The sequence below is a fragment of the Oncorhynchus kisutch genome, linkage group LG9 (assembly GCF_002021735.2).
Source record: "Oncorhynchus kisutch isolate 150728-3 linkage group LG9, Okis_V2, whole genome shotgun sequence".
NCBI classification, from domain to species: domain Eukaryota; kingdom Metazoa; phylum Chordata; class Actinopteri; order Salmoniformes; family Salmonidae; genus Oncorhynchus; species Oncorhynchus kisutch.
Genome location: NC_034182.2, coordinates 21,152,655 through 21,220,725, shown reverse-complemented (window position 1 = coordinate 21,220,725; position 68,071 = coordinate 21,152,655). Strand labels below are relative to the sequence as shown.

Sequence of the window (68,071 nt, the reverse complement as noted above, 5' to 3'; positions counted from 1 at the left end):
AAGTAGTAGTATCTAATATGGGATTGTACATGTCCTACATTTGCTCATTGCTCAGGGAAAATGCCCTGCAGTGTTCTCTGCCACTACTCTTCTGTAGCCACATCTGGAACTCAGTGTGAGAGCTGGCCAAAATAAGAAACAAAATATTATATTGTACATGTGACGTTACACTATATAGTCTGATGAAATGCTTTCAGATAAGTCCTTTGTTTTTAAAAGCTAGATACCCTTAGTGATCCCCTTTAGAGTAACTTTAGCTTGCAAACAATGATGCACTATCTGATAGAACATAAATAACCATGCAAGCTAGTAATCCAGCTAATTGCTAGTTATCCACCTTCCAAATGTGAAACTACAAGAAAAAAAGGCTGTACCTAAAGGTGTTCCACAATGGTGTCTTGTTGTGAAGCTAGCTAGCTAGCTAGCTATGCTAGCCAGTACCAGTTCACTAGCATAGCTAACGTTAGCCAGTAATGTTAGCCAGTAGTGCCTCTTCTTAGCCAGCTAGCCAGATAGCTACTGGCTAGCTATCTAACCTACCGGTAGCTAGATACATGTAATAGTCAATTAGCCATATTAGCTAGCTACTATTAGATCCCCATGTCCTTCCCGCAAAATTCTCACACACTGGCAGTTCTTCTTCTGTGAGGTTTCACACTGGCTGTTGATGCCAGGACAGCCTAAAAACAGCTAGTGTTTGTGCTAGCTAGCCAGCTAGTGTGAGGATTCTGTGTTATGCACTATAGCCCGTTACCATATATGTGATTGAATATTATCTGCTGTTGGCTTGTGTGGATGTATGTGATATGCAACATAGCTGACTTGAGACATTGTTAACAGTTTCAGGGCCATGGGCCTTTCTCATGATGGAAAAACAGAATAACATGAAGACAGGAACTGTGCATGAGTTGTGGGGGCACATTCAGAACATAAGAGTTGCGAGAACAAACGGTCTTTGTTAGATAACAGGAGCCAGGTGCCTGATAACTGTATATTCTACACAACTACGACTGACCGCTGAAGCGCCTAGGAGGCTGGGACCAACCTGTGCGCCAACAATCAAGGATTAGGCTGGGTGAGTTTAAACCACGCCCAGTCTCTACTCTGACAGGGCGGCTCGGAAGCAGGAACTACACTTCTGTCATCAGAGTATATTATAATATCTTTGTCAGGAACAAGTCAGTTCTCTGTTTGCCCTGCGAGGTGTGACAGAGAGCCCGTATATACGAAAATTGCATTTACCACTTAGCTAATAAAAAATACATAGCATACAATGCGGTGACTCATTGTCATATTTATCCTGATACGCGATTCGATTGACGCAACCCTAACACTAGTCGTAGTGCTAGCTAGCCAGCTAGTAGTAGTGCTAGCTAGACAGCTAGTAGTAGTGCTAGCTAGACAGCTAGTGCAAGAACTTTATTCAGTTGTTATTGAGTTTGTTCTATTGGCATGCTAACTTCAATAATAAGTTCTGCATCTTAGCTATTTGTATCTTCCTGTCACACACAGACTAATCCTTTCTTTGTGCTGCCAACCTAGCATGTAAACACACTCCTGTGAATATTATATGAGGAGTTGTGTACTTCCGGGTATGAACAAAACAAAAACATATTTTTTTAAATACTTTTTGTTTTTATTTGTTTTCCATTATTCCATGTCCAATTTTTTACAGAATAAATGAGAAAAAAAAGTTGTTTTCCAAATTCAGAAACAAAAATAAAAATTGCCGTTTTCCTTTTTGACTCAGAAATCTAAACTTACACGGACCAGTAATGATTTGTAATTTAAGCATTTCCATTTGATTTTTAAATGTCAGCATTGTACTGGATAGTACCATGGAAATGAAATATCAAACACACTGTTATTTATTTTTCAAATTGGCAGACATAATGCATACTCAATTATGAAAATGATATTTTTTTTGCATTTCAATTAGAATTGTGCCACAAAATGCATACCAAATTTAGGAAAAGGATTTGCAAACTTGCTATTGATTTTTGATTTGGCCACTTGCATTTCCAATTGAGTTTCGGCAGCAAAATGCTTCCATACACACCAACCTAGTCCAGAGAAACGAATCCAGATGTGATGGGCAGAGCCGAGGTTTAGGAGCTTTACAGCTCTCTCTGCCACTGCTTGAAGGAGACAGAAAAGTGTGTGACCTGGGGGGTTAGAAGGGTGTACACCCCCACGAAACAACTTACCTAGCAACTGCCCTAGCAACTAATTTAGGCAAGTTCACACAAGTCAGAGAGAGATTGAGAGGATGGTTTATGGAACACCTGGCCTAAAATCTCAGGCTCTTTTTCTGGGGGATGGGGAGTGGAGTGTGCAACTTGAAAGGGTTGTGAGGTAAAGGGAATTCATAATACTCACTCTCCCTCTGTTTCTCTCTCTCTCCCTTTCCTTACTTTCACTCTCTCTCCTCTCTCTCTTTCCGTCTTACCTGTCATACAGAGTCATATCATATTACATGTATATTATATTGAATAATTCATATATTTACAGAGGATAATTTATCAGGAGAAAATACCAAGTAAATGTCAAAGGAGGTTGTGGTGTATTGGTTTGGCCACAAGAGTGGAGTGTAAGCACACAGAATTGAGTATGACTTCAGGAATTGCCCATATCTTTAGGCATATAAATGGGCTGAACTGTGTGTGTTCCTCTCGTGTCATGTGTGGGTTCACACACACAAAACATTGTAAATCATCTCCATTACCATAGACATGGATTGTAGAGGTGCTGCACCCTCTGAATAATATATTTTTTAAAGTTTTGTAAAATTCTTTCACAATGGTAGTGCACTGTGCCTTTACTAGTCCTGTATTAGTGACCAATATAGCAGTCTATAACACAGGCAATTCATAATTTTTAGTGCTTTTTTTTTCAACAAAAAAGTAGTGCACTGGGGCTTTACTAGACTTAATTAGCGGACCGATATACAAATTGATTTGATGAAACATTGCATTTGGCCTTACTGCTATAAGCCCATAGAAACACTTTGAATAACAGATTCATATGTGGAAAACGAGAAGGTTAAAAAATGTGTCAAAAGGAAGTATGTTTTGAAGTGTCTGTCCTATATCTGAGAGATACAAGAAAACTCCCCGTATACCTTTGACGTAGAAATTCCCTATTCACTTCCATTCATTTTTGGGGGGGGGGGGGGGAACACAGAACACCATCGTGTTTGTGAGAGTCTAATCTTTCCATATATGGGTCATATTAGTGTGTACGCCAAACCGTTCAGACGTTTTTGTGAGAAGTCCGATTTTCGGGATGACTGGTCTGACCAACACCGCTGTAGCTCTGCCACCTTCCACCGCAGATGAGGAAGGCCAACAGACAGATGCAGTGGATTGAGATGCAGCCCATGCAAAAACACAGATATCTCTAGCTTATGTCGTGTTCATGTGCTAGTTGGAACTAGGAAATACTTGCTAACTGTTTGTAATTATACACGTGCTATGTACCAGTTAGCATGTCAGAAATTTCAGAATGTATTTTTTATACTTTTACCCAATTGGTAGTTACAGTCTTGTCCCATCGCTGCAACTCCCCTAAGGACTCGGGAGAGGCGAAGGTCGAGAGCCGTTTGTCCTCCGAAACACAACCCTGCCAAGCCACACTGCTTCTTAACACACTGCTTGCTTAATACAATGCCAGAGAAAACACCATCCAACTGGAGACCGGGGTCAAATTGCAGGTGCCCAGCCTGCCACAAGGAGTCACTAGAGTGCAATGGGACAAGGAAATCCCAGCCAGCCAAACCCTTCCCTAACCCACCTCATGGGTCTCTCAGTCACAGTCGGCTGTGACAAAGCCTGGAATTGAACCCAGGGCTGTAGTGATGCCTCAAGCACTGCCATGCAGTGCCTTAGACTGCTGCGCCACTCAGGAAGCCCTGAAAATTCCACATTTTTACGAGCAACGTGGCATATAACAGACAGATGTTTATTTTTTTATTATATATATTTTTTAATGGTAATTCAATTTTGACCCAATTTTTTTCTGAAATTCATCCAACCCGGCAAGAAACTGGTTGAAACAACGTTGTTTCCACATAATTTCAACCAAATAAATCTAAGCGACGATGTGAATTAACTGATTGGATTTGGAAAAAGTAATCAATGTAAGGGCATTTAAAAAAATGCTCACTCAGCTTTTAACCTAAATTAAATGGTGACATTTGTTGTTGATTTCATGTAGAATTCACGTTAGTTGACAACTCAACCGAATATAAATCAAAACTAGATGTTGAATGGACATTTTTGCCCAGTGGGATACTTATTAATAAAATGTTAATCAAATACAACCATGGACTGATTCCTTGTTGAGATTCTCAAAATTCTAAATTATCAAAATATGGTTTTTCAGCAAACAAAGAAAGGTACGCAACAACAGGGGACAAACATAGGTACAGTGGCTTGCGAAAGTATACACCTCCCCTGGCATTTTTCCTATTTTGTTGCCTGACAACCTGGAATTAGAATGGATTTTTGGGGGGTTTGTATCATTTGACTTACACAAAAATGACTACCACTGCAGCGTGGTTAATTCGATACATGTTTAATGAAGACAAAACACGATCAATACAAAAAAAAACGGCCCGTGAAAACCTATACAGCCTATCTGGTGAAATACAAAACACTGAGACAGGAACAATCACCCACAAACACACAGTGAAACCCAGGCTACCTAAATATGGTTCCCAATCAGAGACAACGAGAATCACCTGACTCTGATTGAGAACTGCCTCAGGCAGCCATAGACTATGCTAGACACCCCTACTCAGCCACAATCCCAATACCTACTAAAACCCCAATACCACAACACAACACAAAATAACCCCATGTCACACCCTGGGGCCTGTTGCACAAAACTAGGATAAGGGATTAAGCCAGGATATCTTGGTGATCCTGGCTCAATTGATCCGTAATCCGGTTGCACTAAAGATGGATAGGGGGCAGGAGGATACGTTATGGTATAAATTACCATGGAGATTTATTCTGTGGAGCTAGCCTGCTCCAGACCAGGCTAAATTCCAGGATCTATTTAATCTCATCCCTAATGTCAGTCAGCAGTCACCACAAATGGAAACCAATAGTTATTTCACTGCTCACTATACATTGTTATCACATATAACTAGACCCACTGTTATTATTTAAACGTTTGTGATCATTAATTTCAATGATTTTGGATAAAAAATGATTTTTAGATGATGTTGCTATCATTAGATAATTTACAGTTTCCTATAGACTATAAGGCTATATATAAAATGATAGAATATTAGGGCCACAGAGGGGAAAAAAAACACAAGTTATAATATTGTAACCAGTTGTTTTAAAGGAGGACAGTTGTTAAAATGACAGATGTGGGGCATTTCGTGAAATTGTACTTCAGTATGGTTTCATAAACAAAGACATGCTGATGTGCCAGAATATTAAGTATCACATTGTCATAAGTATCAAAACTGTAAAAACAATATGTAGCTTTTCTGCAGAAAGAACCAGCCTCATAAATGTATGACTTTTTTCTTCAGTGTGGCCCTAGTACTCTGTCATATAAACAAATACACATTCCATATGAATATAAAAACACAATGTGTAACATTATGTTCCTTTATTGAATAAGGACAAAACAAAGCAGGTAAACCATCAGCTCCTTTCGAAACTGAAGTCACATTGACTCTACAAGATGGAAAGCACAGAATCCAAGCATATTATACAAAATGATACATACACATTCAAAGGTCTGTATATAACACACCCTGCATGTCTGCACACTAAAATAAATGCAGGACAAATCCATACACATCAACTGAACAGACAAATGAATGGATGCAGTAGCCTCCCTGCAGCCTTGTATTACACACAGTATACCGCACAAACATCATAAGAGGCCAAATTCGTCAAAAAACGAACCCAAAAAAAACCAAATTCCTCTGCCACCGCAGGACATATTTAACCAAAATTGAAAGCACACATACTAACTAAAATAATTCAACACATATTGGTCCCTCAGCAGCCGACCACTGTCGTCATCAGGGAAGATTGCCGGATTGTCCCAGTCCATGGCTGGTGGCACTCTGGGGGCCCTCTCCTTCCTCAGGCAGGCCACATTGTGGAGGACAGCACAAGCCACAGTAATATCACATGCCCTAACAGGGCTGACCCTTAATTTGTGAAGGCAGTGAAAGCGTGCCTTCAGGAGGCCAAAGGTCATTTCAACTCTGGCCCTGGTCCTGGCATGGGCATGGTTGTAGGCCTGCTGTGCTTCCTGGGGGTCTGTGAAAGGTGTCAGGAGAAAAGGCTGGCAGCCATACCCCCTGTCTCCCAGCAACACACCAGAGAATTCACCTGTCAACACAATCTCATCATTACTACCTCATAAACACAGTGATATTCTTGACACAGCCATGATGGTTATAAATAGGGGTTGTGTGGCTTACCTTGTGATAGATTTCAGCGCCCCGGCACTGATAGATTTCAGAGGCCCGAAAGATTCTGGAGTCATGGACTGAGCCAGGCCATTTTGCCACAACATTGCTGATCACACAGTCAGCATTGCAGACCATCGGAAATCATAAGATGAGGAATATTACACCAATCAATGCACATCACTGGCAATGCAGAGTGTTCGTCAATGGACAATATCAAAAAGTTATGTTCACCTGAACATTAATGCTGTGAAAGGATTTCCTATTCACAAAATCGGCCTCATGGGCACCTGAGGGGGCTTTTATCCTTATGTGTGTGCAGTCCACTGCACCAATGACATTGGGGAAACCTGTCACACAAAGTAATGAGTATCCTACTATGTGTTAACAGTTGTCCTGTAATTTGTAGATCCTCTTACCTGCAATCCTATAGAACTCCTCTTTGATGTCACAGAGTCTTCTGTGGCCAGGGAAGGAGATGAAGACATCTGCTAATGCTTTGATAGCCAGACACACACTCCTTATTGTGCGGCAAATTGTGGCCTTGTTCAGCTGTTCTGCATCCCCCACTGAGTACAGGAAGGCTCCACTAGCAAAAAAGCGCAAGGCCACACAAACCATTTGCTCCACACTCAGTGCATGGCTCCGTGCAGTGCGGTGCTTAATCCTGGGACCCAGTAGTCTGCATAGATACCTGATGCCATCTGCAGAAAACCTGTATCTTTCATATAGATGGTCATCAGGGAAGGCCAGTGGGTCCAACCGGTCCCTGAAGACCCTTTCTCGCCTGAAGGCTCTCCTCAGCACAAGTGCTTCTTCATCCACCACATCTCGCACGAATGGGCATGCCATTGTCAGAGCAGAAAGGAACACACAATTTTGGGCCTTCATATAGGCTAGTGGCCACACCTGGTGCTGGGGGGGTGGGCAAAAGAGGGCGATGCCTTATAACGATGACTTGGTTGTACTGATTGCTGGGAAAATTCAAAAAAAACTTAGAAAGATGCCACCGTCCTGTGTGCTCACAATAAGAGCTCATATGTCATGGCTCACTTGACTTTACGAGAATATACCTAATTTTTATTTTGAGCTGTGTCATCTTCTTGGAGCTGGGGGAGGAAAGAAAAATAATGATTAATACATTTGTGTTACAGTTAGCATACAGTGTACATTGAAGGCATATCTCACCTCCCTCTCAAGTTTTTTTATTTCAAGGTCCAGTTTCCTAATTGTCCTCTTTTTTATTTCGAACTCCAGTGCAAGATTTTCCATCTTTTTCTTCTTGTACTGAATGTCTATGTCTGCCAGTTCTATTTGGCGCCGGAGGTGGTTGCCATACAACTTTCTGATAGCTTGTGAGCTCTGTGAACACAATACAATTAGCGCAGCTGGAATTTGGCAGGATGTGGTGTCCTTTTATTAATACGCACTATGTTGCCAGGCTGGTTTTCCCACTGTATAGCATCTGGGTCCTGTAAAAGAAATTAGATTTTTTGATTTTGATGAGGACTCCTCACCATTGTAGAGTAAATAGTACTTTCACAGTCTTAACATGATACCTCATGCCTTCTGGAATCCAGAGAGATGGTCTCCTCCTCATCATCGTCTCCATCATGTGCTGTTGCTGCTGCACTGGGGCCTTCACCCCATCACATTTAATCGGATTCATATTGAAGCTAGTAGACAAGACATGCCAGGCCTAGAGTATGCCTTTGATGGAGTACTCACTGGATCAGCATCGTCTGGTGCTTGTGCTGGTGGCTCTAACAGGAACACAGTGCTGCCAGACACTGCAAGGCAATAGGTAAACCAAACTCAGACAAAATTGATTCAATATGAATGTGGTTGTATCCCATGTAGAGATGGAAGGACATACCTTGAATGAAGCGGGTGGCATCTTGGGAGGAACCTATGCTCGTCTCTTTCCCCCCAGGGATCCCCTCTAAGACGGGCCTGCCTTTATTTAGCTCCAAGGCCATGTCCTCTGCTGGGGTAAGGTCAGCCTTTGGTGACCCACCACCCGTGCCTTGTCTGTGGGTATTCTTTTTCACTGCTAAAACAGTACAGACAATGTGTGAGCAGGCACCTTCTGGGTACAATATATGCTTGTGCTTTGTTAAATATTAGTCAGGGACCATACCATTCTGCAGAATGTTCTTGTATTTGATTTTGACCTGCTGCCATGTCCGTTTTGGCCCGTTCATGTTTAATCTACACACACACACACACACACATTTAATGGAGTCACACTGCAAAAAATTACTTGGTATTTTTGTCTTGTTTTCAGTAAAAATATCTAAAAATGTATCATAGCTTTATACAGTGTGATGGAGTTACTTTACACAATTTCACTCATATCTGCAGTGCATTTCAATAAAAAATTTAACCGTTTCATAATTACAGTACAACTGCATTTTTGGAGATGTGAATTAAATATTTGAATTGTAATTGTGATGTTTCAGCGGAGCGGTGAGTGTGTAATTGTGCACTACTTACGCATTCAGGCGGTCTGCAATACTTTGCCACGCTTTTTCTCTTTGCTTTATCACTGTGGCGGTGTTGCCTTTCTTCTTAATTATATATTTTACCTCCTCGTATGCCTCCATGAGGATTTGTGCTTCCGACGGGGAAAAGTACGCGGCTCTAGTTGCCATGGTAAATCAGTTAATCTGTGATCTGTGGCGGGGTCTATTTGAGTGAGCCGTGAGCGCGCACCTATCCAGGATTGGTTTCACCTGGCTTAATGAATCCGTGTCTGCTCATCCTGGCTTGGTCTTTGTGCAACCAATTAAGCCTGGACGCTCAGCTCAGCTGAGTCATTTATCCCGGATGTCTTAATTCTACTTTTGTGCAACAGGCCCCAGGGTGTGACAAGATGCAAAATATTTTTATTGTGAAACAAACAAGAAATAAGACAGAAAAACAGAAAACTTGAGCATGCATAACTATTCACCCCCCCAAAGTCAATACTTTGAAGAGCCACCTTTTGCAGCAATTACAGCTACAAGTCTCTTGGGGTATTTCGATATAAGCTTGGCACATCTAGCCACTGGGATTTTTGCCCATTCTTCAAGGCAAAACTGCTCCAGCTCCTTCAAGTTGGATGAGTTCCGCTGGTGTACAGCAATCTTTAAGTCATACCACAGATTCTCAATTGGATTGAGGTCTGGGCTTTGACTAGGCCATTCCAATACATTTAAATGTTTCCCCTTAAACCACCCGAGTGTTGTTTTAGCAGTATGCTTAGGGTCATTGTCCTGATGGAAGGTGAACCTCCGGCCCAGTCTCAAATCTCTGGAAGACTGAAACAGGTTTCCCTCAATGATTTCCCTGTATTTAGTGCCGTCCATCATTCATTCAACCCTGACCAGTTTCCCAGTTCCTGCCGATGTAAAACATCCCCACAGCATGATGCTGCCACCACCATGCTTCACTGTGGAGATGGTATTCTCGGGGTGATGAGAGTTGTTGGATTTGCGCCAGACATAGCGCTTTCCTTGATGGCCAAAAAGCTCAATTTTAGTCTAATCTGACCAGAGTACCTTCTTCCATATGTTTGGGGAGTCTCCCACATGCCTTTAACTAAGCTTGATGCCCTCAATCTCACACAAATTATCAATGAACCTACCAGGTACAACCCCAAATCAGTAAACACGGGCACCCTCATAGATGTCATCCTAACTAATTCGCCCTCCAAATATACCTCTGCTGTTTTCAATCAAGATCTCAGCGATCACTGCCTCATTGCCTGCAACCGTAATTGGTCTGCGACCAAACGACCACCCCTCATCACTGTCAAACGCTCCCTGAAACACTTCTGCGAGCAGGCCTTTCTAATCGACCTGGCCGGGGTATCCTGGAATGACATTGACCTCATCCTGTCAGTAGATGATGCCTGGCTATTCTTTAAAAGTGCCTTCCTCACCATCTTAAATAAGCATGCCCCTCTCAAAAAATGTAGAACTAGGAATAGATATAGTCTTTTGTTCACTCCAGACCTGTCTGCTCTTGACCAGCACAAAAACATCCTGTGGCGTTCTGCATTAGCATCGAATAGCCCCCGTGATATGCAACTTTTCAGGGAAGTCAGGAACAAATATACACAGGTAGTTAGAAAAGCTAAGGCAAGCTTTTTCAAACAGAAATTTGCATCCTGTAGTACTAACTCAAAAAAGTTCTGGGACACTGTAAAGTCCATGGAGAATAAGAGCACCTCCTCCCAGGTGCCCACTGCTCTGAGGCTAAGAAACACTGTCACCACCGATAAATCCACTATAACTGAGAATTTCAATAAGCATTTCTCTACGGCTGGCCATGCTTTCCACATGGCTACCCCTACCCCGGTCAACTGCCCGGCACCCTCCACAGCAACCCGCAGAAGCCCCCACCATTTCTCCTTTACCCAAATCCAGATAGCTGATGTTCTGAAAGAGCTGCAAAATCTGGACCCCTACAAATCAGCCGGGCTAGACAATCTGGACCCTCTCTCTAAAATTATCTGCTGAAATTGTTGCAACCCCTATTACTAGCCTGTTCAAACTCTCTTTCGTATCGTCTGAGATTCCCAAAGATTGGAAAGCTGCCGCGGTCATCCCCCTCTTCAAATGGGGTGACACTCTAGACCCAAACTGCTACAGACCTATATCTATCCTACCCTGTCTTTCTAAGGTCTTCGAAAGCCAAGTTAACAAACAGATTACTGACCATTTCGAATCCCACCATACCTTCTCCGCTATGCAATCTGGTTTCAGAGCTGGTCATGGGTGCACCTCAGCCACGCTGAAGGTTCTAAACGACATCATAACCGCCATCGATAAGAGACATTACTGTGTAGCCGTATTCATAGGCCTGGCCAAGGCTTTTGACTCTGTCAATCACAACATTCTTATTGGCAGAATCGACAGCCTTGGTTTCTCAAATGATTGCCTCGCCTGGTTTACCAACTACCTCTCTGATAGAATTCAGTGTGTCAAATCGTAGGGCCTGTTGTCCGGACCTCTGACAGTCTCTATGGGTGTGCCACCGGGTTCAATTCTCGGGCCGACTCTCTTTTCTGTATACATCAATGATGTTGCTCTTGCTGCTGGTGATTCTCTGATCCACCTCTATGCAGACGACACCATTCTGTATACCTCTGGCCCTTCTTTGGACACTGTGTTAACTAACCTCCAGACGAGCTTCAATGCCATGCAACTCTCCTTCCGTGGCCTCCAACTGCCCTTAAACGCAAGTAAAACTAAATGTATGCTATTCAATCGATCACTGCCCGCACCTGCTCGTCCGTCCAGCATCACTACTCTGGACGGCTCCGACTTAGAATACGTGGACAACTACAAATACCTGGGTGTCTGGTTAGACTGTAAACTCTCCTTCCAGACTCACATTAAGCATCTCCAATCCAAAATTAAATCTAGAATCGGCTTCCTATATCGCAACAAAGCATCCTTCACTCATGCTGCCAAACATACCCTCGTAAAACTGACCATCCTACCGATCCTCGACTTCGGTGATGTCATCTATAAAATAGCCTCCAACACTCTACTCAACAAACTGGATGCAGTCTATCACAGTGCCATCCGTTTTGTCACCAAAGCCCCATACACTACCCACCATTGCGACCTGTACGCTCTCGTTTGTTGGCCCTCGCTTCATACTCGTCGCCAAACCCACTTGCTACAGGTTATCTACAAGTCTCTGCTAGGTAAAGCCCCGCCTTATCTCAGCTCACTGTTCACCATAGCAGCACCCACTCATAGCACGCACTCCAGCAGGTATATCTTACTGGTCACCCCCAAAGCCAATTCCTCCTTTGGTCGTCTTTCCTTCCAGTTCTCTGCTGCTCATGACTGGAACGAATTGCAAAAATCTCTGAAGCTGGAGACTCACATCTCCCTCACTAGCTTTAAGCACAAGCTGTCAGAGCAGCTTACAGATCACTGCACCTGTAAACAGCCCATCTATCTACCTACCTCATCCCCATACTGGTATTTATTTATTTATTTTTCTCCTTTGCACCCCAGTATCTCTACCTGCACATTCACCTTCTGCCGATCTACCATTCCAGTGTTTAATTGCTATATTGTAATTACTTCGCCACCATGGCCTATTTATTTCCTTAACTTACCTCATTTGCACTCACTGTATATAGACGTTTTGTTTTCTTTTGTTCTACTGTATTATTGACGGTATGTTTTCTTTATTCCATGTGTAACTCTGTGTTGTTGTATGTGTCGAACTGCTTTGCTTTATCTTGGCCAGGTCGCAGTTGCAAATGAGAACTTGTTCTCAACTAGCCTACCTGGTTAAATACAGGTGAAATAAAAAAAAAAATAAAAAAAAAATAAAAAAAATATATATATATATATATATTTTCTTTAAGCAATGGCTTTTTTCTGGCCATTCTTCCGTAAAGCCCAGCTCTGTCTCAGCCTCCAGTATTTATGCTGCAGTAGTTTGTGTCAGGGGGGCTAGGGTCAGTTTGTTATATCTGGAGTACTTCTCCTGTCCTATCCGGTGTCCTGTGTGAATTTAAGTGTGCTTTCTCTAATTCTCTCTTTCTTTCTCTCTCTCCTTGCTGTCCCCAGTCCACCTGGCCGTGCTGCTGCTCCAGTTTCAACTGTTCTGCCTTATTATTATTCGACCATGCTGGTCATTTATGAACATTTGAACATCTTGGCCATGTTCTGTTATAATCTCCACCCGGCACAGCCAGAAGAGGACTGGCCACTCCACATAGCCTGGTTCCTCTCTAGGTTTCTTCCTATGTTTTGGCCTTTCTAGGTAGTTTTTCCTAGCCATCGTGCTTCTACACCTGCATTGCTTGCTGTTTGGGGTTTTAGGCTGGGTTTCTGTACAGCACTTTGAGATATCAACTGATGTACGAAGGGCTATATAAATAAATTTGATTTGATTTGTGGAGTGTACGGCTTAAAGTGGTCCTATGGACAGATACTCCTATCTCCACTGTGGAGCTTTGCAGCTCCTTCAGGGTTATCTTTGGTCTCTTTGTTGCCTCTCTGATGTAGGGGCTTCATAGCAAAGGGGGTGAATACATATGTACGCACCACTTTTCATTTTTTAAATATTTTTTTATATATTTGGAAACAAGTAATTTTTTTCATTTCACTTCACCAATTTGGACTATTTTGTGTATGTCCATTACATGAAATCCAAATAATACTTTTGCAAGACACTGCACATGGTAAGGGCTTAAGAATTTACATTTTTATAGTATCGACGCATAGCGACTCGAAGGAGAACTCATAGCAAGTCGGAGGTTAATTTCAAAAACTAGTTGGAGGCAAACTTTCACAATGCATATGTAATTGTTAATAGTAGGCCTACAGTAAATAGCCTACCTAAAATGTCAAACTATTTTGGGGCTACAGTAGGCCTAGGCCATAGCTGTAGCTTTCAATAATTTTTTATGAGTGTGTTGTTGAGTACCTCGGTCATATATTGAGTGGTGCAGCAGTATAAGGCACTGCATCTCAGTGCAAGAGATATCACTACAGTACCTGGTTCAAATCCAGGCTGTATTACATCTGGCTGTGATTGGGAGTCCCATAGGGTGTCACACAATTGGCCCAGTGTGGTTTGGCTGGAGTAGGCTGTCATTATAAATAAGAATTTGTTCTTAACTGACTTGCCTAGTTAAATAAATACATATCAATTTGTTGGACTTTCTGGCGTGACTTCTTGATTAGTATTCTGCCACCAGCACAAATTATGACATGTTTGTATGGTAATGACGAAACCTTCAAAATAAAAACATTGCAAAATAAATATTGTTTTAATAAGTGGTTACTTTTAATGTGTCAACAAGAAAAGGCAATAAGTAATTTATGAAAACAAATGTAAAATATGGTTCAGATTTTTTTGGGAAGACCAATAATGACAAAAAACTATGTTGACACTGGTATGTTGAGAATATTGGGCTGTAGAGAGAACTTTTTTACCTATCTCTGCTGAGTGGGATGGAAAATACTCAGTATGGTCTCTACTAACCAAATATGGTTTGTTTTTGAGAGGGACTGTGTCGCACAGCCTGCTGCTGGCTTTTCACAGGGCCCCTTCGTTCCCCACACCCTCCATAGCCACCCAATGCAATACCCTGTAATAGACTGTCCATCACAGGTGGCTGCTGAGGGGAGAACGGCCCATAATAATGGCCGGAATGGAGCAAATGGAATGGCATCAAACACCTGGAAACCATGTGTTTGATATATTTGTTACCATCCCGCCTACTCATTCCAGTCATTACCACCAGCCAGTTCTCCCCAATTAAGGTGCCACCAACCTCCTGCGCTGTACATGGGATACATATTGGCTTGTAGAGAGAAAACGTTTCTACCTGTCTCAGCTAACGTGGGGTGGCAAATACTCAGTAGGGTCTCTACTAACCATATTGGTTAGTAGAGAGCACCCCCCCCCCCCTATCCACATCGATGGGACAGTAGTGGAGAGGGTAGTAAGTTTTAAGTTCCTCGGCGTACACATCACGGACAAACTGAATTGGTCCACCCACACAGACAGTGTCGTGAAGAAGGCGCAGCAGCGCCTCTTCAACCTCAGGAGGCTGAAAAAATTCAGCTTGTCACCAAAAGCACTCACAAACTTCTACAGATGCACAATCGAGAGCATCCTGTCGGGCTGTATCACCGCCTGGTACTGCAACTGCTCCACCCACAACTGTAAGGCTCTCCAGAGGGTAGTGAGGTCAGCACAACGCATCACCGGGGGCAAACTACCTGCCCTCCAGGACACCGACACCACCCGATGTCACAGGAAGGCCATAAAGATCATCAAGGACAACAACCACCCGAGCCACTGCCTGTTCACCCCGCTATCATCCAGAAGGCGAGGTCAGTACAGGTGCATCAAAGCAGGGACCGAGAGACTGAAAAACAGCTTCTATCTCAAGGCCATCAGACTGTTAAACAGCCACCACTAACATTGAGTGGCTGCTGCCAACACACTGACTCAGCTCCAGCCACTTTAATAATGGAAATTGATGTAAAATATATCACTAGCCGCTTTAAACAATGCTACTTAATATAATGTTTAATACCCTACATTACTCATCTCATATGTATATGTATATACTGTACTCTATATCATCTACTGCATCTTTATGTAATACATGTATCACTAGCCACTTTAAACTATGCCACTTTGTTTACATACCCTACATTACTCATCTCATATGTATATGTATATACTGTACTCGATACCATCTACTGCATCTTGCCTATGCCGTTCTGTACCATCACTCATTCATATATCTTTATGTACATATTCTTTATCCCTTTACACTTGTGTATAAGGTAGTAGTTTTGGAATTGTTAGGTTAGATTACTCGTTGGTTATTACTGCATTGTCGGAACTAGAAGCACAAGCATTTCGCTACACTCGCATTAACATCTGCTAACCATGTGTATGTGACAAATAAATTTGATTTGATTTTGATTTGGTTTTGGAGGGGGACTGTGTCAAACAGCCTGCTTCTGGCTATATACAGTGGGGCAAAAAAGTATTTAGTCAGCCACCAATTGTGCAAGTTCTCCCACTTAAAAAGATGAGAGAGGCCTGTAATTTTCATCATAGGTACACTTCAACTAGGACAGACAAAATGAGAAAAAAAATCCAGAAAATTACATTGAAGGATTTTTTATTAATTTATTTGCAAATTATGGTGAAAAATAAGTATGCTCGCAAGGTGAGGTATTGAAAACAAGAGAGTGTCAAAAATGACAAAATGATCTCTTTATCTGAGCAATTGTATTAGCATAAAATAATATAATTGTCCCATTTCTTTTGTATACAATATAGCTCCGGATTTGGATTATTTATTTTATTCTTTTTTTGCTAATCTTTATCAAGCGTGACAATACTTTTTGACCTGACTCAACATGTTCCATATCGGTGCCCATCACTCATTTTATGGATTTATTCAATGAGTGATTCAAATGACTGAATGTATCATAGAGTGTCAGAGCAGGCATTTTTAATTGACACATTTCATGGAATGGGTGATTGAAATCAATGAATGTATCATAGAGTATGTCAAACCATGAATTTCTAAGCTGATACATTTCATGAAAAGTGGGGACTGAAATTAATGAATGTATCATAGTGTTAGACCTTGAATTAACTGACATTTTATGAAATTGGTGAATGTAGTAAATTAATGTGGTTCAACCTGCACTGTTTATTTTAAGTAGTTGAAATACTTAGGGTTAATCTTTACTATTTTCAGACAAATACTTAATCTACAGCCCAAAATGTCTTTGGTGATTCAAATACAGTATATTGCATTGTGGCCAATGGAATGGGCGAAGTAGACAGGGTATTTAGATCACAGCCCCCATGAAATAACACCATACATAGATTCTACGGACCCTAATGAGTAATCCAAATCCCACTTTTACCCAGCACATTGAATAGTTCTCTCTCCACAAGCCAATGTGTCTTTTATAGGCCTACAGTGTATTGCATTGGGACAAATGGACTAGGTAGAGTGGAGTGCTGCTGGGTATTTAGACCGCAGTCCAAGAAATAACCCCATATAGATTCTACAGACCTCACTGAGTATTCCCAGCCCCACTTTTACATCTGCACATATAATCATTTTTGCTCTACAACCCAATATTGTGAACATACCAGTCTGAACATAGACTTTTTGATAGTGATCAATGTTTTTAGAAGCACATTTGTAATTGTTTCCATATGCAAATGCAATACATAATTTATAAGCACAATACAAATAGACATGGATTCTAATGTAATATCTTTTGAATGAGTTATCCACATTGCAAGGTTTAGAAATGCAGGCTTTTATTTTGAAGGATTACTGATTACCATACAGAGTGACGTTATTATTTTGTGCTGCTGGCAGAATACTAGTCCCAAATACTACTAACACAAGGGGGAACATAACTTTATTTAGGCTTACTAACATCGTGAATTGTATTCTTAGTAATCATCTCCCTATTAATCAGAATTAAAACTTACAGAATCAAATCCTACTTTCTTCTACCATTTGAATTTCAGTAGTCTGTTAGAAAACTGAAATACGACACCTGGCAATTTTCGTTACTTATTCAGCCCGTCTCTCTCCACCCCTCCTCTCTGTGTCCCTACTGAAAAGCCGTGAAATTCCTGAAGGTTTACGCTTTTGTTTCGATTGTTTTGGCGCAAGAATTCGTGGATTTCTTGGATATGCTCGGCTACTAACCAGCTATAACATTAGGCTACTAAAGTACATTTGCCACTGGTTGTAACTTCAAAGCCGCGTAAACAAGCTTCCCATAATCTTGCAGTTCAACACCCTTCTCCCGTTACAGTGAGCGAGAAGTTGAGATAAAGGAAAGGGGAATGAAAAAAAGTGTGGAAACTCAGGAAGAAGGAAGGAGAATAAAGGGAAACTAGGAAGAGTTTTCGCTCAAGGAAGGGAGAAAGTTATGTGGACACAAGAATCCTCTCCTCCGGTTTGACAGCGCAAGAAGCTGTGATTTCTACTCCCCTGGGAAATTGGTAAGCGATTCCAAATAGATATTGGGTTACACGATCAACCACTGACTAACTAAACATTATGCATATAGGCTACAACTATTGATACGTGTCACGTGTTTGTTTTACTTCGCTTCTTCTCTAGGCTACCTCTTGGGCCTATTATCACTATATAGGCTACTGTTACTATGGCGTACATCAATCAGTCTTAAACACTTTTCCCTAACAGCGTTTACGTAACTGTCTTTATTTTCTATTTCAATTATATTCTGCAGTCTGTCTTGATCTATACACATTTCAGAGTGCAGTTTGGATAGCCACATAGATAGACGCACTGGTAACTGAGGCTGTAAGTTACTTACACTGGTACATTATAAAGTTGAAACGCTCTATATTCTGTTTCCAGGCATTCCATGTGTTACCTTACAGCTTAACAAAAACAAACTTTCTGAAACTCTCTCCTCTGTTGAACTCTAACTTCAAGTCGTCCCAAAATATAATCATTTGAATAATGTGGATAGCTTCTTTAAAGTAAAATGTTCTCCGTGCATATAATTGAAGTCGAAGGCCAACCGGTGCTTAATTTTAGCCGGATCCTGCCGGAACAGGATCACCTCCGTTTTGGACTGTTTTATTCCGGATCGTATTTGGCCGGATCCGGTACCTCTTGTGTCATGAAAAATAAGTAACTTTTTGCGATGTAAAAAATATAATAAAAGCGTTCAAAGTTCATTCGAGTTCCCTCTTCGTTAATCATAGCGCAAAGGGTTCTGGAGGAGCTGAGGCACTGTCATGTGTCAGTTGTGCAGAGGTAAGGACGGAGTCAGGCGCAGGACACAGAACTGAGTAAAATAACGTACTTTACTCGGGCAAATAAATCCATGCATGGATAACAAGCCCTAACACAAAAGACTAACACAAGACCAGGAACAATCACGCACAAAACATAATGAGAACCAGAGGGTTAAATAGGGAAATAATAATAACGTAATGGGAACCAGGTGTGTACAATCAAGACATAACAAATGGAAAAAAGAAACATGGATCTGTGGCAGCGAGAAAGCCGGTGAGGACGACCACCGAACGCCGCCCGAACAAGAAGAGGCACCAACTTCGGCGGAAGTCGTGACAGGCACCCATGATCAGTGGTGTAAAAAGTACTTTGGAAAAAATATTTTTAAGTACTATTTAAACTTCTTACAGCTAAAATCCCGTTAACAGGATCGATATGACAGCAGCCAGTGAAAGTGTAGGGCGCCAAATTCAAACAACAGAAATCTCATAATTAAAATTCCTCAAACATACATGTATTATACACCATTTTAAAGATAAAGGTGTTGTTAGTCCCAAAAAGGCTTTATGACGAAAGCAAACCATATGATTATGTTAGGTCAGCACCTAGTCACAGAAAAACAGCAATTTTTCCAGCCAAAGAGAGGAGTCACAAAAAGCAGAAATAGAGATAAAATGAATCACTAACCTTTGATGATGTTCATCAGATAACACTCATAGGACTTCATGTTACACAATACATGTATGTTTTGCTCGATAAAGTTCATATTTATATCCAAAAATCTCAGATTACATTGGAGCGTTATGTTCAGTAATGTTTTGCTTCCAAAACATCCTGTGATTTTGCAGAGAGCCACATTAATTTACAGAAATACTCATAATAAACATTGATAAAATATACAAGTGTTATGCGTGGAATTATAGATATACTTCTTGTTAATGCAATCACTGTGTCAGATTTCAAAAAAACTTTATGGAAAAAGCCAACACCATGCAATAATCTGAGTATAGCGCTCAGACACAAAAACAAGCCATACAGATACCCACCATGTTGTGGAGTCAACATTAGTCAGAAATAGCATTATAAATATTAATTTACCTTTGATGATCTTCATCAGAATGCACTTGCAGGAATCCCAGTTCCACCATAAATGTTTGTTTTGTAAAGTCCATAATTTATGTCCAAATACCTCCTTTATGTTCATGCGTTTAGTTCACAAATTCATGACGCACGAGCACTAGGTCCAGACGAAAAGTCAAAAAGTTCCATTACAGTTCGTAGAAACATGTCAAACGATGTATAGAATTAATCTTTAGGATGTTTTTAACATAAATCTTCAATAATGTTCCAACCAGACAATTCCTTTGTCTTTAGAAATGCAATGGAACGCAGGTCGCTCTCACGGGAGCACGCGAGACTGAGCTCATGGCATTCTGCCAGACCTCTGGTCTCACAGTAGAAGCCCCAAACAAAGTCATAAAGACTGTTGACATCTAGTGGAAGCCTTAGGAAGTGCAATCGGACCAAATTTACACTGTATCTTGGATAGGCAAAGAGTTGAAAAACTACAAACCTCAGATTTTCCACTTCCTGGTTTTTCTCAGGTTTTTGCCTGCCATATGAGTTCTGTTATACTCACAGACATCATTCAAACCGTTTTAGAAACTTCAGATTGTTTTCTATCCAACTAATAATATGCATATCTTAGCTTCTGGGCCTGAGTAGCAGGCAGTTTACTCTGGGCACCTTATTCATCCAAGCTACTCAATACTGTCCCCCAGTCATAAGAAATTAAGTAGTTTTTGGAGTATCAGTACTTTACTTTACTATGTATATGTTTGACAACTTCTACTTTTACTTCACTGCAATCCTAAAGAAAATAATGTACACATTTTTGCAATTACATTTACTTTTGATACTTAAGTATATTTAAAACCAAATACTTTTAGACTTTCACTCAAGTAGTATTTTACTGGGTGACTTTCACTTTTACTTGAGTCATTTTCTATTAAGGTATCTTTACTTTTACTCAAGTATGACAATTGTGGGCTTTTTCCACCACTGCCCCTGATAAATTGAAATACATTTGCCAAAGTTATAGAATAACTGCTGTCTGTTCAATGAAAATAATGAAATAATTCAGAATAGCCTACTACACCATGAAAATGCCCGTCATTTAGCCACAGAGGTCAATAGCGTCTTAAAAAAAATAGTCTAGCTGTGGATTGTGTGTAGCCCAATAACAATACATAGCCTAGAGTCAGGAACATGCAGCAAATCTGTCAGTGAACAGCATGCAGACAAAACAGGCCTTTCGCAATATTTCAAATACATTTGCGGGAAAACACAGGTTGGAAACCAAATGGCTCCTGCTGAAAAGAGAAGTCTCTAATCTGTCTGCTCTAGCCTAACAAAATATTTGATAAACTTCCAAATATTGTTTTACAAAGTAAAACGAGTGAGATATACAGTGTATTCGGAAAGTATTCAGACCCCTTGACTTAAAAAATAAATAAATTACGTTACATACTTATTCTAACATTTATTAAATTGTTTTTTCCCTCATCAATCTAACACACAATACCACATAATATTGGGGTGGCAGGTAGCCTAGTGGTTAGAGTGTTGGGCCAGTAACCGGAAGGTTGCTAGATTGAATCCCAGGCTGACAACTCTGTCGTTCTGCCCCTGAACAAGGCAGTTTGCCAACTGTTCCTAGGCTGTCATTGTAAATAAGAATTTGTTCTTAACTGACTTGCCTAGGTAAATTTAAAAAAAAATTATGACAAGGCAAAAACAGGTTTTTGGAATATTTTGCAAATTAATTACAAATATAAAATATAAATATCACATTTACATATGTATTCAAACCCTTTACTCAGTACTTTGTTGAAGCACCTTTGGCAGCAATAACAGCCTAGAGGCTTCTTGGGTATGACGCTACAAGCTTGGCACACCTGTATTTGGGGAGTTTCTCCCATTCTTCTCTGCAGATCCTTTCAAGCTCTGTCAGGTTGGTTGGGGAGCATCAGGTCTCTACCAGTGGCAACCCATCATTCAGGGCAGGTGGGGCTCCACATTTTTTGTGGGGCTTGCCTATTTTGCATGTTATTTTGGCATTAGTACGTGTCACATATCAGTTTGCAAACAATGTAAAAAAATATATATATATCATTGAGTTAATAAAGCCGCATACAAACATTTTTTGTTTTCTTGAGTAAGCTGCTCCAAAATTCAGGTGTTTCAGCCTAGCTCAGTGCTTTCTGTGGTGGTGGGGCAAGCCAGCAGAAAATAGGAGCATTGCGCCATGATTGGCTCAGTGTTCTGTCACTCATGGGGACACTACTTCACAGGCCAAATCTAAGTCCTTAGTAAGGGTAGACATCGAACATTTAAGCCCTTTGGGTCCTGCTATAGAGTTACATTAGAAGAGCCCTTCCAAGAAGGCTCAAGGTCATTGGCCACAGCTAGAATGACGTCAAATCACATTATATGTACAGTAGTTTGATTGGACTGATCATGTCAACATCTTACTTTCAAAATCTTAGCTAGCAGTTATCAACATGAATCAAGTCGACAATCTACTGACAAATCCTTTTTAATCCTTGTCATATGAAGATAAATAATGAAGAGAAATTATAGATAAAATGTATCGGTGCTCATCGGCCATTGGACATATACATTACACAACAAGTTGGAAATTGCAAATTAAACAATAAGTGGTTTGGAAAGAATCAGTGGCTAACTGCAAGCATTACAAAGCAACCGTCGCTCGCTCATTAATGTCTTAATCGAAATTACGGATTGCCTCTTATCCGCTTGACGTTCCCTTATGTCATAGTTTGTACATTTCAATTGTCAGTAGAAACCACATTTGTTTAAGCACGTCAGCCATATCAGCTATGTTTTATAAATGCAGTAAATGAGGCTGAATTAACTGTTTCACTGCCAGACAAGGCTCCGCTGATAGCCAGGTGTAGCAGTAGTAAGGTGTTGGGACTGCTGCTGGGACTCTGCTGTTGGGACAGCTTTATGTAGGCCCTAACAGTTTGTGGGAACCGTTTGTCACCGTTATAGTGTAATTAATGTATTGTTTAGTGTTGTGTTGTGTAGTGGCTTTGCTGGCATGCATTCCACATGTTTTTTTTGTTTTGTCCCACCTAAATGTACAAGCTAAAATCGCCACTGGTCTCTACAGAGATGTTTGATCAGGTTCAAGTCCAGGTTCTGGCTGGGACACTCAAGGACATTCAGAGACTTGTCTTGACATTCAGAGACTTGTCTCGTTGTCTAGCTGTGTTCTTAGGGTCGTTGTCCTGGTGGAAGGTGAACCTTCGCCCCAGTCTGAGGTTCTGAGCACTCTGGGGCAGGTTTTCATCAAGGATCTCTATGTACTTTGTTTCATCTTTCACCCTCAATCCTGACTAGTCTTCCAGTCCCTGCTGCTGAAAAACATCCCCACAGTATGATGATGCCACCACCATGCTTCACCGTAGGGATGGTGCCAGGTTTCCTCCAGATGGTCGTCCTTCTGGAAGTTTCTCACATCTCCACAGAGGAACTCTGGCACTCTGTCAGAGTGACCATCAGGTTCTTGGTCACCTCCCTGACCAAGGTCCTACTCCCCCAATTGTTCAGTTTAGCCAGGAAGCCAGCTCTAGAAAGAGTCTTGGTGGTTCCATCCTTCTTCCATTTAAGAATGATGGAGGCCACTGTGTTCTTGGGGACCTTCAATGCTGTGACACAATCCCGTCTCGGAGCTCTACAGACAATTTCTTCGACATCATGGCTTGGTTTTTGCTCTGACCTGCACTGTCAACTGTGGGACCTGATATAGACAGGTGTGTGCATTTCCAAATCATGTCAAATCAATGGAATTAACCACAAGTGGACTCCAATCAAGTTGTTGAAACATTTTAATGATGATCAATGGAAACAGGATGTACCTGACCTCAATTTCCAATCTCATAGCTAAGGCTCTGAATACTTATGTAAATAAGGCATTTCAGTTCTTTATTTTTAATACATTTGCTAAAATCTCTAGAAACCTGTATTTGATTGGTGTTGTGTGTAGATTGATGAGGGAAAAAAAAGTTTTATTCAAATTTAGAAAAAAACTGTAACGTAACAAAATGTGGAAAAAGTCAAGGGGTCTGAATACATTCCGAATGCACTGTAGGCTTTTGGCACGAACGCATCGGGCATCACCGGTGAGTGAACTGCGCATCATTGGGTGAGTGAGTGAAACTGAATAGCATTTTTAGGACTATAATTTCATCCTCATATTGTAGCCTACAATATGTGTCTCCACATACGTAGGCCTATGCTGTTGATCAAATCACATTTTATTAGTCAGATGTGCCGAAGTAGACCTTACAGTGAAATGCGTACTTACGAGCCCCTAACCTACAGTGCAGTTTAAAACAATATGGACAAGAATAAGAGATAAAAGTAAGAAGTAATTAAAGAGGAGCAGTAAAAATAACAATATATACAGGGGGGTTCCAGTTAGTTGAGGTAGTATGTACATGTAGGTAGAGTTAATTAAAGTGACTATGCATAGATGACAACAGAGAGTGGCAGTGAAGTGAACTTGAAGCTCTCAATCTGCTCCACTGCAGCCCCGTCGATGAGAATGGTGGCGTGCTCGGTCCTCCTTACCTGTAATCCACAATCATCTCCTTTGTCTTGATCACGTTGAGGGAGAAGTTGTTGTCCTGGCACCACACGGCCAGGTTTCTGACCTCCCTATAGGTTGTCTTGTTGTTGTCGCTGATCATCGGCAAATGTAATGACGGTGTTGGAGTCGTGCCTGGCCGTGCAGTCATGAGTGAACGGTAGTACAGGAGGGGGCTGAACACAGTGTTGTTACCTACCCTTACCACCTGGGGGCGGCCCATCAGGAAGTCCAGGATCCAGTTGCAGAAGGAGGTGTTTAGTCCCAGGGTCCTTAACTTATTGATGAGCTTTGAGGGCACTATGGTGTTGAACGCTGAGCTGTAGTCAATGAATAGCATTCTCACATAGGTGTTAATTTTGTCCAGGTGGGAAAGGGCCGTTTGGAGTGCAATAGAGACTGCATCATCTGTGGATCTGTTGGAGCGGTATGCAAATTGGAGTGGGTCTAGTGTTCTGGGATAATAATGTTGATGTGAGCCATGACCAGCCTTTCAAAGCACTTCATGGCTACAGATCTGAGTTACCTTAGGTTACAGGTTACCTTAGTGTTCTTGGGCACAGGCACTATGGTGGTCTGCTTAAAACATGCTGGTATTACAGACTCGGACAGGGAGAGGTCATGCTTGCAGTACACGTCCTGGTAATCCGTCTGGCCCTGCGGCCTTGTGAATGTTGACCTGTCTGTCTTACTCATATCGGCTGCGGAGAGCATGATCACACAGTCTTCCAGTACAGCTGGTGCTCTCATGCATGTTTCAGTGTTATTTGCCTTGAAGCGAGCATATAAGTAATTTAGCCCGTCCGGTAGGCTCATGTCACTGGGCAGCTCTCAGCTGTGCTTCTCTTTGTAGTCTGTAATGGTTTGCAGACCCTGCCACATCCGACGAGCGTCAGAGCCGGTGTGGTACGACTCGATCTTAGTCCTGCCTGTTTGATGGTTCGTCTGAGGGCATAGCGGGATTTCGTATAAGCTTCTGGGTTAGAGTCCCGCTCCTTGAAGCGGCAGCTCTAGCCTTTAGCTCAGTGCGGATGCTGCCTGTAATCCATGGTTTCTGGTTGGGTTATGTACGTACGGTCACTATGGGGACGACGTCATCGATGCACTTATTTATGAAGCCAATGACAGATGCTCCTCATTGCCATTGGAGGAATCCCAGAACATATTCCAGTCTGTGCTAGCAAAACAGTCCTGTAGCTTAGCATCTGCTTCATCTGACCATTCATCTGATGGATTTAAGGTCATTTTTATTGATCTCAGATTCTCAGTTTGTCAGTGTCAAAGTAGACTGTCATTTCGATCATTTCTATGGTCTTTAAAAAATTCTGCAAATGTCTCCAGTCATGTAAAATGATTTAGAATTGCATGAATGCTTTTATAAAATACCACATTTTTCCCAGACCCCATTTTTCCCCATGTGTGCAACTTCTGTAAGTGCCTCTACTCTACTGCTTTGTGTCACTACGCAAATGTGATGATATGCATGAAATGCTTTTTTTTTTTTCAGTACCTCAGAGCTCCCCAGGTCACCCCCGTCTCGCACTCGTTTTTGGTTCCAGCACCTCCTGATTTACAAATTAAGCACTGCCTACCACCAAGTAGTATAATATAGGTGTTATAACAGCTTAGTAACCAGTAGGTTGCTATGGTTCTTTATAACATGTTTATTATGTATTAATAGACAACTATATCATCTTTATCTTAGACAACCCTCCAACCCAGAGCGCAGTGAAGTCTACCCACGCTGGCACTCTCTCCTACTGACACAAGAGATGGAGGGAGAGAAGGAGAGAGAGAGGGAGCGGGGAGAGGAGAAAGAGAGCGACGAGACGGAGGAAGAGGAGAAACAGAGCGACGAGGCTGAAGAGGAAGATGATGAAGAGGATGATGATGAAGATGCGGAGGGAGCTGCGTTGGTGTGGCAGGAGGGGTCATACGGAGAGGATGACCTGGGCCTACCCATAATGCATTGGGAGGCGCTGAGCCTGCGCATCGCAGAGCTGGAGAAACAGGAAGAGGAGAAGAGAGAGAAGAAAACAAAGGTCAGAGGTCACAGTTGAGTGCTGGGGACAGGTGTTTTTGGACAGGTAGTGGAGAGTAGAAGGGGAGAGGAGTGAGAAGAAAGAACAAAGGTAAAGGGTCATAGTTGAATGCTGTCTGTTACTTATGGATGTGGGCAGGTGACACAGTTGTCTATTTATGGGAGAGAAGTGTGCATCTGTCAGGGACTCAGTGTTGTACAAAAAACATGGTGCCTGAATGCAATGTCAGGCACCTGCTCTATTCAGTGGCTAGTTTTGTGTTGAAAGAGACTACACAGCACTGCAAAACAATATGAACTTTACAAAAAATCCATTATAATTTTAGCCTTTATTTATCCAGGAAGTCCCATTGATGTCAGAATACCTCTTTTACAAGGGAGACCTGGCCAATAAGGCAGCTCATTAAAAAAACAATTAACTTACACACAGGAGAGGCTCTCCATAACTTGCTCTGTATAACTTGTGCTACCTACAGTCATGTGAAAAAGCAAGTACACCCCCTGGAAAGTTTGACTTTTTAGGAAGTATTTGGACAGATGGATATGTAATATTCACTTCAACACTATTGACAGATAAAGGTAACCTAATTTAACAAATGAAACTGAAAGATTATACTTTGCCATCATTTATTCATCGAAAGTCAACAGAAATGTAATTCCATAGTGTGGGAAAAAATAAGTACACCCCTAGCTTCAGTAGCTGGTGCTGCTCCCTTCGGCTGAAATAACTTAATGTAGCCATTACTTGTAACTGTCTATCAGTCTCTCATATTGACTGGAAGGATTTTTTCCAACTCTTCTTTACAGTACTGCTTCAACTGTGTTATATTCAAGGGATTTCTGGCATGCACGACCCGCTTCAAGTCCCCCCACAACATTTCGACAGGATTGAGAGCTTGGCTTTGACTCGGCGATTCCATAACCCTCCATTTCTTATTTTTGAGACATTCTGTTGTAGATTAGTTTGTGTGTTTTGGATCATTGTCCTGTTGCAAGATCCATGTTCGATTCAGCTTCAGCTTTTTGACAGATGGCCTCACATTCTCCTCAAGGATTCTCTGGTACAATATGTAATACATGGTTGACTAAATGATGGCAACTTGGCCAGGCCCTCAGGCAGAAAAGCAGCCCCAAACCATAATGCCACCGCCTCCATGCTTTACGGTTGGTATGAGGTTCTTCTGTTCAAAGGCAGTGTTTTGTTTTTTGCCAAAGATGGCGTCTGGCATTGCGGCCAAACAACTCCACCTTTGACTCATCTGTCCAGAGCACATTGTTCCAGTAGTTTTGGTCTTTACCCAGGTGTTGTCTGGAAAACGTCAGTCTTGTCTTGATATTCTTTTTTGAAAGCAGAGGCTTCTTCCTTCCTGACCTCCCATGTAGGCCAAGATGGTGCAGTCTCTTTCTGACAGCTGACTCATGCACTTCAATATTGATTGTAGCAAGAGAGGCCTGTAGATCCCTTGATGTAAACCTTGGGGTTTTTAGAGACTTCTATGAGCATCTTTCAGTAAGCTCTTGGGGTGAATTTGGTGGGACAACCTGTCCTAGGTGGATTGCCAGTGGTCTGGAATTTTCTCCAATTGTAGATGATCCGTCGGACAGTGGAACAATGTACTTCAAATTGCTTGGAAATGTATTTGTAACCCCTCCCAGACTCACAGGCATCAATCATCTTTCTTCTGGGGGCCTCGGATAGGTATTTGGATCTTTGCATGATGTGTTACAACACCCATATGGTTAAGACCAAACCAGACCAAGTTTATAATCTTTATGGAAGTCTGGACTCTCCCAAGGTACTCTTTAATGATTTCCTAATAATTTGCACCTGTTTTGGTGCCTGATCCTAATTTTAGCCATTTTAGGTGAAGGTAAAGGGAGGGGTGTTCACATTTGTTTCTGCATAACGAAACTGCATTTTGGTTTATTTTAATTGCATAACATTTTCAAAGTAAATTTTTTGTTAAATTGAGTTCCCTTTATCAATGAATGTGGTTGGAAAATAGCTCAAATATCCATGTGTCCAAATATGTTTAAAAAATGATTCAAAATAGACCACTTTCCAAAGGGTGTACTTACTTTTTCACGACTGTATATCTGATTCATCTCCAGTCTTCCAGTGTCCTTGAACGAGGTAAGAAATTGTCAGCAAGCCGGCCGGAGGAGAGAGAGAGAGGGAAGACGCTGTCCATGAACCGGCCAGGAGACAGGGAGCAAGGGAAGAGTAAGGAGAGCTGGGAGGACAGAGGCGAGGAGGACTGCAATAGCCGCGTGACAGCCCTAACCTCGCGGTACGAAGCACGGTGTCGTCTACGTAACATTGTGTTGTGATAGTGTTGTTAATGATGTACTAATAGTATAGTACCCAGGCTGATAGAATCATGAACAAATCCCACTTCTGACACCAGTGTAATGAAACCAAGGGAGAAGCATAAGGTTTGAGGCAAGAAGCGAACTCAAATCGAAAGAATTCAAGAAAGCTAGCTCCCTGGAGGAGTGGTATCAAATAAAAATTGATTGGTCACATACACATGGTTAGCACATGTTATAGCTAGTGTAGCGAAGTGCTTGTGCTTCTAGTTCAGCAATATCTAACAAGTAATCTAATCTAACAATTCCACAACAGCTACCTAATACACACAAATCTAAGTAAGAGAATGGAATAAGAATATATCAATATAAATATATGGATGAGCAATGACAGAGCGGCATAGGCAAGATGCAATAGATGGTATAAAAACAGTATATACATACACTACCGGTCAAAAGTTTTAGAACACCTACTCATTCGAGGGTTTTTCTTTATTTTTACTATTTTCTATGAAATAACACATGGAATCATGTAGAACCAAAAAAGGGTTAAATAAATCAAAATATATTTTATATTTGAGATTATTCAAATAGCCACCCTTTGCCTTGATGACAGCTTTGCACACTCTTGGCATTCTCTTAACCAGCTTCATGAGGTACTTGGAATGCATTTCAATTAACAGGTGTGCCTTCTTAAGGAGTTTCTTTCTTTCTTAATGTGTTTGAGCCAATCAGTTGTGTTGTGACAAGGTAAGGGGGTATACAGAAGTCCATATAATGTCAAGAACAGCTCAAATAAGCAAAGAGAAATGACAGTCCATCATTGCTTTAAGATATGAAGGTCAGTCAATATGGAACATTTCAAGAAGAACTTTCAAAGTTTCTTCAAGTGCAGTCGCAAAAATCATCAAGCGCTATGATGAAACTGGCTCTCATGAGGACTGCCACAGGAATGGAAGACCAAGAGTTACCTCTGCTGCAGAGAATATTCATTAGAGTTACCAGCCTCAGAAATTGTAGCCCAAATAAATGCTTCGCAGAGTTCAAGTAACAGACACATCTCAACAGCAACTGTTCAGAGGAGACTGCGTGAATCAGGCCTTCATGGTCAAATTGCTGAAAAGAAACACTACTAAAGGACACCAATAATGAGAAGAAACTTGCTTGGGCCAAGAAACACGAGCAATGGTCATTAGACTGGTGGAAATCTGTCCTTTGTTCTTGAGTCCAAATTTGAGATTTTTGGTTCCAACCGCCGTGTCTTTGTGAGACGCAGTGTGTGTGAACGGATGATCTCCGCATGTGTGTTTCCCACAGTAAAGCATGGAGGAGGAGGTGTTATGGTATGGGGGTGCCTTGCTGGTGACACTGTCTGTGATGTTTTTTAAATTCAAGGGACACTTAACCAGCATGGCTACCACAGCATTCTACAGTGATACGCCATCCCATCTGGTTTGGGCTTAGTGGGACTATCATTTGTTTTTCAACAGGACAATGATCCAACACATCTCCAAGATATGTAAGGGGTATTTTACCAAGAAGGAGAGTGATGGAGTGCTGCATCAGATGACCTGTCTTCCACAATCCCCCAACCTCAACTCAATTGAGATGGTTTGGGATGAGTCGGAAAAAGTGAAGTAAAAGCAGCCAACAAGTGCTCAGCATATGTGGGAACTCCTTCAAGACGGTTGGAAAAGCATTCCAGGTCAAGCTGGTTGAGAGAATGCCAAGAGTGTGCAAAGCTGTCATCAAGGCAAAGGGTGGCTATTTGAAGAATCTCAAATATAAAATATATTTTGATTTGTTTAACATTTTTTTGGTTACTACATGATTCCATGGCTGATGGCATTGAGATAGAAGCTGTTTTTTAGTCTCTCGGTCTCAGATTTGATGCACCTGTACAGACCTCACCTTCTGGATGGTAGCGGGTTGAAGAAGGCTGTGGCTCGGGTGGTTGTTGTCCTTGATTATCTTTTTGGCCTTCCTGTGATATCGGGTGCTGTAGATGTCCTGGAGGGCAGGTTGTTTGAACCCGGTAATGCATTGTGCAGACCGCACCACTCTCTGGAGAGCCCTGCGGTCGTGGGCGGTGCAGTTGCCATACCAATCGGTGATACAGCCTGACAGGATGCTCTCAATTGTGCAACTGTAAAAGTTTGTGAGGGTTTTAGGTGACGAGCCAAATTTCTTCAGCCTCTTTTGTGCCTTCTTCACCACACTGTCTGTGTGGGTGGACCATTTCAGTTTGTCCGTGATGTGTACGCCGAGGAACTTAAAAACTTTCCACCTTCTCTTGTAATCATGTTTATCAATGCCAGGGTAATTTCACTACTTACTAACCAAAAAAATTGTTTTCCTCATCAGTCTTTCGAATCAGATGAACCTCCAGCTGTGCTTCATCAATGACAGCGGAAGCGAAGAAGAAGATGAAGATACTGGCAAAAAGGTTAGTGTGAAGGTAAGCACACACACTCAAAAGGTAAGGCTGGTCATAGATAGAGTGGTACAGCTAGAGTGATGCAGGATATATCATAGAATTGTGAAAGACACTTGTTTTCTTGTATTCCAGATCTCAACCATAATGCCGTTTTTGTTTTGTTTCTGTCCTTTCAAGAATTCCAAAATTGTTGGTAAGAGCGGTTCCAGTGTGCAGGTGCGCCAGCAGCCCAAGTTCCCTGCCCCCCCTACAACCAAGAGCAAATCATCAGGCTTCAAGGCTGCACTGAGCGCGCTCAGAAACAAGCTGAGGACCGAGCAGAAACAGGAGGTGAGAGCGGGGGCGGAAGGAGGGACCTGAATCGCAAATCAACTCCTAGCCCCTACCCCCTCTGCACTCCTGTAGTTCTGAATGTATAGGATAGGCACTTGCTTCTCCTTGCCATCTGATACAATACCCATCATATCTACAGGAGTGGCTAGGAAGGAGGTTAATAGTACTGCCCTTGGGGTGCACAGAGTTTTGTTATTAGGTGTTCTCTTACATTCTGTTCTTCACTCTGTCCCCTGTGTCTCAGAGCCCAGCTTGTTGTAATCAGCTGTTGAAGAATAGAAGGCTGGACCGAAGTGACCTGCAAGCCTTCAGTCTCAAAGAGCTCAACGCCCACCAAAACTCTCTCAACAAGGCTATACAAGGTGAGTGGTCACTTAGATACTACACAGGATATATTGCATATGTACACTGAGTGTACAAAACATTGCTCTTTCCATGACATGGACTGACCAGGTGAAAGCTATGATCCCTTATTGATGTCACCGGTTAAATCAACCTCAATCAGTGTAGATGAAGGGGAGAAGACAGGTTAAAGACGGATTTTTAAGCTTTGAGACAAGTGAGACATAGATTGTGAATGGGCAAGACAAAAGACAAGTGCCTTTGAACGGGGTATGGTTTGAGTGTCAAGAACTGCAACGCTGCTGGGTTTTTCACACTAAGCAGTATCCAGAGTGTATGAAGAATGGTCCACCACCCAAAGGACATCCAGCCAACTTCACACAACTGTGGGAAGCATTGGAGTCAACATGGGCCAGCATGGAACGCTTTTGACACCTTGTAGAGTTCATGCCCCGACAAATTGAGACTGTTCTGAGGGCAAAAGCAGGTGCAACTCAATATTAGGAAGGTGTTCCTGTTTTGTATACTCAGTGTATATTTTAGATATAGGCAAATTTATATTTCACCTTTTTCAGCCAACAAGTGCTCAGCATATGTGGGAACCAACCTTATTATTTTACCTGTATTTCACCTTTGTCAAATGATCTGTACAACTGCATTTGATCTTACATTTTTGATCTGACATTTTGTTTGTGTTTGTGTGCCCGTGCCCGTGCGCATGTGGGTGTGTCTCTGTGCCTCGCCCATTAGACCTTAGCACAGAGCTGGTGGTTCATCTTCAGACTCGGGACCAGCTGAGGACAGAACAGGATGCTATGCTGCTGGAGGTACAGGACATGACATCACTCTGACGTCACCTTAGAACCCTGACCAAGATGGCTGCCATTATCAGCACAATCTAGAGCTATGCAGGTCTATGACAAGCCACTCTTGTGTATTATATACTCTATGGACGACACTTTCAGAAGGCCCATCACCATAGAATAATTCCAATCATTCTAAGTTCTACGGTCATCGTCTAATAAAATGGAATCCCGGTGTCAGAGATCAGGTCACAATCCGTCAATGACGGACACCGGTGCTTGAAATTAATGGACGAATCAAATCAATGTGAAGAGACTGCATCACTCCTAAATACTTTTTTGGATTGAATTGCACAGCATTTTGTTTTTATTTCCCAGTGAGCAAAACTGGTTGAAATGACGTCATCGAACCCAGTTTCACATTTATTATGACATCATATCAACCGGTTTTTCTCTGTGTTTTTTTGTGTTTTTATAAAGGGAAACGTGTATGTCTGGACTGTTAATGTTGTTGTATTGTAGTGTTTTAGGGGGAAAATAACGGTAATATTATAAGGGATTAATAAGCTGCTATTGCTACCCATGAATCAGTCTAGTTCAAATGTCCATTGTCATCCACATGTTGAAATGCAATGATCGTTTGGTAGCACATTATTTGAACTATACGTCATACGGTATCATAACAAATGTCCGAAGATTTCTTGTCATTGAGCGTTACGACGTAGAGTTTGAATAAAGTGTTACCGATTGTTTTTTATTCTTGTTGCCGGGACACGTTTCATTGTTTGTTTTGATTTCATGTTGCCGGGACACAGCTATGTCTTCTATTCTCGTCGATGTTTTAATGTATGCATGATGATCGTTGAATGAGTCAGTCAGAGAAAGGGGCATTACTAACCAAACAGACACACACAGTAATGCGAGCACAGCACAGCTCAACTCAATGACTTGGGTCTACTGAAATAGCAGGAAAAGTAAAGGGTATGGAATACTATATTAACCTGCATACTGTTGTAATATGACAACAATGTACCTACCAGCCGACCGACAAGATGCCTGACCAAGCCTCACTCGTTTGGTACTGTTGTCATAAAACACCAACACAAGAAGCATTGGGATTTTGTCCGGGTTACATGAGTTTGACGTCACTGTTGACGTTGTTTTATTCTACAATAATTTTGCATGAAATAAACAGGTTGTCAAGGATACATATTGTGTGTAGGTGTGCTAGTGCTGCTTTGTATGTATATATGTATGTATGTACCTGTATCTAGAGATGGATTAAGTGTACATGTACAGTAGCTATTTACATAATGTATTTAGCACAGATGTAAATTGTATACATTGCCGTCTGTGTGTGTGCGTGTGTGTGTGTGTGTGTGTGTGTGTGTGACTTCAGCCCTGGTTAGAGTTTGCCTTAGCCAAATGTCTAGATCAGCAGAATGGGAGGAAGAGAGGGGGACAGGGGGAGGGAGGGAAAGATAGAGGGACAAGAGGAGAGAGAGGGTGGGAGGGAGGGAGGGACTGTGTCACACCGACAAAGACACGAGGCAGACAGGGATGAGTTAGAGGAGCCAAAAACAGGTAGACAGGAGGCAGACCTGAAGGTGATTCATTATGTCAAGAGAGAGATAGACTTTCCAACACAGAGTTTCTTGGTTGGTCATTTTGTTCTTATATATTCACCATTTTACCCGTGGTCTTCACTGGTATCTTCTTGATTGGTCATTTTGCTCTTATATATTCACCATTTTACCCGTGGTCTTCACTGGTATCTTCTTGATTGGTCATTTTGCTCTAATATATTCACCATTTTACCCGTGGTCTTCACTGGTATCTTCTTGATTGGTCATTTTGCTCTTATATATTCACCATTTTACCCGTGGTCTTCACTGGTATCTTCTTGATTGGTCATTTTGCTCTTATATATTCACCATTTTACCCGTGGTCTTCACTGGTATCTTCAGTCTTTTCGTTTTTTTGGACTCTGTTTTTCTAACTTGGAGAACAGGGATAAAGGAAGAGCACTTTGAACCACAGCTCATTTCAACAGGTATGTCCTTTATTTTGCTTACAAAGCTCACAGATTGCAGGGATTTAGGTATTTATGCTGTTTACATTTATAGATTTATTACAGTTACATTTATTGCCACTCTCTCTATGTGCCATACTTTCTTATGACAACCAGGAGACCAGTCCTGACACACACGGTACAACCAGGAGACCAGTCCTGACACACACAGTACAACCAAGAGACCAGACCTGAGACACACAGTACAACCAGGAGACCAGTCCTGACACACACACAGTACAACCCAGAGACCAGACCTGACACACACAGTACAACCAGGAGACCAGACCTGACACACACACAGTACAACCAAGAGACCAGACCTGACACACACAGTACAACCAGGAGACCAGTCCTGACACACACAGTACAACCAGGAGACCAGACCTGACACACACAGTACAACCAGGAGACCAGACCTGACACACACAGTACAACCAGGAGAACAGTCCTGACACACACAGTACAACCAGGAGACCAGACCTGACACACACAGTACAACCAGGAGACCAGTCCTGACACACACAGTACAACCAGGAGACCAGACCTGACACACACACAGTACAACCAGGAGACCAGTCCTGACACACACACAGTACAACCAAGAGACCAGACCTGACACACACAGTACAACCAGGAGACCAGTCCTGACACACACACAGTACAACCTAGAGACCAGACCTGACACACACAGTACAACCAGGAGACCAGTCCTGACACACACAGTACAACCAGGAGACCAGATCTGACACACACAGTACAACCAGGAGACCAGACCTGACACACAAACAGTACAACCAGGAGACCAGTCCTGACACACACACAGTACAACCAGGAGACCAGACCTGACGCACAAACAGTACAACCAGGAGACCAGACCTGACACACACACAGTACAACCAGGAGACCAGTCCTGACACACACACAGTACAACCAGGAGACCAGACCTGACACACACACAGTACAACCAGGAGACCAGACCTGACACACACAGTACAACCAGGAGACCAGACCTGACACACACAGTACAACCAAGAGACCAGACCTGACACACACACAGTACAACCCAGAGACCAGTCATGACACACACAGTACAACCAGGAGACCAGTCCTGACACACACAGTACAACCAGGAGACCAGTCCTGACACACACAGTACAACCAAGAGACCAGACCTGACACACACAGTACAACCAGGAGACCAGTCCTGACACACACAGTACAACCAAGAGACCAGACCTGACACACACAGTACAACCAAGAGACCAGACCTGACACACACAGTACAACCAAGAGACCAGACCTGACACACACAGTACAACCAGGAGACCAGTCCTGACACACACAGTACAACCAGGAGACCAGTCCTGACACACACAGTACAACCAAGAGACCAGACCTGACACACACAGTACAACCAAGAGACCAGACCTGACACACACAGTAAAAATATTCCCGATTTATTTGTATTTATTATGGATCCCCATTAGTTCTGCCAAGGCAGCTGCTACTCTTCCTGGGGTTCAGCAAAATGAAGACAGTTACATACAATTAAAACCATTACATTACATTTCACAACAGATTTCACAACACATTAAGTGTGTGCCTTCTCTACTACCACATATCTACAACACAAAATCCATATGTACGAGTGTGTATGTTATTATGTGTGTGTGTACACGTGTGTCTGTCCCTTCACAGTCCCCGCTGTTCCATAAGGCATAGTTTTATCAGGTTTTTTAAATCTGATTTTACTGCTTGTATAAGTTACTTTATGTGGAATCAAGTTCCATGTAGTCGTGGCTCTATGTAGTACTGTGCGCCTCCCATAGTCTGTTCTGGACTTGGGCACTGTGAACAGACCTCTGTTGGCATGTCTTGTGTGGTATGCATGGGTGTCTGAGCTGTGTGCCAGTAGTTTAGACCGACAGCTCGGTGCATTCAACATGTCAATACTTCTCACAAATACAAGTACTGATGAAGTCAATCTCACCTCTACTTTGAGCCAGGAGAGATTGACATGCATGTTAATGTTAGCTCTCCATGTACACTTAAGGGCCAGCTGTGCTGCCCTGTTCTGGGCCAATTGTAATTTTCCTAAATCCCTATTTGTGGCACCTGACCGCACGACCGGACAGTAGTCCAGGTGCGACAAAACAAACTAGGGCCTGTAGGACCTGCCTTGTTGATAGCGTTGTTAATAAGAAGGCAGAGCGGTGCTTCATTATGGACAGACCTCTCCACATTTGAGCTACTGTTCCATCAATATGTTTTGACCATGACTGTTTTACAATCCAAGGTTACTCCAAGCAGTTTACTCTTCTCAACTTGCTCAATTTCCACATGATTTATTACAATATTTAGTTGAGGTTTAGGGTTTAGTGAATGATTCGTCCCAAAAACAATGCTTTTAGTTTTTGAAATAATGATTGTAATGTCCCAACTCTCTAAATGCATGGCTCTTATCTATTATATTCAACACTCAGATAAATAGAGTAGTCATGAAGAAGGGATTGAGCTAATTATTTAGAATTATTTTTATTTTGCACCTATGGTGTACATAGGACCTATATTTACCTAAATCATCTACATTGAATGTGTGAAGTGATGTTGATTGCATACAATCACAGACATACACACATCATGTGTAGCCCACTTGCACCTGCTTGTGTGTGTATTGGGCGGGCAGGCGGGCAGGCGTGGGGGGGGTCGTAACTGGGCACGTGCAAAGCACTGGACAAGGGGATAGCAATGTGGTGATGGTACAGTATAATGGGATAGTAGGGCTTGAATGAGTTTGAGTTCAGTCGATGGTGGCCAAATGTGAAGCTACCCACATATGTTCACGAATGACGTACAAGACGAAAGAGGAGAAATACAATGACACACAAGTTAATGAATCAAGAGTATGAAAATGAGGGCAAAGAGGAGGTGGGAATGGATGGGTGGATGCATATGGAGTCACTGTATGGTGGAGGGGAATGAAACGAAAGATGAACGGGGGGAATGGGGGGATGGACTGATAGGACAAGGGGAAGTGTAGTTACTGATTGTCGAGTTAATGGAGTGAGAAGAGACTGAATCAGCAGCATATAGTCGTACAGGAGGGCAAAACACACACAGGAGGGCAAACAACACTGGAGATTGTGTAAGGGGCTGGGGGGAGTCACCGGTCAGCAAGGGAGAAGGAGGGAGGGCGAGTACCTTGGGAAGACATCTCATGGTGTATGTTGAATGAAAGAAAGAAATTAAAAAGATGACGATGACCGTTTAGAGCCCTCAAACTCAATGCTGGACCTCAAAGCCATTTCCACTGCATTTTTTTTCATTCAGGGACTGATTTAGACCTGGAACACCAGGTATGTGCAATTAACTATCCGGTAGAACAGAAAACCAGCAGGCTCTGAACCTTGTAGGGTAAGAGTTGAATTCCTCGGGTTTAGAGTATGCTAAAAGTTATATAACTCCAGACTTCCAGGTAACTGACAAAATAAAGAAAATACCAACATAAATGGTCTTAATAGGGCGTTGGGCCACCACGAGCCAGAACAGCTTCAATGCACCTTGGCATAGATTCTACAAGTGACTGGAACTCTATTGGAGGGATGGGACAACATTCTTACACAAGAAATTTCATAATTTTGTGTTTTGTTGACGGTGGTGGAAAATGCTGTCCCAGGCGCCGGCCGCTCCAGAATCTCCCATAAGTGTTCAATTGGGTTGAGATCTGGTGACTGAGAGGCCATGGCATATGGTTTACCTCGTTTTCATGCTCATCAAACATTTTAGTGACCACTCCTGCCCTGTGGATGGGAGCATTGTCATCCAATGGGGCCATAGCTTTGGTAGGCAAAATAATGGTCTGCTAGCATTTTTTCCATGACCCTAAGAATGACAGGATGTTAATTGCTTAATTAATTCAGGAACCACACCTGTGTGGTAGCACCTGCTTTCAATATATACTGAACAAAAATATAAATGTAACATGCAACAATTTCAAAGATTTTACTGAGTTACAGTTCATATAAGGAAATCAGTCAATTTAATTAAATTAATTAGGCCCTAATCTATGACTGGGCAGGGGCGCAATGGGAAGCCAGTCCCTGCCAATCAGAATACGTTTTTCCCCACAAAAGGGCTTTATTACAGACAGAAATACTCCTCAGCACCCGCCCCCCCTCCCATTAGACGATCCCGCAGGTGAAGAAGTCGGATGTGGAGGTTGTGTGCTGGTGTGGTTACATGTGGTCTGCGGTTGTGAGGCCGGTTGGATATACTGCCAAATTCTCTAAAATGACATTGGAGGTGGCTTATGGTAGAGAAATGAATATTGAATTCTCTGGCAACAGCTTTGGTGGACATTCCTGCACTCACCATGACATTTGCACATACCCTCAAAACTTGACAAATTTGTGGCATTGTGTTGTGTGACAAAACTGCATATTTTAGAGTGGCCTTTTATTGTCCCCATGCTGTTTAATCAGCGGATGTAGATGAAGTGGATGTATTATATTGACAAAGGCTAAAATGCCCACTAATAGGGATGTAAACAAATTTGGGCATGTTGCGCTTGTATTTGTGTTCAATGTACTTTGTATCCCTCATTTACTCAAGTATTTCCGTTATTTCGGCAGTTACCTGTATATCCATATCAAATCACTGTACATAAGTATACTATGAAAATTCATTAATATGAGTGATTGTAACAACCCTCTCTCTTTCTTTCCAGGTAAACAGAATTTGAATTGTGAAGACAACATAAGTGAACCTGGGAATTGGATATTCAGAAATCAAACAGAGGCAACCAGAAGGAACAGTAGAATGGGAAGATGAGACATAATCTCAACTGACACGGAAACACCCAAACGTCACCATGACAACAACAACGATGGACGCCCCTGCGCTCAATGATGACATTATTGTTGAAGGAGTACACCACCTCCTTAACTCCTTCTCAGTCAATCCCTCGCTCCCTCCCTCCTGCAGCATCGACGAGTCCTACAAGTACATTTTCCTCCCTCTGTGCTACTCCTTCACCTTCCTCTTCTCAATCTCCCTCAACTTTATCATTCTCTGGCGTTCCTTCAGACGCACCAAGCGTTGGAACGCCTCCCTCATCTACATGGTCAACCTAGCCTCCACAGACTTCATGTACGGGTTGTCACTCCCCTTCCTGGTGGCTAGCTATGTGATGCGTGACCAATGGATCTTTGGGGACTACATGTGCCGATTGGTCCGCTTTCTGTTCTATTTCAACCTGTATTGTTCTATATTCTTCCTGACGTGTATATCTGTCCATCGCTACCTGGGGATATGTTACCCTATGAGGACCATCACACTGGAGACTAAGAGAGCGGTCAAGGGGACGTGTGTGTTGGTGTGGGGGGTTGTCTTCGCTCTTACGTGCCCCATATTCCGGTTTGCCCAAACGAGCCACGTGATGAGAGGTGTAGGGGGCGAGGCTATGGCGATTACCAGTAATAACACTGGCATCGTTAGTAGTAATGGTACTGGGGAGGTGGAAACATATCAGAACTGTTGGGACGATGCCATCGATAAGGAGTTCCAAGACTATGTTCCATATGGAATCATCCTACATCTTCTAGGGTTCTTTCTCCCGTTCTCTATCATCGCCTGGTGCTACTCACATGTGGTTCTGACAATATTCCGGACCCTGCGCTCCCAGCCCCAGTCACAGCGAGGCACAGGAGAGGGGGGAGGAGGAGGTGGGGGACGTGGAGGAGGAATGAGAGGGAATGGAGCTGGAGTTGTAGGAGGAGGAAGACTTCAGGGAGGAGGAGAGGGGATGTCGATAGTTCTCGGCGCCCACTCTCCATATGCCCACCGACGGCGTAAATCCATCAAGACAATCATCACCATCACACTCCTCTTTGCCCTCTGCTTCTTCCCATTTCATGTCACCAGGACTATCTTCCTCGTCCTGAAAGTGAAGAAAGGTGTCCCGTGCCACACCATGACGATGGTATCCATGTGTTATAAGATCACCCGGCCGCTGGCGTCTTTCAATGCCTGGCTCAATGCACTCCTCTACTTCCTCACCAAGGAGAAAGGGGGTGGCGCCCCCTGTTGCCCACCTCCAGACACTACTGCAGCCAACCAGCATCATGGGCTCCTCTGGCCGTTGAGGAAGCTGGGAAGAGCGGGAGACGAGGAGGAGGGGGGCGACAGGGGCGAGAAGGGGGGCATGGTCAATAACAAGGGTAACAACAAAGAGACTAATAAAACGGCTGTACATTTATTCAGAGGGATGACCAAATCCAAGGTCCGATATACTGTGGAATAAGTTCAATTCGATAGACTTTATTCATCCCGAGGGGATCAATGCTGGCAGGCATAGGATGAGTTGTTGTTGGTGGCGGAAGTCTTCTGCATTACATGGATTTCATTCAGAAGCAGGCCTTTGTGAACAGTATAAATGGTTGGGTGCAGAATTCAGGATGTGAAAAGGAACGGTTTGGAGACACAAAGGACATTAGATAGGATCATTAGAGATGATCTTACTATCATTGGCAGTATTCAAATGTTGATGAGTAGATCTGGATGAGGATTATGATACTGTACCATAACAAAACAATGATGGACTCTGTTATATCGTTTTTTTGTATTAAAAAAAAAATTCTCCATGAATTTGTTGAGTTGAAGGAAGTTATACCTCAGGAAAACAAAACTCAGAGACAGATTTGGTATCTGTTATTGTATCTTTTGATGACGGCCCTTGATGAGAACTGTATTGGTCTATTTCCTGTTCATCTTGTGTCTGACATTTTGGAAATGTGTAAAATATGACTGGATTAAACATGTTTAATGTAACGCTACTGTCCAATGAGATTGTGTTGTTGAATTGTGTGTGTGTGTGTGTGTGTGTGTGTGTGTGCGCCCACAAGGACAGTAAATCAAGGAAGATTCTCCCACGTGGCCACATTTCCCACGTCCCCATAAGGACAAAGGCTATTTTAAGTTTAGGGGTTAGGTTTAGGGTTAGAGGTGCAATTAGGGTTAAGGTTAGAATTGGGGTTAGAGTAAGGAGTTTGGGTTAGGGCTACATGTTAAGGTTAGGGTTAGGGTAAGCGATAGGGTTAGGTTTAGGGAAAATAGGATTTTGAATGGAAATTAATTGTAGGTCCCTCACGAGGAGAGAATAATAAAATGCATGTGTGTGTGCATGTGTGTGAAAAAGAGAGAGTAAAAAATGGTCACGCCTTTGTAAACAAATTGGATTAGCAATAATGTTAATAATCTCCCTATTCACCTGAACTCAACCCAAAGGTCAACCTAACTAATGTAGTGCTGAGTGTTTAAACACACACAGAGAAAAGAAATTGTACAACACCCTAAAATCTGAGAAATACTCTCCACTCATTCACAAAAACAACCTACTTTATTTAACATGGAATGGGGTTGTACATTCTAGAATCTAGACTATAGTGATGTCACAAGCACTTGTCAGGAACTATGGATCCTGCAACCTACTCTACTCTGTCCTTCCGTTTGCTCAAATTATGGTGGGGTGAGACTGACGGACCGTAAAGACCTAAGATTGTTGTTGCCTTTAGTTCTGAGCTCTGGGTAAATTATTAAACTGTCATTTGGGTTGTGTAAGTACAGAGAATCTGCTGTATTGATGGAAAACTACTTGTGTAAACATATTTTTTAATAACATAACATTTCCCTATGGAATTTCCTATGTTGCTGACTATCTAGCCCCTCGATCCACTATGTTCACAAATTCACAACCCCTATTCCATCTCTTTGAAACAGATAAACTTATTGTCATTTGACTCATTACAGGGGCCTAACAGAGGTCTTGTACAGGAGCATATACAGTATATATTTATCAGGCATGTTTTTATGACATTTATGTTTTCATTGCTCCTAAAATAAACACAACAGTGCAACTCTCTCTATCCTGCCCTCTCTCTCTCTCTCTCTCTCTCTCTCTCTCTCCCCCCTCCACTCTCTGATCCTGGAAAAAAGTATCAACATTGGACGAAGAGCTATTTATTGTCCATCAATTGAGCGAGGTATCTAAGAAACAGGAAAATGTAGCAGGCAGGGTGCCAACTGAAAGGCTTAGTTCCTTCTTAGTACACACAGAAAGAGAGAGAGAACTTCGTAATGTTAGTAGCTTACACACTTTTAAGACAGCTATTCTTATCTGAAAATATATCTAATGCATATTACATGGCAGTTAAACAAATAGTTTACCATACGAGTCAAAGTTGTTTTATGTCCTCTAGGGCCTAGACCTACTATATCTCTGGCCTAGCTGAGGAGTGAAATGCATAGGCATACATTGGTGAACTCAAGGGGGCGACAAATCCTCCCATTTCACCCTTTCCCGGCTTGGAAATTCAAAACAAAACCGGTTATGTAATTTCCCGTGCTGCTCTACGACTAGAACAATCTTTGACGGTTATTAAAATTGAACAAAAAAAATAAAATTAAATCATAGGAGCAATTTTAAGCAAAAGTGAATAGCAATATGAATTGGGCTAACGATCACACACCTCATGCATTTTGTTAAAAATTAAAATTCGACCGTTGAAATTTATATTTATTTTTTTTCCCCTTTTTCTCCGTGTCACCAGTGTGTGTAGAGCTGTCGAGACGAGGCGTTGGCGCCATTTTCAAACTTCTGCGGCAAGAGAATGAATGTCTTGGTTGAAAAAGATATTTAACGAATTAATTTATATTTTCTGAATTGCATTTACACGGGGATTTGTTTTGTTTGTTGCATGAATGGTCGTTTCTTCATGGGACGAGGACGTATTTTCTCGTGGTAAGCATTTTTAGCATGCCTTGTTTTACAGGCTAGATAACATTAGTTTCATTTAGCTAATGGTAGCTAAAAAGAAACATGAAAGTGAACTAGCTAACTTAAGTTTTCGACTGTTTTGTGGGCTGTTAGCCAGGAAATATAGCTAGCTACATTTAACAATTTCAACCTTCGACATGTATTTCAAAACACTTTCACTCAATCTCAAAATAGATTAGTAGCTAACCTTATATAGGATGATTAGAAACTCGGCTAAATTAACAAGCTAGTTAGTTACTACGTTCCTTTGGTGGAATAGCCACGTTTAGCTGACGTCGCTAGCTCGTTTTGAAAGCTTTATGGCAGTTTAACACTGCAGTAAGATTTAGGCGACTTAAAAGTGAATCTCTTTTAACGTTAGCAAAGTACCTTCAGCGATTGTAGTTAGCTAAAGTAAATAGATTTAAGGTTACTGTAATCTAACGTTAGCTGCTAACTATTTAATGGTTAGGACAGAGTTGTGCTACGTCGGTGTCACACCCCCGTTTCAGTGCGAGTGCCATAGGTTTGCTTCGTGAACCCCTCCCCCAAATCCGCTCATGCAACCCCCCTCGACAATCTACTCCACCCCCCATATGTTCATATCAAATATTCGCTGAACTTGTAAATAATCATAAAACTGATTGTAAAGTTACAAATTGTTAGCAAACGGTTGAATAAGTCGTTTTAAATTGAATTAAGTCTGTAGGGTAAACGGTCAACTGTGGGGGAAATCGCAACGACATTGTCTTGAATCAGCATTTTTTTTGGGTCGACCCAACCCCCGTACTGTGCCATCTAGCTAAACACGGTCATAACATATGAATAGATAAACAGGGAAAAAAAATCGACACTTGTTATCTGACGTTACAAATTTGCATTGACCGATTGTAGATAACTTGAACCATTGTGACTTTTTTGGTGTGCAATTTATACTAAGTAGCTAACTAGTTCCCTGTAGCTGACGACAGTTGCCTGTCTTGCTCCTTGCCCTTTAGCTATGTTGCCAAAGTTGATAGCCATCGCGTTACTTTTAGCTAAGATTGCTCTCTGATAAACGATGCTGTTCAACCATCAAGTTTAGTTAAAACCGGAAATAATGTATTAATCGGTGAATAATAGTACAATTTCTACATCTCACCCTATTCTTGCCATAAGTTCACAATCTAAATATTTTAATGTATTGGTTGATAGATACATTTAGTTTAATTTGTTTAATGAAATGTCTCCAAAATATTTAGAATAATGCATAGGACGAGATGTTGAATAGGTCAATGTAAAAAGATTCATTGAATTGTTACTAGTGAAAACCAGAGACCATCATATCGAACCTTGCATTTGTAACTGCGTCATCGTTGATGCCACGTATTGCACTTGCCACTGTACAATAAAAATGTTTCCTTTGCTCCTTTTCAGAACATCATATAGACCCATTCATTCAACTGCAATCTAGTATAGATTCATATTGTGTGGAGCAAATCATTCATGTACTTTCAATGTATTTTCTGGTGCAATTTATGGTAAATAAAATGTATGCATGTAAATTAATATAAAAATAAGTAATACTATAGTGACCCCAAACTAGGCGCCTAGGTTTTGAAAAAGCATTTACTTCACAATATGCCACTGATTTTGCTGAATGACACACCCTGACCCTACCAAACTTTTTAACCTAAACTCTATTCATGCATATATAAGGCATGATCTAGAATCTGGTATCAGATCAGTAATATTTGCTAAGGGAGGCTCAGATTTCTGTGTACTATAGCTAAAACATCTGCCATCTTCTAACTAGTGTGTGTGTGTGTCATTTTAGCACACAACCTACAGAAATGTACAATCTGACTCATTTGACTTCTGCTAATAAACCACAATATATTCAGTCTATCATGTGGTACTGCTATGAAACAGGTGTTCTTTCAAATAAAGGTTGATTTTTAAATGCATAAAACATTCTATATATGCAGTGAATATGTCTCATATTTTAACATGGCCTAATTTTGAGTTAAGGAAGTCAGATGGTAAAAGACAGCGCATTGCTGTATCATGGCCCCTGTTTAATACGCACTTTATTCCCTGGTGAATGTCTGAATAGTTGTAGGTGTCTTTGAAGCATCTGTCACAGTACATTTTTTCAGGTTTGTGTGCATCATATTTTAAGCTATTTTCATGTTTGAGTGGATTTGGATTGTGTGCTTGGCATGCTGTGGGAAGGATTTTAGACTTTTTCTGAGGTTGGATATAGTGGCTATTATCTGCTTAGCTTACACCCTGTGGCATATACTGGTAGGCTAATAATGACTTTATGTGACTGGATTCATTTGTGCTTGCCAGTTAAATGTGTGGTATTCTTTTAGACTCTATAATGCAGTGTTTCCCAAACTTGGTCCTCGGGGCTCCAAGGGGTGCATGTTTTTGTTTTTGCCCTAGCGCTACACAGTTTATTTAAATAATCCAAGCTTGATGGTTAGTTGATTATTTGAATCAGCTGTGTAGTGATTGGGCAAAAAACAAAAGTGCACCCCTTGGGGCCCAGAGGACCGAGTTTGGGAAACACTGCTATAATGTAATGATTAAGCTTTTGTACTGGTCCGGGTTGTCTACAGTTACCAGAATAACCAGACAGACGTGCCTATTTAGAGGTAGTTGGGCTTAGCCAAGTCATCTTTGAGATGTTTTACTTTAGAATCAGAATGTCTGAATTGTGTGTTAAGTCTAAACATTTATGATGATGGCATTCTAGCTCTTTGTCTTTATTTTCGTGTGTGTGCGAGCGTGTTTGTACGTGCACTCATTTGTGTGGGTGTGTGGGGATGGTTGAGGCCTTCTGTCCCTGGTAAATCTATCTGTAGATCCAGAACTCAATTTTCTCTACTTTGTGTGCTTGCTCTCTTCCTTCTACTCCTCACACTGAACCCAGTCAAATTATTTGATTGCTGCTTTTCTGTTCGAACGATGATGTTGGCCCAGAGACCCCAAAGGATTGGAGAGACTCGGATATGCCATTTTTTTGTATTTTTCCCCTGTGTGCTCGTCCTTTTCTTTTCTGTTAATGAGAAATGGCACTCGGGCCAAGCTTGGAAAGTAGTCTTATCTTGTTTTTTTTGTTCAGCTCAGCGACGTTCATTTGTGGTTTGTGGCTAATGCCTTTTTGCTGCGAAAACTCTGAATTGTCGCTGTGGCAAAAACCACCACACAAACGCGCAACGACACTTTCCTTAATTTTTATTTCCCTCGCTCTCTGTGCTTTTCTGCAGTCTAGCCTGTTCCTTCTTTTGCCCCCCACCCCTCCCTTTCTCTCTCCCTCCCTCTCTTTCTCCCTCCGTTGGCGGAGTGAAAGCCTTGGCAAGACAACAAAAAATCGAAGCGAGTGGCGGCTGCTGCTGCTCGCACTGGTGCAGCCCAGACTAGACAAACGTACCCTCGCAAATTAATTTTTTCCCGCCGGGCCTTTACCCCCACAAGCCCCAAATTTCACACCCATCACCCCCGATACCTTGACGACCCCCTGCTTTTTTTCCAGATTTTTCGCACGCTCCGAAAATGACAATTTTTATTGTAGAAAGTGATGCTGAGGGAAAAAGAGTAACGGCTCCCCTTGCCTTTTTATGCCTACTAAGTTCCCCAAGCCTCCTCACTAGCTTCAGCGTAGAGCCGAGAGAGACTGCACACACAGCACAGCACAGCACAGGAGCCTGCCTTGGGGCCTGGTGGAGGTGAATAAGGGGGGAGGGTGGGTAACTGGGACTATGGCTTGGGGTGTAGTAGGCATTTTCTTTTTTTTTATTTAACCTTTATCCAAAAAGTCCCATTGAGGTCAGAAGACCTCTTTTTACAAGGGAGACCTGAGTGTGGCGTTGGAAGAGATACTGGTGTACTAGGGGGACTAAAGTTTTTTGGGGCAAATTTTAGGACTTGGTTCAGAAAACCTCCCCATTAGGAAAGGGAGCCCCCAAAGCTTCTTTGACATTTTTTGTTCTTCTTAAATTAGGCTATGTTGTTATTCCCCAAGTGATCATTTCCTTGAGTAATTTTAGTCTTTTTTTTCTCTTTTATTTTGTATTTATTTATTGAGTTATGGGTGAAGTTTAGGCTTGTGTGTGTAGAGAGAGAGGGTGTAGAGAGTACATTGGCCTTCAGAGGTGCATCAATATAAGGAGAAATAGGCTACTACACACAAGGTGTGGGCTAGATTTAATTTGAAGAGGGTGTTTACATTCTGTTATTGGCCCCCAACCATTCCCCCCTTTTCCCATTATTTTGAACAAGGACCCAAGGTAAGTGAATCCTTTCTTCTTTATTTTCTCCTCTGTTTCAGGTCTTTTAAAATGGCCTCTGGTTTGAATGGAGAGAGACAAGCCTATCCATGTCAGAGAGAAACACTGAAAATGATTTTCTACTACCTCGTATGTCTGTCGCTCTTCCTGCCTCACATTTTCTCATTCTCTCTCCCTTACCCTCCCTCGCTCTTTCTGTCCCTCTGCAACCACTCTTTCTGCTTCGCTCTTTTTCGTTCGTTCTCTCTTGCCCCCCTCCCTCTCTCCCTCCTTACTCATTTTGAATGAGCCTATCTGGCAATATAGAGTGAGAGAGAGAACAAATGCTTGCTGCCTGAGTTCTGACGTGATCATTGGCTTTTTAAAATCTCTAATGAGCTACTCAAAATGTCATCCTGCTTTTCCTGAATGAATAATAATATCAATGTGGTCGTGTGGCACTAGTCTGAAATAGGCTAGTAGACTATGTCATTATCTTCTAGTCTTTCCATTGTTTTAATTTTATGAAAATGGTGAATTAGATTGGCATTAATCAATACTGGCTTGGTTTTAGTCTAGTCCTACTAGGACAAATGCTATTTGACCTTGAAATGTTTTTTCTCTCTTCCACATTGTAGGGTTAAAGTGGTGGTTTTGTTTAAAGTCTTAAAGTATGGCCAATTGGTGTTCATTCTGTTAATATGAATTCATATCAATAGTATATTGGTGAAAGGTTTAATTTTGGTCTACTTTATGCCTTGGAAATACAACTTTCCTAAGTCTAAAAAGTTTATGCGAGACCCCCCCCTCTTCTAAAAAAACAAATATTGTTCTTACTTGATACAACAACTATCACAATTTTTACAGATTCGTTCATATTTCAGTAATTGGCTTCACTGTCTGTTCCTATTTTGTCTCTTGACCTTCTTTTCAACAGATCACAAAACGGATTCCAAATATGCAGGTCTTAATAAAACTAAACCTATTGTCATTTATGTATGAGTTTTCTCTTATCTGTGTTCTGCAACTGGAATCGTGTTAGCATAGCCAGATTTGAGGGCCACATCAGTTCTATTTAAACGGTCAAGTGACTTTTCTGTATCTTGATAACACGAAAAATGTATTTCTTGTCTCAAATGTAAATTCAACTAAACACGTTGTGTGTAAGATTAGCCTTATTTGAGGGCCACATCAGTTCTATTTCAACTGCTAGTGCCAAGAACGGACCCCTTGTAGTCATACAGTCAAGAGGCCTCTTGTGCCTCTTCCCCCTATTTTCATTCCCCTCTCCCTCCTCTCTGAGATGTGTGTGTGTGTGTCTTGTGGTTGCTACGTTAGCTGGAGCTCAGGTGCATCGCTGCTCGTGAATGTCAAGGTCACACCTTCTATGGGGGTTCTTTCGCTCTCTTTTTCCTCTATCTTCTATTTCTCTCTCCTTTTCCTCTTCTTTTTTTCTCCCTCCTTTCCCATTCTCTCTCCCTCTTTTCCTTAATTCTCTTTTCACAAACTCTCTCACACACACACACCCGCACAGTCATGTTTGAAGATAATCTTGTCTTGATGACAGTGCGGTCCAACAAGCCCCAAACGTTCGATTGGTTACTGCTGCATATAGGGTGATTTATTGTGGTGATGTCTGTAATTTCTATGATTAGAGTATAATGACATGAATTATTATTTGTTTTAACTGGCCTTTTTTCTGTTCTGTCAAATCTTTTTTTTTATGAACTCCTATTCCTGTTTTTACTATTGGGATAGATTTTTAGATGTGGGGAAGTTGTCTTGATGAGAATAACTGACTCCTCATGCTCTATGGTTTAGAATGGGCACTGTTTTCAAAATGACACAATTTATAACTGTCATTCTACATATTGAGGTAATTGTGTTAATTTCAGCACATTATTTTGGGGATTCAGTTTGGCAATCTGCAGCACATAATGTATTTTGTTTCGGGGGAGGGGGGGGGGGTGTTATTGTTGGCAAAGGGGAAATAAACATTTATATTTTATTTAGTAACCAAAAACCATTTCAAATCATCAGAATTATTTTCAATGTATGAGGATGTTGTCCTGTTTGGCCGTCTTGTATAAATTGTTCTTCTGCGTGAAGCATATCAGTATACCACCTGTAAAACCTAGAAAAGGGGTCAAACAGGCAAAAGGTACAGGATTTAAATTAAGACTAAGTATTATACAAATAGTTATTTTTATTAAGTATATTTTTACAGACTAGGTTTCTAACATTCTGATACAATGTAGTGTTTGAATAGATATATTTATGCACCTGGTGTAGTTAGTGTACTGTTCAGAAAGTGTCCTCTCTCTACCCCAACTTCTCTTTTTTTCATCATCATCCACCATTTTGTCCACTTGCCCACCATCCATTTTGTGGTCTCAAATACGTGAAGTATATCAAGTTGTATTATAATTGCAGTTTAATTTAAATTCCTATGAATTACATAGAATTGACTTGGTATTGCATTTGCCAAGAAAATCATTTCACCATCTGTCTCTTATTGTTTTCTTAAGAAAGCATAACTATTGTTGTACTACTCACAACTCATGTTTCTAAAACTCTAGAAGCAATTTGCCACCAGAGTGTAAAAATCACATATCTTTAAAATGTTATAGGCCTATATGTAATATCTTGGTTTTGTGTTATTTAAAGAATCTCTTCCACTGAATTATGAGAGAGAGAGAATCTTGTCAGATTGTTATGTTAATGATCTGTTTTCTTCTTTATCTCCACAGCTCTATACCATGGAGAATCCTCTCTGTCTCGCCATCTCTCCGGGGTACCCTTTAGCAGCACATCATGTTTTGCAGGTATCTAAAAGCAACTCCAAATCATTATGTGCTGCCGCTGGGAGCCCTTGGAATCACTGCAATTCCAAAAGAACACTTCTGCCAGTTCTGCCATTCCAATTCTGACTATCAATGTTCCATTCTGAAGGAGAACTCTCCTTATCTGCACTGGCAGTTGTCAGTGTTAGTTTAACCTGTAATGTTGTCGGCTTATCACTTTTACTGTTGGCTTAATGTCATGTTTTTTGCCCGTTTTACAGTGCCAACAGAAAGTATTCATACCCATTGACTTATTCCACATTTTGTTACAGCCCGAATTCAAAATGAATTCAATTGATTCTCACCCATCGACACATAGTATCCCATAATGACAAAGTGAAAGCATGTTTTTAGAAATTTTAGCACGTTTGGGACAATGTCATACAGAAATAGCTAATTTATGTAAGTATTCACACCCCTGAGTCAATACATTTTAAAATCACCTTTTGCAGCAATTACAGCTGTCAGTCTTTCTGGGTACATCTAAAAGCTTTGTGCACCTGGATTGTACAAGATTTGCACATTATTCTTAAAAACAAAAAAAATGGCTCTGTCAAGTTGGTTGTTGATTATTGTCATCTTGGTAAGCAACTCCAGTGTATGTTTGGCCTTGTGTTTTAGGTTATTGTCCTGCTGAAAGGTGAATATGTCTCCCAGTGTCTGTTGGAAACTAGGTTTTCCTATTTTCAAGGTTTTTTCCTGTGCTAAGCTCTGTTTCTTTTTATCAACAAAAGACAACTCCTTAGTCTTTGCCAATGACAAGCATGGTGCTTGCAATGCCAGGGCTGTGGGTTCAATTCCCACGGGGACCAGTGCAAAAATGTATGCACTCACTACTGTTAGTCGTCCTGGACAGAGTTCCTGCTAAATGATGTAAATGTAACATGATGCAGCCACCACCATGCTTGAAAATATGAGGAGTGGTACTTGGTGTTGTTGGATTTATCCCAATCATAATTCTTTGCCACACTTTTTGCAGTTTTACTTTAGTGCCTTATTGCAAACAGGAACAGGATGCATGTTTTGGAATATTTTTTCTGCTGTACAGGCTTCCTTCTTTTCAATATCTAATTTAAATTAGTACTGTGGAGTAACTACAATATTGTTGATCATCCTCACCTATCACAGCCATTAAGCTCTGTAACCCCGCAAAATCCCTGAGCAGTTTCCTTCCTCTCCGGCAACTGAGTTTGGAAGGACGCCTGTTTCTTTGTAGTGACTGGTCGTATCACTACACCACCCAAAGTTCACAATGCTCAAAGGAATATTGCCTGCTTTACTTTTTACTTTTTTAAATTTTACTCATCTATCAGTGAGTGTGCTTCCTCCCTGGTCTTTGTGGTTGAATCTGTGTTTGAAATTCACTGCTCGACTGGGGGACCTTACATTTATCTGTATGTATGGGTTACAGAGATGAGGTAGTCATTAAAAAAATCACGTTAACACAATTATCCATGCAACTCGTGACTTGGGCGGCAGGGTAGCCTAGTGGTTAGAGCATTGGACTAGTAATCGAAAGGTTACAAGTTCAAATCCCTGAGCTGACAAGGTACAAAATCTGTCGTTCTGCCCCTGAACAGGCAGTTAACCCACTGTTCCTAGGCCGTCATTGATAATAAGAATTTGTTCTTAACTGACTTGCCTAGTAAAATAAAGGTTAAAAAAAAAACTTGTTAAGCACATTTTTACTCCTGAAATGATCTGTACGGTCTCTGTCGAGCAGTGCATTTGTGTGTAAGCTACTGACGCACAATCTCAATTTGATAAATTTTTAATTCTGGCTGTAACACAACAAAATGTGGAGAAAGTCAAGTGGTGTGAATACTTTCTGAAGCTTTTGGTTGGTTTAATAGTTGCTAGCTTCTTTTGAATATATCACTGAAGGGGAAATTCTTTGTGGTGGGGAGTGAAACGTGTAAAAATATGGTGCCATAAAACACATAAAATGACGGTAAAGACGTAACTTTCAGTTGTCGCAAGCACTTCAACAGTGTGGACGCCAGTCCAGACGGATGTCTTCCTAATGTTGGAGCGAGGCCTTTGGCGTCAGCCAGAAGAGCCTGATGGTCCTACTGGCCAGCCAGGCTGTTAGTCTGTAGCCAAGCATACTGTAGGAGGGACCAAGGGGTTTTGGTCTGCCTGGTGGTCCTTCCAATGCGGTGTCTGTGTGACTGAGGCCTGTCAGTCTGCATTGTGGGCTGTCTCAAGACTAAGGCCGGGTGGTCAACCTGGCTGGCCTCCCCTCTAAGTGTGTGTCAGTTGGCCTGGCTGTTGAGCTCTCCTTTAGTCAGCCTGATGGTCTCTCTTCCTCTCCCCAGTGTGTCTGGCGTTAGCAGCACATCATTACTGGTAGCTGCCCCTTCTCTGGGCTGCCAGTATGGCTTGTGCTGCTCCAGTCAGCCACACACTTGTCTACAATACATCTTTATCTACTCCTCAACCTGGAGCTAAAATTGGCATCAATTCCTGTTGTGTTCATATTCTGCCATTTTTATTTTACTCAGCTATGTTTTATCGGAAGAAGCCCTGTGTTAGTAAAAATATGCCACTGTAATACCACTATGTCTCTGGCTGTCCCTCATTATGTGTACTATTGAGGGTTGGTGATAATTTGAATATATTACTTCGTTTTATAAAGTTGGGGATATTGTGTAAGCATAAATGGCTGGAAATTGGCCTGATTTCACAGCCCTAGTATTTAATCACTCTAGCAGTTCGAGCTTTGAGCCAGTAACCAAAAGGTTGCTGGTTCAAATACCTAAACCAACAAGGTGAAAAATCTCTGTGCCCTAGTGCAAAGGCACTTAATCCTAATTTGCTCCAGGGGTGTGAGCCATACACATATGGCTGACACTAAAACATCACTGTACCTATTTGGTTTTTATTTGGTTTTTACACTTACTGTGCCCACCAGTGTTTCAATTGTATAAAATCTCATTTCAATGAAGACTACACATTGAGTGACATGACTCCTGAAAGTAAAATTCTAGTTGGTAATTTATTCAACATAATTCAGCAAATCGCACAGGTCATTTGATTGTCCTTAGAGTAAGCCTCTATATAAAACTACAAATGTTTGTCAGTAACTTACCGAGAAATATTTCCCCCCAAAACTACATGGGTCATGTTTTGAACAATAAAATAATCCACTGTTTCAAACCGAAAACAGCACTAAACTAATTCCTGTCCTTTGATACAATTGTGTTCATCTATATTATCCAGTATGCTTTTCAAATACCAGTTTAATTTGCTGGTGAGCTCAACACTGGGTTCACAAGTACATGATTCCGGAAACAACAGTTTGCAGTTGCAGCATTGTCAAATGGGAATTTGCAGGGCCACCTACCCCACATATAGTTGACATAAACCAAGATGGCAAAATCTACACACTGTAGTCATTGGCCATGCAGCTCTGCACATTAGCTTTTTGTGTAGTACAAATCAATCATGTATGAATAAATAAAAATACCATTATTTACATCCAACACATTCCTCATGCAAGAGAAATTTGCACCCCTCATAGGCCTTGGCAAAAAAAAAAACGGGGAATAAGGTGCCATTTCAGATGCAACCATAGAGATCCGGCAAATCAAATCTGAAGGATCTCGGCTGTTGTCCATAGAGATGTCGGGGGCTGCGTCTCAAATTGCACTCTAATCCCTATTTAGTGGATTACATTTGACCAGGGTCCATAAGGCTCCAGTCAAAAGTAGTGCACTATGTAGGAAATAGGGTGCTAATGAAAACATATTGGTCAACGAGAGGAGCGGCAGGTCACGAGTTCAGAATGAAGCTGGAGTCGAGGTTCAGGTTGTCTGAGGAGCAAAGAAAAACATTTTAGTTGGGAAAAAATTGTGGATCTTTCTGGCAAGATTATAGAACTGACTTTCCACAAACTCAGTTATAGTATATTTTCTGCAAGATCTAAGGTATATCTTCTTGATCAATTTATGGCATGTTTATTTGGACTTTTCCTATGCGGTTTTTAATTTAGCAGACACTTCATTTAAAGTACCTTCCTCACAGGGACAGAAATATTTTTTCCCCCACCTAGTGGGCTTTGGAATTCGAACCAGCAACCTTTCAGTTATTGGCCCAACACTCTTAACTGCTAAGCTACATATGCTGCCCCTCATATAGTAATAGCTTCAAATCCAATTTTATTGGTCACACATTTAGCAGATGTTATTGTGGGTGTAGCAAAATGCTTGTGTTCCTAACTCCGGCAGTGCAGTAGTATCTAAAAACGAATCACAATACACACATCTAAAAGTAAAATGTAATTAAGAAATATAAATATTAGATTGGGCAATGTCAGTGGCATTGACTAAAATACAGTAGAATATAACAGTATATACATGAGATGAGTAAAGCAGTATTTAAATATTAAATTGACATGTGTCCCATTAAAGTGGCTAGTGGATTCCAAGTCTATGTATAGGGCAGCAGCCTCTAAGGTGCAGGGCTGTGTAACCGGGTGGAAGCCGGCTAGTGATGGCTATTTAACAGTCGGATGGCCTTAAGGTTGAAAATCTGCTTCTGTCTTGGTCCCAGCTTTGATGCACCTGTACTGACCTCGCCTTCTGGATGATAGCGGGGTGAACATGCAGTAGCTCGGGTGGTTGATGTCCTTGATGATCTTTTTGGCCTTCCTGTGACATCGGGTACTGTAGGTGTCCTGGAGGGCAGGTAGTTTGCACCCGGTGATGCGTTGGACAGGCCGCACCACCCTCTGGAGAGCGGTGCAGTTGCCATACCAGGTCGTAATACAGCTTGACAGGATGCTCTCAATTGTGCATCTTAAAGTTTGATGGTTTTAGGGGCCAAGCCAAACTTTCTTCAGCCTCCCGAGGTTGAAGAGGCGCTGTTGCGCCTTCACTACATTGTCCGTCTGGGTGGACCATTTCAGATAGTCAGTGATGTGTACGCCGAGGAACTTGAAGCTTTCCAGAGGTGTTTCCTACCATCACCACCTGGGGGCAGCCCGTCAGGGCCCGAGCTTAATGATAAGCGTGGAGGTTTACTATGGTGTTGAATGCTGAGTTATAGTCAATGAACAGCATTCTTACATAGGAATTCCTCTTGTTCAGATGGGATAGGGCAGTGTGCAGTGCGATTGCATCGTCTGGATCTATTGGGGTGGTAAACAAATTGAAGTTGTTCTAGGGTGTCAGGTAAGGTAGAGGTGATATGATCCTGAACTAGCCTCAAAGCACTTCATGATGACAAGTGAGTGCTATGGTGCGATAACTAAATTACTAAGTTAGCTTTGCTTTTTTTGGGTACGGGAACAATGGTGGACATCTTGAAGCAAGTGGGGACAGAATGGGATAGGGAGTGATTGAAATTGTCCGTAAACACTAGGGATGCACAATCAAAATGAAAAATAAACGGTGATCATATCGGAAATCGGCCGATGTGCAAAGCTGATGTGCATACCTATATAACGTAGGTACATGTAATGACGCCACGTAAAATTTGCCGCTATACGTGCAACACAGCATTCCTAAACTAGCTCACAATGTCTGCTGTGTGGATCGAGCAGTCATTTGAAAGAGTAAGACATTTTCAGCGAGGCAACTCCAAGGTGAAATCCATCTACCTACCTCATCCCCATACAGTATTTATTTATCTTGCTCCTTTGCACCCCAGTATCTCTACTTGCACATCTACCATTCCAGTGTTTAATTGCTATATTGTAATTACTTCTGCACCATGGCCTATTTATTGCCTTAACTCACTTATACTCACTATATATATATATATATATATATATAGTGAGTATAAGGGAGTTAAGGCAATAAATAGGCCATGGTGCAGAAGTAAATATATATATATATATATATATATATATATACACACGTTTATTTTCTACTGTATTATTGACTTTTGTTTCTTCCATGTGTAACTCTGTGTTGTTGTATGTGTCGAATTGCTATGCTTTATCTTGGCCAGGTCACAGTTGCAAATGAGAACTTGTTCTCAACTAGCCTACCTGGTTAAATAAAGGTGAAATAAATAAAGCCAAGATAATGGAATTCATTGCCCTTGACAATCAACCGTTCTCTGTCGTGGGTGATGTTGGCTTTCGCCGACTGGTCGAGCACCGGTACACACTACCAAGCACGCCAATTTTTCAGATGTTGCCCTACTGGAGTTATGCGGTAATAACGTCACGACATACATACTATGGAACGCCGTTTGGGTTTTTGCGTGTCAAAAGACTAGCACTGTCAAAGCTGTACAAAAGTCTCCAAACAATCAAATACCGGCCGCGAATGATGGGTTTACAATACCGCGTTGGTAACAAAGCATAATTTGTTCAATCGCAACTTCTGGGGTAGCTAGCACCAATACAACCAGCCTGAAAACAATGTTTCATTATTCTTAGCAATGATTTAGGAATCCTTGTAAGTATTAGCTAGGTTGCCACTTGTTGTTCACCTATTTAAATCGAACTTCTGTTCATGAAAATAAATAGCTAGTCCGCAACTTAACCCTGTTGCCCAAAACTAACGTTATAAGCAGCCAGCTAGCTTCATTTGGCTAGTGAGGCTCGACCGCACCGGGGTGTGTTGTGACGCTAGCCACATTAGTGGAATTTGAGGTTTGTCTTCAAAATAAAAGCAATTGACAGTAATGCAAATGAATACAAGTATGGCATAATTATACTAACGCTAACCGCAAAGTCCACTATTGTGGCTAATCCTTATTGTTGCTAGCTTCACATCGATATCCAGCCACCATTAACCAACATCTAGCTACTGAAACCGATGTCATATCTTTTTTGACACGCAAAGACCCAAACGGCAGTCCATAGAAATGCTGGTTGAGAATGAAACGACTAAACAAAAGCAGGGCAAGTAAGTGAAAGAAATAGGTTTCGATTATGTTTTACTGGTAATGGGGATATACGTAAATGCCAACAAAATAACTTTTTGGTCAGTGTGGTGTGCATGTAACTTTTATTTAACTAGGCAAGCCAGTTAAGAAATTCTTATTTACAATGACGACGCTGGCAATTGTGCGCCGCACTATGGGACTCCCAATCACGGCCGGATGTGATACAGCCTGGATTCGAACCAGGGACTGTAGTGACGCCTCTTGCACTGAGATGCAGTGCCTTAGACCGCTGCGTCCATGTATGTGTGTTAAATAGTTATTCTATAACTATCTTCAAAGTAATGACTTGGGACGTCGGGTTTGAAATGAAAGCTTCTTTTAGTAATACTACTTGTTCGTGTTACATTAAACAACTTTAGATTCTACATAACAATAAAAGAAAGTTGCTAGCGAAAGTCAGGATAATCACTTGTACATAACTGGCACAATCTCTCTACTTCCTGTCGCAAGGCATTCTGGAACATGCAGTCAAAGCGTAAACCAATACCACAAAAATATGTATGTAGTGGTCTCAATCTCCAACACACATTCTAATACAATTACATATGTATAAGAAAATATCTTTAGATACAGCTCAATGAATTAACTTAAACATTAACTCTGTAACCCATTAAAGTTAGAACATCCCCCCCGATGACCAACTGTGTTCATCTAAATCTCTAGGCAGTATATCAACTGAATAGGGCTCAACAAAGTCCCTGAAGCAGTACGAACTGAACATGACCTAACTAGGCCATCTCGGCCTGGAAACAGTTCCTCAATCTTTCCTTGTGTTCAGGTTTGTCTGGATGTATCATCTTCTCCAATGAGTATGTCGTCACCCACTTTCAGTGGGGTAGGCTGTGGTGCGTCACAGCGGTGTGCCGACTTTAGATCCAGCAAGTCATCTCTTCGCCAACTGTTCCAGAAGCTGGTCACAAGTCTCTGCCTGTACTTCCATCTGCGTGTCATTTCCTCCTTTGTTTAGTGTTGGGTGCTGAGTGTCAGCTGGAAATGGCTTGGGCGTCAAAGAGGTTAGTATTTTACCCATCAGGAAGTGTGCTGGGGTCAGGGGTTGTGGTTCATCCACTTCATTGTGCAAGAAGGTCAGAGGCATAGAATTTAGGATAGCTTCAACCTCTGTCAGGACTGTGCATATCTCTTCAAAGTTGAGTGAAGCTCTCCCAAGAACCTTTCTCAGGGATGTTTTCACTGACCTGACGAGTCTTTCCCAGAATCCGCCCCACCAGGCTGCTCGCTCGGCGATGAATCTCCAGGTGATTTTCCATTTCTGAGAAGAACGCCAAGAGTTGGGGCTCTTCGATTGCTTTCCACAGCTCTTTCAAGCCCTGATCAGCTCTCTTGAACGTTTTTGCATAGTCGGAGTAGTTACCTTGCATAATCCTCTCCTTGTGATTCATCTTTTTAGAGCTAACAGGAATGTCTCTGACTGATCTGAGACCAGTTCCAAATACACTGCTCTGGTTACAGCACAAGTGAACAGTGCAATGTAGGACTTCTTCACATAACCATTTTCTTTCACAGAACGGTCCTGCAAAATCCACACCTGTGACTTCGAATGTTGGGGATTCAGTTATTGTCTTTTGGTAAAGGCGCAGTGACCTGCTGTGCGGCTCATGCATTGAAACCCTTGCACACTATACATCTTGCCACTGTGCTCTTAACTAGCTGCCTAGCATGCAAGATCCAGTATCGCTCTCTGATTTGTACTTGAGTGCCTCTTGCTCCAGAATGCATCAGCTTCTAATGGTGGTACTGTATCAGCATTTCTGAGTATCTGTACTTGTTGGGCAGAACCCATGGGTGCTGCTCTCTGAATGTGAAGTTGGACTGTTGCAGTCTTCCTCCTACACTGAGTAGTTTGTGTTCGTCCAAGAACGGTTTCAGTTCTCTGATTTTACAGTCATTATTTAGGCTTTTTCCTGCCTTCAGTAGTTTGATCGCCTGTCCGAAACTCTGTTGTCGTGTTACCTTGATCCAGTAATTTTCTGCATCGAACAGTTCATCAGCAGTCAGTTCACCTTGCATCTTTGTTTGTACGAGCATTGGCTATGAATCTCTTTATCCAGGAGGTGACTCTGAACACTCTTTTCAGTTTGCTGTACCTTTCAAGCTCCAACACAGGTTCAGTGATGTCTGTGCTGTTTGCTGCGAGTTGTACAGTAACCTGGCGACTGGACTTGAGTTCTGTATTTACCTCTTCTGGAACCTTGTTATCATCAGTCTGATTGGGTGATATCAGAATTATGGGTCCATTCCACCATAGCTGGCTCTGTGTCAAGTTTCAAACAGTTTCATCTTGTAGGGAGGTCGGCTGGATTAGTTTTCCCTTCAATATGTGACAATGACTCTGGATTGTTTAAGGACTGGATCTCTGTCACTCTGTTCGACAAACGGTTTCCATTTCTGAGCTGAGCTGCAAATCCAATGCAGCACAATCATCGAGTCTGTCCACATTTTGATCGTTTTTTCTTCCATTTTCAGTGTGGTCATCAGGTTGTTTGCTAGTCTCGCTCCAATCACAGCTCCCATGATCTCCAGGCGTGGCAGCGTCATTTTCTTGAGTGGGGCTACCCTGGACTTGGATGCAACTAGACTTGTCGTTGTTTCCCTGTCTTGTGATTCACCTTGCAAGTAAGCTACTGCACCGTAAGCCCTTTCACTTGCATCACAGAACACGTGTAGTTTCAGGGTGTGGCTGTTCTGTGGCTGAATGTCTGTTCTGTACCAACTTGGTATGGCGAGCTGGTGTAACTGGGGTAGGTCTGGACACCACTGTTGCCATTCTCGTGTCAGATCAGGTGGTAATTCTTCATCCCCCCCTCCCACATTTCCTGGAACATGCATTTGATCCTGGTGGTGAAGGGGGTCAGAAAACCAAGAGGGTCGAACATACGTGCAGACAACTGCAGAACACATGTTTTCCCTTTTCTTTAGAATGCTCAGTAGCGGCCTGAGGTCAAACAAAGTCATCGGTTTCCGGTCTCCATACTAAACCTAAAACCTTCAGCACTACTTGTTTCTAGCGTCAACGGGTGGTCAGTTGTTGTACTCTTCTCCCATTTTGTTTTCAGTTCAGGAGAGTTGGTCATCCACTTGCAGAGGTCCATGCCTGCAATCGACAGCATTCACTTTGCAGTGGTTGTGACAAGGTAAACCTCTTCAACATTGCGTGAACTTGCAATGAAGTCATCTACATAGTGATTCGCTCAATATCTCTACAACTTATGGATGTTCTGTTTCATATGGTTTCAGGTGCTTCCTGATTGTAGCTGCCAGCAAGAATGGATTTGGGGAAGCTCCAAATACCACTTTGCATCCTCAGCACACGCAGCTCCTCTTAATTTTCTCCCCTTGGTGGGCCTGTGAGCCATAGGAATCTCACGGCGTCTCTCTCAGGAAAGCCTTCTTGATGTCTGCCATGAATGCGATCTCATGTAGTCTGAACTTTATCAGAACGCTGAGCAGATCCGGATTCAGGTTAGGTCCTGTGAGTACAGTCATTGAGGGATGGACAGCCATCTTCATGGGACGAGGAATCAAACACCACTCTGTTTTGTCGTCACCTTATCTTGTCGGAGTACTGCATAGTGAGGTAAGTAGTATTTTACGTTGTCTGCGCTTGATGTGTTGTCCTTGGGAACATCCTCTGCCATATCCTGTTGTAAGTAGTTTTCTACTACTTCATTGTATCTGCTGTACAACGTCACATCCTTCTTCAGGCTTTTCTTCAGACCTTCAAACCGTTTCTTGGCAATTCTATAGTTGTCTTGGAGTTCTGGCATTTCTTGTTTCCATGGCAACTCAGCGTGATATCGTCCATCTTTGAAGGTGGTCTTTTCCTCAAACCTCTGTTGCGCCTCGTTTCCCTCTGGGTTTTCTCGCTTATAATATCCAGACCCAGAATGCATGCAGTTGTTTGGAGACTAGTGTGTCTTCAAGCGGGATGAACATCATGTTGCCTCGGCAACACTTGACATGGACACTGGTCCCTGCACCAACCAACCAAAGGTGCTCTCTAAAGCAACCAGCGCCTCAGTCAGTCGCTGCACTCTGCCTGATACTATCTGCTAGTAGTAGTCTGCTCCTATCAGGACAGAGAGTTCAGGATCATTCATCTCCTGGAAAGTCTGCGAGCTGCAGTCCCTTTCTATTGAGCTCATGTTGAATCTGTTCACCAGGAACCTTCATCACAGCTGTGTACACTTGTAGGGTTTCAATTGCCTCTCTTCTGCCGTTTCTTCCAGACATACTCCAATATTACTTTCACTGTGTTGCGTTGGGACGTTGCTGGAGCCAAACGTGTGATGAGTGAGTGAGTGCCTCGCCTGATTACTGGTAGCTTCAAGCCCTTCAAGGTTTTCATGTATGAAGCTTCTGACTGCCCCCATCTTCCTGCCCGATGGGCCTTCTACCCATGCCTTTGCCATTTGTAGCAACAGAGTTCTGTCCATCTGGTTTCATATTCACTGAATGGGGAATAACTGAGGAAACAACAGCATCTGCAGAAACAGTAGGGGGTGGCACCTCACTCCTCTTACCGGTACACACAGCAATGTGATGTCTGCTTCCACATGACACATCTTTGACTTTACAGAACTTTGCTATGTGTTTCTGTCCTAAACATACAAAGCATCTTCCCAGTTTCTTTAGTTTCTCTTTTCGTGTAGCAATATTGTGGTCAGGGCAGTTTTCTGATTTGTGTTCTGCACTGTCACAGAATAGACAGTTTTGTTCCTTCTGGCTGGCTGTGTGCATTGCCGCAGCAGATGGCATGTTGGGTCTTTTTGTTTATTTCATCGGAGGAGCATGACTTGTTCCATGGTTTGCCCTCTTTCTGTTGGTCATGTGTGCATGATCTTGTCATTTGTAGTGCTCTCTCCCTGCTCTGAACCTCCTTCTGTAGGAAACTGACGATCTCAGCCACTTTCCATTCATCATCTACTCCCCTCTGACGACTATATTCAAGAGCTATGTCCTCTGGAATCATCTGCAGTAAGATTGGGCATAGTAGCCTTCCATAGGTCTCTGACACTACACCCAGTGATTCCAAGCTCCTAATCTGAATTTCACATTAATTTTATAGCTGCCTCAATGCATTTTAGGTCAGGATTTCTTCACAGGAGTGAGATTCAGCAACTTTGACATGTGAGCACTAATCACAAGAGCGTTCCTTCCAAATCTGCTCTTGAGCAGAGCGATTGCATCATCATAGTTACTGTCTGTTAGCATCAGTCCTGCTACTGCCTTTGCAGCTGGTCCAGTGAGATAGGTATAAACTTCTCTTTATTACACAGTGAATCATTGTTGTGAATAGCGGGCTCAAACTCCTGCCACATACTGACATCTCCATAGTATTTCTCAATAATCAACTTTGGTAGCCTTACTGATTGTCTCTGATCCGTTTGAGTTAGCGTCACCCACCCAAGCTGGTAGTGGATTGAGGTCCTGTTTTTTCTTTATCACTCGTTGTGCACGGCTCTTCAGCATGATAACGCGCTCTTTGTAATCCTCCGTGCATGCAATCTCTACTTCCAGTAGCGTTAACTGTTCAATTCCACGATCAAGTTCAAACAAGCTGCCCTCCTTAGCTGATAGCAATTTCAACAATGTACTCAAGTGATCGGTATCCAAATTTGACTGGGTTATTTCCACATCAATCTGATTCAAAATCCGTGTTGTGGCACCTCGAAATGGTACCCCGCTTTCGTCTCATTCTTTCTGCTTCATGCCGACTTTCCTCCTCAGCCGCTTCATCCCTACAATCTTTGTCGCAGCTCATACTTTTCCCGGGTTTCGGCACCAAAATATAGAATAACTATCTTCAAAGTAATGACTCGGGACGTCGGGTTTGAAATGAAAGCTTCTTTTAGTAATACTACTTGTTTGCGCTAAATTTAACATTAGATTCTACAAAACAATAACAGAAAGTTGCTAGCGAAAGTCAGGATAATCACTTGTACATAACTTGCGCGTTCTCTCTACTTCCTGTCGCAAGGCATTCTGGAACTTGCAGTAAAAGCGTAATCCAATACAACAAAAATATGTATGTAGTTCTCTCAATCTCAAACACACAAATTCTAATACAATTACATATGTAAACTGGAAAGAAAATATCTTTAGATACAGCTCAATGAATTAACTTAAACATTAACTCTGTAACCCATTAAAGTTACAATAGTTAACTGTACTAGAATGCTTAAAAGGCCACAAATTGTAAATAATCGGTATTGGGTTTTTTTTGGCAAGGAAAATATTGGATATTGATATCGACCAAAAATGTCATTGGTGTATCACTAGTATAAACACTCCAGCCAGCTGGTCTGTGCGAGCTCTGAGGACGCGGCTAGGGATGCCGTCTGGGGCGGCAGCCTTGCGAGGGTTAACACGCTTAAAATGTCTTACTCACGTCGGCCACGGAGAAGAAGAGGCCACAGTCCTTGGTAACGGGCCGTGTCGGTGGCACTGTATTATCCTCAAAACGGGCGAAGGTGTTTAGCTTGTCCGGAAACAAGACGATGTCCGCGACATGGCTGGTTTTTCCTTTGTAGTCCGTGATTGTCTGTAGACCCTGCCACATACAGTTGAAGTCGGAAGTTTACATACACCTTGGCCAAATACATTTAAACTCAGTTTCACAATTCCTGACATGTAATCCTAGTAAAAACTCTGTTTTAGGTCAGTTAGGATCACCACTTTATTTTAAGAATGTGAAATGTCAGAATAATAGAATTCAGAATTCATTTCAGCTTTTATTTCTTTCATCACCTTCCCAGTGGGTCATACGTTTATATACCCTCAATTAGTTTTTGGTAGCATTGCCCTTAAATTGTTTAACTTGGGTCAAACATTCCAGGTAGCCTTCCACAAGCTTCCCACAATAATTTGGGAGAATGTTGGCCCATTCCTCCTGACAGAGCTGGTGTAACTGAGTCAGGTTTGTAGGCCTCCTTGCTAGCACACACTTTTCCAGTTCTGCCCACAAATGTTCTATAGGACTGAGGTCAGGGCTTTGTGATGCCACTCCAATACCTGGACTTTGTTGTCCTTAAGCCATTTTGCCACAACTTTGGAAGTATGCTTGGGGTCATTGTCCATTTGGAAGACCCCTTTGCAACCAAGCTTTAACTTCCTGACTCTTGAGATGTTGCTTCAATATATCCACATAATTTAACTTCCTCATGAGGCCATCTATTTTGTGAAGTGCACCAGTCCCCCCTGCAGCAAAGCACCCCCACAACATGATGCTGCCACCCCAGTGCTTCACAGTTGGGATGGTGTTCTTCAGTTTGCAAGCATCCCCCTTTTTCCTCCAAAACATAACAATGGTCAATATGGCCAAACCATTCTGTTTTTGTTTCATCAGACCAGATGACATTTCTCCAAAAAGTACGATCTTTGTCCCCATGTGCAGTTGCAAACCGTAGTATGGCTTTTTTAATGGTGGTTTTGGAGCAATGGCTTCTTCCTTGCTGAGCGGCCTTTCAGGTTATGTCGATATAGGACTCGTTTTACTGTGGATATAGATTTTGTACCTGTTGTCTCCCGCATCTTCACAAATACATCCACAGGTACATCTCCAATTGACTCAAATGATGTCAATTAGTCTATCAGAAGCTTCTAAAGCCATGACATTTTTGGGAATTTTCCAAAGTGTTTAAAGGCAGTCAACTTAGTGTATGTAAACTTCTGACCCACTGGAATTGTGATACAGTGAATTAAGTGAAATAATCTGTCTAAACAATAGTTGGAAAAATTACTTGTCATGCACAAAGTAGATGTCCTAACCGACTTGTCAAAACTATAGTTTGTTAACAAGAATTTTGTGGAGTGGTTGATAAATGAGCTGTAATGAGTCCAACCTAAGTGTATGTAAACTTCTGACTTCAACTGTACGTCTCATTTCTGAGCCGTTGAATTGCGACTCCACTTTGTCTCTGTACTGACGTCTTGCCTGTTTGCCTTACAGATGGAATAACTACACTGTTTGTATTCGGCCATTTTCCCAGTCACTTGCCATGGTTAAATGCTGTGGTTCGCACTTTCAGTTCTGTGCGAATGCTGCCATCCATCCATTTTCTGTTTTGGGTAGGTTTTAAGTCACAGTGGGTACAATATCTCCTATACACTTCCTGATGAACTCCGTCATGGTGATCCGTGTATCCGTCAATGTTATTCTCAGAGGCTACCCGGAACATATCCTAGTCCGCGTGATCAAAACAATCTTGAAGCATGGATTCCGATTGTTGAATAGACCAGTGTTGAATAGACCTTAACACGGGTACTTCTTGCTTGAGTTTCTACCTATAGGAAGGGAGGAGCAAAATGGAGTCGTGATCAGATTTGCCGAAGAATGTGTGGGGGAGGGTCTTGTAGGCATTTCGAAAAGTTGAGTGACAGTGGTCCAATGTTTTACCAGCGCAAATACTACAGTCAATGGGCAATGTGTTGGTCAAACTTGGGTAGCGTTTTCCTCAAATTTGCTTTGTTAAAATCACCAGTTACAATAAATATAGTTTCCAGTTTGCATAAAGTCCAGTGTAGTTCTTTTAGAACCATTGTGGCGTCAGCTTGAGGGGGAATATACAGGGCTGTGATTATGACAGAAGACAATTCTCTTGGGAGGTAATACGGTTGTAGTATTCTAGGTCGGGTGAACAAAAGGACTTTAGTTTCTGTATGTTAATCACAATCACACCATGAGTGTTTGATCATGAAACATACACCCCCACCTTTCTTCTTCCCGGAGAGTTCTTGATTCCTGCCTTGAAGACCAGTAATTATTGGTTTCCCCTCATTTGGGCAATAGCAAAGGCTGTGCATTATCACTAGATAGTAGTCAAAATAAGCCCGTTCTCTCTCACCCTGATCGAAGTTGAGTTTCTTGGAGTTGGATCCCTCTCCCAGTCCCTCTATGTCTACCAGGTCAGAGTTGACGTCAGAGTCATTCAGAGCACTCAGAGTCACATCTGCTGGAACACACAGGCAGGAAGAGATAAGCATTTTTCTTTATCCCATTGTTTGAAATATAGACAGACTAAATATTCACAGTTAAACTATTCAATTTGATCTGCAAGGACTTTTCTAATTGCATTGCACATATTTTTGTTGAAAAATAATCATTTCAATATTGAGGTAAAAAAAAAAAAGGCTGAAGGTGGGACTGATTAGAAATCATTGCCAAGATGGCAACTACAAACTGTATTGATTGATTCCTTCCTTCATCCATCCATCCCCACTCACCTGCAGACTTCTGTTTCTTCATGGTGGGAATGGCCAGAGTCACATTTCCCTGGACACCTGCCTTCATGACAACCTGTGAGGTCGGCACAGCAATGACAGTTGGGGTTGCCTTGGTGGCCATGGTAACAGCAGTCTTCTTGGCGGTCTTTTTTGGGGAGTCGGTGGAAATGGGCATCCCAGTCTCGTCATAGAGCTTCCTCTTCACTGTACTTTTAATCTGGACCCTTTGGAAAGAGGAGACAAGGTAGGATGAGGTTAGCGGTGGTGATTAAACCAGTAACCTGTCAAATATATATTTTTAATTAAACCATCATGAATTGATAGATCTTTAGCACTAGCAGGTGGATAGTACAATGCATGTGTGGGTAAATAGATCTGAATGCGATATTTTAGATCTAGTGATGGTTTAGCTTATCAGGGCTTGTGTCACTGATAGACTATCTTCCTATTGCTTTAGAGCTACCTCTGAAAACATCTCATTGGACACGTCACCCAGACGCGAATGGAGCGAAGTAGAGAGATACAAGGGGTAAGAGACCAAGACCGGGTGAAGGACTACAATGATAGAGGGCCATTAGGAATGAAAAGAGACCGGGGGGGGTCCTTACACGGTGCGTTCCTTGATGACAGCGCTGAGAGAGTTCAGGTCATCACCAAACCTCACCACGGCCGATCTCAGCTGCCCAATCTCAGTGTCCGTCCACTTAGCTCTGCAACGACACACAGGGCGTTTCAGATCCACTAGACTACATTGCAGTTGCACAGATCTACAAATGACCTAGCATCCTAAATAACTACACATTATGAATTTGTAGATTAGTCTGGTCAGTTGGTGATCAGCGATTGATGTCCTTGAACGCAGCCAGAGACGAAAAGAGAGTGGACATGGCGTGGGCGGGTGTCGAGTGCTTTCTGGTAATAATGACGCAACAGCGTTTCCTCAGAATGACCTCTTGGCGTGGATATTCAAGATGGAGCACATATCATTGTAATGTGTACAGTGTGCTACAAGTGACACAAGCCCAGAAATTAAAGTCATGATCAGTAGACTTCCAAGTTTAGTCTGATTTTACAACTCTACATAATCGATACAGATATTTATCTCTATCTGTAACTTGGTGTGTGTATTCTCACCCTGCGGGACTGGAGTCAGCTACGGGGTGCAGTTGCATGGTCAGCTCCCCTAACTTGGTGAAAGCAGCTCCTGCTGCTGAGAAGATCTCCCCAACCTTGAAAATTAAAGCAGAA

General features: G+C 42.0%; 3 protein-coding genes and 1 long non-coding RNA gene across 17 annotated transcripts in view; 3 read left to right on the top strand and 1 right to left on the bottom strand.

Annotated features, from left to right (window-relative positions):
- Positions 1-17,350: 17,350 nt before the first annotated feature.
- si:dkey-6n21.12 (schwannomin-interacting protein 1) lies at positions 17,351-33,900 on the top strand. Of its 2 annotated transcripts, none has more exons than XM_020491277.2 (7): positions 17,351-17,980; positions 26,132-26,468; positions 28,580-28,758; positions 31,142-31,235; positions 31,392-31,544; positions 31,792-31,909; positions 32,640-33,900. In XM_020491277.2, the coding sequence occupies exons 2-7, from the start codon at positions 26,199-26,201 to the stop codon at positions 32,738-32,740; spliced, it is 915 nt and encodes a 304-aa protein (XP_020346866.1). In that variant the 5' UTR covers positions 17,351-17,980; positions 26,132-26,198; the 3' UTR covers positions 32,741-33,900. The 2 variants fall into 2 exon arrangements, with proteins under 2 accessions (XP_020346866.1, XP_020346867.1); XM_020491278.2 differs by having other exon boundaries at positions 17,354-17,980; positions 31,142-31,223.
- A 330-nt stretch (positions 33,901-34,230) lies between these two features.
- Positions 34,231-41,646, top strand: si:dkey-6n21.13 (P2Y purinoceptor 3). Its single transcript, XM_020490679.2, has 2 exons — positions 34,231-34,745; positions 39,493-41,646. The coding sequence occupies exon 2, from the start codon at positions 39,637-39,639 to the stop codon at positions 41,065-41,067; it is 1,431 nt and encodes a 476-aa protein (XP_020346268.1). The 5' UTR covers positions 34,231-34,745; positions 39,493-39,636; the 3' UTR covers positions 41,068-41,646.
- A 12,010-nt stretch (positions 41,647-53,656) lies between these two features.
- The window catches only part of zgc:92664 (chromatin complexes subunit BAP18), a 21,955-nt gene continuing 7,540 nt past the window's right edge, over positions 53,657-68,071 (bottom strand). For 2 of the 13 annotated variants that reach the window (XR_004211022.1, XR_004211020.1), the window contains exons 2-7: positions 67,958-68,052; positions 67,432-67,533; positions 66,824-67,047; positions 66,445-66,552; positions 63,990-64,151; positions 53,657-54,492 (exon numbers count right to left, since the gene is read on the bottom strand). Coding sequence is in view for 5 of the 13 variants with exons in the window: in XM_020491279.1 (XP_020346868.1) it covers positions 54,452-54,492; positions 66,445-66,552; positions 66,824-67,047; positions 67,432-67,533; positions 67,958-68,052 (570 nt within the window). In the remaining 8 variants the exon portion in view is untranslated. Of the gene's footprint in view, positions 54,493-63,989; positions 65,885-66,444; positions 66,553-66,823; positions 67,048-67,431; positions 67,534-67,957; positions 68,053-68,071 lie in introns of those variants that run through there. The other 11 variants (XR_004211023.1, XR_004211021.1, XR_004211024.1 and 8 more) reach the window with 11 other exon arrangements.
- Positions 66,951-68,051, top strand: LOC116375278 (uncharacterized). The gene is made up of 2 exons (XR_004211028.1): positions 66,951-67,067; positions 67,281-68,051. It is a non-coding gene; the product is annotated as an uncharacterized LOC116375278 (long non-coding RNA).

Coding starts and splice junctions, on each gene's coding strand:
- si:dkey-6n21.12 (XM_020491277.2), top strand. CDS start 26,199: ATGGAGGGAGAGAAGGAGAGAGAGAGGGAGCGGGGAGAGGAGAAAGAG. Junction 26,469..28,579: donor AGAGAGAGAAGAAAACAAAG/GTCAGAGGTCAC, acceptor ATTCATCTCCAG/TCTTCCAGTGTCCTTGAACG. Junction 31,236..31,391: donor GCAAAAAGGTTAGTGTGAAG/GTAAGCACACAC, acceptor TGTCCTTTCAAG/AATTCCAAAATTGTTGGTAA.
- si:dkey-6n21.13 (XM_020490679.2), top strand. CDS start 39,637: ATGACAACAACAACGATGGACGCCCCTGCGCTCAATGATGACATTATT.